The sequence below is a fragment of the Oncorhynchus masou genome, chromosome 15 (assembly GCF_036934945.1).
Source record: "Oncorhynchus masou masou isolate Uvic2021 chromosome 15, UVic_Omas_1.1, whole genome shotgun sequence".
Lineage (NCBI taxonomy): Eukaryota > Metazoa > Chordata > Actinopteri > Salmoniformes > Salmonidae > Oncorhynchus > Oncorhynchus masou.
In genome coordinates this window covers 46015635-46087222 of record NC_088226.1, presented here as the reverse complement: position 1 = coordinate 46087222, position 71588 = coordinate 46015635, and the positions used below count along the sequence as shown (strand labels likewise).

General features: G+C 42.3%; 4 protein-coding genes across 9 annotated transcripts; 2 read left to right on the top strand and 2 right to left on the bottom strand.

Moving 5' to 3' along the window:
• Positions 1–18694: 18694 nt before the first annotated feature.
• LOC135556321 (DCN1-like protein 4) lies at positions 18695–30951 on the top strand. Of its 6 annotated transcripts, none has more exons than XM_064989418.1 (11): positions 18695–18807; positions 23821–23891; positions 24322–24361; positions 25243–25330; positions 26325–26425; positions 27019–27089; positions 27280–27371; positions 27613–27721; positions 28270–28374; positions 28482–28584; positions 28686–30951. In XM_064989418.1, the coding sequence occupies exons 4-11, from the start codon at positions 25260–25262 to the stop codon at positions 28739–28741; spliced, it is 708 nt and encodes a 235-aa protein (XP_064845490.1). In that variant the 5' UTR covers positions 18695–18807; positions 23821–23891; positions 24322–24361; positions 25243–25259; the 3' UTR covers positions 28742–30951. The 6 variants fall into 6 exon arrangements, with proteins under 6 accessions (XP_064845490.1, XP_064845489.1, XP_064845488.1 ...); XM_064989417.1 differs by lacking the exon at positions 18695–18807 and adding an exon at positions 22113–22200 and having other exon boundaries at positions 26325–26413; XM_064989416.1 differs by lacking the exon at positions 18695–18807 and adding an exon at positions 22113–22200.
• A 2149-nt stretch (positions 30952–33100) lies between these two features.
• LOC135556319 (uncharacterized) lies at positions 33101–44248 on the bottom strand. Its single transcript, XM_064989415.1, has 5 exons — positions 44091–44248; positions 43418–43852; positions 39624–39793; positions 39171–39516; positions 33101–38520 (listed from the first exon to the last, which is right to left on the bottom strand). Exons 1-5 carry the CDS (start codon positions 44104–44106, stop codon positions 33365–33367), a joined length of 6123 nt encoding a protein of 2040 aa, XP_064845487.1. The 5' UTR covers positions 44107–44248; the 3' UTR covers positions 33101–33364.
• Positions 44249–44647: 399 nt separating this feature from the next.
• On the bottom strand, positions 44648–49912 carry LOC135556318 (beta-sarcoglycan-like). The gene is made up of 6 exons (XM_064989414.1): positions 49814–49912; positions 48783–48992; positions 48416–48601; positions 47936–48127; positions 47647–47778; positions 44648–47376 (listed from the first exon to the last, which is right to left on the bottom strand). The coding sequence occupies exons 1-6, from the start codon at positions 49826–49828 to the stop codon at positions 47170–47172; spliced, it is 942 nt and encodes a 313-aa protein (XP_064845486.1). The 5' UTR covers positions 49829–49912; the 3' UTR covers positions 44648–47169.
• A 979-nt stretch (positions 49913–50891) lies between these two features.
• LOC135556317 (mitochondria-eating protein-like) lies at positions 50892–57233 on the top strand. Its single transcript, XM_064989413.1, has 12 exons — positions 50892–51847; positions 52699–52804; positions 52881–52996; positions 53133–53251; positions 53407–53502; positions 53620–53754; positions 54146–54377; positions 54680–54838; positions 55010–55185; positions 55341–55464; positions 55582–55641; positions 55985–57233. The coding sequence occupies exons 1-12, from the start codon at positions 51761–51763 to the stop codon at positions 56039–56041; spliced, it is 1467 nt and encodes a 488-aa protein (XP_064845485.1). The 5' UTR covers positions 50892–51760; the 3' UTR covers positions 56042–57233.
• The last annotated feature ends 14355 nt before the right edge of the window (positions 57234–71588 follow it).

Here is a 71588-nt window from a genome sequence, read left to right as displayed (position 1 = left end):
AGAAAAGGGGGTAAAATGTTTTAAAAATAATAATAAATAGCTTAAACAATAAATAAACCGTTCCATTTTGGAAATTGCATTCACAAACAAAAGTCGGGTAATGTAATTATGTGCATGAGCACAAAGCATCATTTTTGTCCCGTCCGAGTCTGCCATGCCAGTAATTTTTACATGACATGAGTGTAACATTTCCATCCAGAAAAGAAAAAAAAATTGACAGGTGTGCGCAAGAAATGTATCGACTCAAGCATAAACTAAACTCAGTAAAAAAAATAACCGTCTCTTTTTCAGGACCCTGTCTTTCAAAGATATTTGGATTTTTACGAATTAACTTCACAGATCATCATTGTAAAAGGGTTTAAACACTGTTTACCATGTTTGTTTAATGAACCATAAACAATTAATGAACATGCACCTGTGGAATGGTCGTTAAGACACTAACAGCGTACAGACGGTAGGCAATTAATATCATAGTTAGGACACTAAAGAGGCCTTTCTACTGACTAAAAAAAACACCAAAAGAATAATGCCCAGGGTCCCTGCTCATCTGCGTAAACGTTCCTTAGACATGCTACGATGCGGCATGAAGACTGCAGATGTGGCCAGGGCAATAAATTGCTATGTCCGTACTGTGAGACACCTAAGACAGCGCTACAGGGAGACAGGACGGACAGCTGATCGTCCTTGCATTGGCAGACCACGTGCAACAACACCGTCAACTGCCCGAGTTACACCAGGAACGCACAATCCCTCCATCAGTGTTCAGACTGTCCACAAAAGACAGAGAGGTTGGACTGAGGGCTTGTAGGCCTGTTGTAAGGCAGGTCCTCACCAGACATCACCGGCAACATCGATTTGGAGGTGGAAGGTCTGTCATGGTCTAGGGCAGTGCGTCACAGCATCATCGGACTGAGCTTGTTGTCATGGCAGGCAATCTCCACGCTGTGCGTTACAGGGAAGACATCCTCCTCCCTCATGTGGTACTCTTCCTGCAGGCTCATCCTGACATGACCCTCCAGCATGACAATGCCACCAGCCATACTGCTCGTTCTGTGCGTGATTTCCTGCATGACAGGAATGTCAGTGTTCTGTCATAGGTAGCGAAGAGTCCGGATCTCAATCCCATTGAGCACGTCTGAGACCTGTTGGATCGGGGTTGAGGGGCTAGGGCCATTCCCCCCAGAAATGTCCGGTAACTTGCAGGTGCCTTGGTGGAAGAGTGGGGTAACATCTCACAGCAAGAACTGGCTAAATCTGGTGCAGTCCATGAGGAGCACTGCAGTCCTTAATGCAGCTGGTGGCCACACCAGATACTGACTGTTACTTTTGATTTTGACCCCCCCTTTGTTAAGGGACACATTATTCCATTTCTGTTAGTCAAATGTCTGTGGAACTTGTTCAGTTTATGTCTCAGTTGTTGAATCTTATGTTCATACAAATATTTACACATGTTAAGTTTGCTGAAAATAAACACAGCTGACGTTTCTTTTTCTGCTGAGTTTATATATGAATGGACTGCATGTAGCCTATCAACATTCACAGTGAATGCTTTGGTTTATATATTTTGTGCCTATGCATTGAATATTGTCAAATGCATCGGTAAAAAGTAGCCCATTTAAATGCAACCTTTGCGTTAATAGATCGCAAAGCAGCAGCATACAACAGACCTAAACGTTTGGAAATGATCAGTTAACTTTCTCATCCATTGCCTTAAAATGCATCTCAAGTTGGGGTAGTGTGGAGATTATTTTCTTTATCAATCTATTTCATCCATTTTAGAATAAGGCTGTAACGTAACATAAAATGTGGACAAAGTCAAGGGGTCTGAATACTTTACGAATGCACTGCATGTCAATCTACTATGACCCATAGTAGAAATGTTTGCCTTCTCCATTGGTCAGCTTGTCGTTCTGCGCGAGAAAGAACTAGCATATTCCAGACTCTAGGGCAGCTGTGGGACGATAAATCCCAATTTCATACAACCAGTAGGCCTAGACTGCATACAAATTTAAAAAAGTAAAAAGCAAATTAGGCTCATGCAACACTTAAACTATTTATTCGCATAATAAGCGCAGCAACACGCACAAGCCAGCAGGATACCCGTGAATGTTTGTTCCATAACATGCTGACCAAACCGGACACGTCGCGTGCGCGAGCATCGCAAATTAAATTTAGAAATCCATGTTATTCAATTATTGCACCCACACTGCTCGCGTGCGCCAACGAGCGCATACGACACCAAGGGTTAAAATAGAACTCATTCCTATTTCTGACGCAAATCGCGCTGAAAGTCCTGCCTCTCCCATCTCCTCATTGGTTTATAGAATCAGGTACCCACGTGACTGAAAGACGAACTGTTTTGCCGGTAGTTGTGGTAATACAATGAAAGTTTAGATGATCACCATATAAATTGAACGATGAAAAAGCCTGGGAGGAGGAGAGATGACTAGAAACGATTTGGTTGGCCGTTGTCTGTCGGAGTAGAGGTTCTTGTGCATTTCAGGTAAAATAACAACTCAATGTTTATATCCCAGGACAAATTAGCTAGCAACAGCAAGCTAGCTAAATAGGACAAATTAACGTTAGCTAGCAAGTGCAAGCTAACTAGCCATACATGATTTTCGACCTACCCCCAAATTAATGTAATTTGGTTCAGAGTTTTTGATATTTTTTGTCGTGATCGCGTTTGGGGGGGGGGGGGGCAAAATAAATGTATGCACGATGGCGCACGCGCGCAACCTGTTTGGGTTCGGTGTAATGAAACTAGCGTAAAACGCCATTGTGAGCAGTTTCATGTGACTGATGAAAATATCCCATTAGAAATTTAAAATATGCAACAACTAGCATGGGTTGCTAATATGACTAGGATTGTGCCTTTGGCTACTGGAAAATTAAAGAAAGTTGATTTGAAAATAAATAGAGCATTTGAGAGACAAAGGCTACTGGTTTCAATGGCACATGGAAGTCTTTATAAAATAATTGCCTGCCCGCTTGGTTTGATTTTTGCTAGGCTACTTTGAAGCAAGGTAAGACATGCCCCAGTATGTATTAAAGCGTTCAAGCTTCAAACAAGTACGTAAATGTTTTCAAATCCATGCTGCCTCCAGCTCATTGCAAAGTGGTGTGTGACGCGCTGAAGCCTGCCTAGTTTCCTATGGCGAACTGGAAACGCGCTTCAATTACAAGTCGAGAAATAAAAGTATCTTTCTTTTTAAATGTATTGTTGCGCAATGATTGTGCTTATCAAATCACGTTTCAGTCCAGCTTCATTAAAACAGCTATTTGAGCTATATTAGCAGCTCACGACATACATCGACTGGTAGGCTATTTAAATCAATGAAGGGATTATTTTTTTCCTTTTCCTGGACAATTGATCAGCACCAATTTAATCAGTTATGCATTTATTTGGGGCCCAAAAGGCAGCTAACGGAACCCCTGCCATCTCTATATAGACCCATGACAAGCAGCAGAAGTACAGAGTTGCACTCATGCATTTTGCAGCTTGGAAATAATAACATTGACATTGACGTAACTAGGTCTACCTACACACTATGACCGGTTGTGACAGACGTGCTGAAATAGACTTTGTCGTGGGGTGAGAGTAAGAAGCCTGGACAACAAAGGGCACCACAGTATGCAGCACCAACCTGATGAATGGTTAAGTGAAACTGAAATCCCCCAGGGTTTTCTAGGTCAGACAGGATGCTGATCTCATCTGCAAGTGAGAATATACTGTATTATCTTGATCTCACCACTGGTGCAGTCATGACTGGGGTGAGGTCTCACTATTAATACACCCCAGTCATCCAGGTACCAAACACAGGCATGTGTTGTGCTTTACACATGGAGCCACGCCCATTTCTGTAATGGTAATGCAAAAAGGACAAAGAAGAACTAAGTACATCTGGTTCACCAGCACTAAAATGACAGGCTTTGCCCTGGCATAATCACTACCTTCCTATGAATCGGAAGCATCACTAGCTTCTGACAGAGAAAGCGTTCATTCTACCACCCAAACAGGACCCCTTATTTGCGTGTTTTAAAAGCTCTTCCTCATAACTAGTGTGCTTTCTAAAAAAATAGAGGTCTGTTAAGCCTAGTACACATCCCTGAAAGTTCCAATCAAGCACACAAGCACACTGTATGAGAGGTAGAGAGTTGGCTTTCCTTGGGCCAAGGAAAGGGTGGTTTCTTTGGTGAAGTCAGTCCCAAACATTAATTATCCTGCTCCAAACCAGTTCTCCCGACCCAAAAATAATCTGACTCGGCAAGGTCCAATTATAGGCTATTTCTAGCTGAACTTACCCCACATTTGTGTATTACAGAACACAGCCTTAGAATCCAAAGAGAAAGGATCTCTCTGATTTTAGGATCACAATGGGATGGGGGCTTGTCGGATGAAGAACAGCTATTTAAACAGTAACTTGCATGACCTTTCAGTATAACATGCTCTTCATTATTGCCGGTGGATACCCACTGCAGCAGTTCAGATTAATTATTTAGCTCCAAGCAAACACAGTCATGCCTCCCAACCTTTTCAGTTAGGTTTAGTAGATCATTTGGCAGGAGATCCAGCATCACAGTCACCAGGCAAGCAAATACAGGCTGTAAATCAGCTGGTAATAAGAATACAGACGGATGTAGTTCTTTAAGTTCTCTTGATAAGGCAGTAGGTGAACTGTTGAGATGTCATAGGTCAGTCAGATACAGGTGTTACAGCGAGTCAAGAAGGAAGGCAAGATATTTGTGCAGCCATGAGCTCCCTGTATGTAAATAATGGAAAGCATTGTTTGTTTACCAGATGGCAGAGGCGCAAAAAGTGTCAGTCAGTTGGTCAGTACAGGGACAAAGCAGTAAGATAGGGGAAGGACAACCGTGTCAGTCTGATGGGACAGGAAAAACAGTGTGACACCAGGCTCAATAAGAAGAGAAATTCTCTTTACTGTACAGTTATTATTTGGCTCCTGTAAATCTAACCACCACACTCCAGTGATAACTGATCCATGGCCCTCCTCTGGCTCATCCTGAAAGGAGACAAGCCCATGGCCTGACAGGAGAACCATTCAACCAGAGGCCAGCTCTTTATATCTAGCACCTACAGAATATACATCAAGGTAGAGTGAAAAAACACCCAGCAATGATATTGCTAGAGAATTCAATCTTTGGGGGAGAGAATGATATTCCTTGTTGTTGGAGAACCATTCAACCAGAGGCCAGCTCTTAATGGTCTTCAAAAACATCATGCCACCTTGAAATTTGAGAGACCTTGCTCAATTGTACCAAGGTATTAACATTGTTCATTCCATGTACCTGATGCGTGGGCAAATCCTTAGCAACAATCAAGTCGTATTCATCGGAATTATACAGACATGACATAATGCTAGTATGAAAAGAGAACACAGTACTTCTGTTTTCAGACCATGAATACCTGCACAACCTCTGAAACATTTCAGAGGAAAGTGTTTCTTCAAACGTGTCATGATGGTCACATGTTGGGTGTATGATAGAAACTATTTTTATAACAGCACAAATAAATGAGGACAAGCTGCAAAGTTAACTCCTTGCAAAGTGGAGCCAGGGATGATTTGTCAGGGCCATTCTTATTGAGCCTGGCCTTTCATCCCTACACTCAATTCCATTAATGTCTTACCAGATTAAACCAAAATCACACATCCCCTGGAATTATGCTCTGAATAATTGCAGATAGACTCCCCTCTGCAATCTAGAGGGATTCCCTGCTGTTTCTATGCACATAGACCTAGTGTGTGTGTCTGTACAGTGCAATCACACCTGTACTGCCGTCAGATGCTTATCCTTGCTGGGAGGATAAGTCAACCACACAGCAAGAGACACGTATGGGATGGGACAGACAGGGACCTCACTGTACCTTACACTCACCTTAAAGTCACCACAACAAACCAGACTGCCACTAGTCCTAACAAACTAACAGCCTCCTGTCCTGACGATGACAATCTAGTGATGTTTTTTTAATCAAAATAATAAATTCCAACCCATTATGATGCATCGGCATTATGTAAGATGTGGCCTGTTATTCAACATTGAAAGAGCAACAGTCCTTGAAATAAGTGGTTACTGATTATTCAGAGCATGTACAACACCCATGTGGGAGTGACACACAAACTTTTCTCCAGATGAGAAGTGCATTGTAAAGGCCTCGGAGTCCACAGGCCACGTCTGAAATAGTTCAGCCCTCTCCACCTCCAGGCTCATTGCAAAGTGACCAGATTCCTCTGTGTGTCTGTGTTCTCATTTCAATGCTGGCCTCCAGAAAACAAGAACAAACTCCCCATTGTCTGTCTGTTGCACTCAACAGAGCAGATAAAGTTCTAAGAATGTTAGACATGAAACACACAACTATTTCCCAGTACAAACACACCAGAAGACAGACAGGCGACCCTATTATGATTGATCTTTACTGTGCAGTGTGTACACTGCCAAACGTTTTCACAGACACTGATGTTTGGTTCCCATGCCAGCCTGGATGTGGTCCAATTTAAGAGGGGGACAAAAACAGCTGCTAAACAGGACAAATGCATCTTGGCTGTTGCTGTAATTACACACTTGGAAGAAAGAGTGCCCAGTAGCAATTACAGAATGTTAGCTATTACAGTTCTGATTGGAGGTTAACTTTTTATCTAGCACCTACAGAATATACATCAAGGTAGAGTGAAAAAACACCCAGCAATGATATTGATAGAGAATGCAATCTTTGGGGGAGAGAATGATATTCCTTGTTGGGCTACAGGCCTAGGCATACACAACTAGCATTGAATACAATTTTGGGGTATATTGGCATGACAAAGTAAAGGCGTTTCCGAAGTAAGATTGAGTTGTGTAATAACAAGTGTATATGGATATTTGCTGATTATCCTGAAACATTAGTGGTATCCTAGCTAGTAACTTACTACGTATCATTGCCAGTCAAATTGCCAATACATTGGGTCAGGAACAATTTACGGGTCGTAAATCAACGGATGGACAGAGGCAAAACAAAAGAAACTGGGGGTTATAGTTCGCTATAACTAACGTTACATAATGAACTAACAGCGAACTTGCTACTGTACCAGCATTATCATTGTGCTGTGTCTTCTACATTGCATCGTAGCTAACGGTTAGCCTGGTTGGTTAATGTTAGCTTGCGTGGAATTTGTTTCTGACACCATAACTAGCTTGCTGACAACTGTAGCATACTCATTCAAGTATTTCTGGTGCTTGCCAAAATCCTGACAACATGGCTAAGGTTGTGCAAAGATTTGTATAACTAGCCCTCATAGCTCATTGTTCTATCTGTGCCTATGTTGCTAACTTACCTAGAAAAGAAATAGCTTATAGCTAATGTTAGCTAGTTAACCGGGCTAACGTGAACTAACTAGCAATGTGGGGGCGCTTTAGCCAGCTAACTAACTGCAACCTATGGCAGACAACGGTTAGTTAACGGCTGCTAGTTGTTATCGAAGCAATTCGTTAACTAATCCATTTGTACGAAACGTTAGCTACTCATAAATTAGCTTGCTAACTTGAACTGCCTAGCTAGCTATCTGTGGTGGGACCGAGTATTTCAAATCTCGGCCGAGCTTACCTCTTTCAAAGTGCGCTTAGCTTGTTTCCTAGCAATCCAACTCCTTTGGCATGCTAAACTAGTTGAGCTTTTTCCAACAGTGAAGCTTCACAGGCCTCGCAGAAATTATATTTCAACATTTGTCTGTGTCCCCACCTCCCATTTCCTTTCATTCTTTTTTTAGAACGTTCATTTTTTTTCAAAGACCTAAAACTCGCCCAATGACAACTACCCTCCTCTTTGAGAAGGGTGTAATTGCAGATCACAGTTAAGGGCGTTTCTTGACGTCACGTTACTCCCATTGTTGCTCGCCATTGATCCGTGGTCGTTCATTTCGCTTCCGGCACAACAATTGTTGACAAATGTAACATTATAACTAAGACTAACCCTTTTCCTAACTTTAATCTTTATCCTCCTAACCTGCCACGTGAATTGTCCTCGTTTTCCCAACCTACAACTTTAACAAATCATCTATGATATCAAGGAACGCCCACATCAAGAAACACCTCGAATTGTGGTCTGCAATTACACGACATTGTCCTCTTTGACATATTCGGGCTTTAGTTAACGATTTTGCAGTTTGTCATGCATTTTAAGATTAGTATAAACCTATTGTATCAATGATTTTATTTTTTCAGTCTCTGGCAAACTTACGTATGTGCATTGACTGGATGGTGTCCCTGAGAATGAGTGGTAAAAGGGGCTTTCAAACTGACGCTACCGCAGTGTAAAATTTCAAGTGCTCGTCGGAACTCGGAAACTCAGAAATGTTCTACTTGCTAACTGGTTGTAGCTGAGCTGTGCACATGCTGTAGTCAATCAGTTAGCAAGTTGGACATTTCTGAGTTTCCTAGCTCCGACTAGCACGTGAACGCGGCATTTAGCCACAAGGCTACTCTCTACCCCTGCTCCCCGGACGCTTTGATTATTTTGGACTGGGTGTGCTTCTGTACACGTGACGCCCTCTGGTGGTGGTGTACAACAGCAGGTTCCCTGTTTTTTTTCCAAGTTCCAAGTGGTCTTGAATGCACTGAAGGTCGTACGCGATTTCCCAGTTGTTCTGAACGCGGCATACCTTGCGTAAACGCTGGATATCAGAGGGCGCATGAGTATTTAGGCATGTGGCTAACTAGCTATGGTTTGATATTGTAACGACCCTGGGTTTAAAAGCCCCAGGGTCGTTACAATATCAGCATCTGCATCAAGATAGAACAAGGCTTGACGGAAAAATGGCGTCCCTTGAGAGGGCAAAAATTAGATGTACAGTACCAGTCAAAAGTTTGGACACACCTAATTCAAGGGTTTTTCTTTATTTGTAGTATTTTCTACATTGTAGAATAATAGTGAAAACATCAAATCTAAGAAACAACACACATGAAATCATGTAGTAACCAAAAAAAGAGTTAAACAAATCAGAGTATATTTTAGATTCTTCAGTAGCCACCCTTTGCCTTGATGACAGCTTTGCAAACTCTTGGCAGTCTGTCAACCAATTCAAACTTTATTTGCAACATGTGCCAAATACAACATGTGTAGATCTTACCGTTAAATACTTACTTACAAGCCCTTAATTACATGTTGACCACACCGCTCGCGTCCGTGCGCAAGCTTGCAAAATAAATGTACGCATACATGTTATTCAATCATTAAGCGCCAATGAGCGTCTGCATTGCCAGGCACTAAAATGGAAGTTGCTTCTATTTTTAGCGCAGAACATGCTGCAAGTCCTGCTCCTCCCATCTTCTCACCGGTTTATAGAAGCAGATACCCACATGCCATCTCCTCATTGGTTATACCCACGTTGGTGATTGAAAGAGGAACTGAGGTCGGTTGTTGTCATGGTAATACTATGAAAGTTTAGATGCCAATCGCCATATAAAGTCCAAAGAAGAAAAAGAAGCCTTATAGGCTGACCACAGTTCTCGCGTCGCGTGCATTGCAAAATACATTTTGAAATCCATGTTATTCAATTATTGCACCCACACTGCTCGTGAGCTTCTGCGTTGCCAAGGGCTAAAATAGAAGTCCTTTCTATTTCTGACACAGATCACGCTGCAAGTCCCGCCTTCCCCATCTCCTCATTGGTTTATAGAAACAGGTACCTACGTGCCATCTCCTCATTGGTTATACCCACGTGGGTGATTGAAAGGCGAACTGTGTTGCCGGTCGATGTTGTAATACTATGAAAGTTTAGATGCCAATCACCATATAAGTTCAAAGATGAAAAAGCCTGGAAGGAGGAGAGATGACTAGAAACGATTTGATTGACTGTTTTATGTGTGGAATAATTGTCGGAGTAGAGGACCTTGTGCATTTCAGGTAAAATAACATCTCAATGTTTTTATATCCCAGGATAAATTAGCTAGCAACCGCAAGCTAGCTAGCTAAATTGCCATAAATGTTTAATACTTTTTGACCTGTCCCTAAATGAATATTTCAACATGCGTGTCCTGATTGCTTCTGGTTTGGGTGAACAAAATCAACCTGCATGTGGATGCACGCGCGCGGTAAGCATGTAAGTCATGCTACAGCATAAGGATGCCAAAGGTCAGGGTTATGTTCCAAATAGCACCCTATTCCCTATGTAATGCACTACTTTTGAGTCGTATGGGCCCTGGTCAGAAGTAGTGCACTATAAAGGGAACATGGTGCCATTTGGTAGACATACCAGATCTTCCCCTCTCTTGAGCTCTCTTTTACTCAAGCATATAGCTACTGAAGTGTTTTGGGCATGCATTGTTAAAATAAAGAGCTATAAGGATGTATGGCTTCTGTATGCACTTATGACAACATTTTTTATTCTCAGTCTTTCCAATAACTGCTGTGGCAGTGTCTGTAGCTCAAGTACTAGTTATGAAAGGTGAGTTTAATGTTCAGTCCAGTAAAATTGTGATTCAAATATCAGCCTAATGCCTTTCATTGTATTTTACTTCCCTTTCTATATCTCCCTTCCAAGAGTCCTTGCACCCTCATTACGATTTGGTTACCTGCCTAAAGTAGCTAGTAAGTAAAGGCAGATGTTTATTTTGACAGGGAGCCAATGCTGTCCAAGGACTCTTTTCCAGACGAGCCCTGTTTAACACAACAATACACACAAAATACAATAGACACATTAAACTACACATCCATATATACATAAAAATACACATTATTATACATCAATGCATTAAAAGGACAACACAATCATTAAAAAACAGACACCAATTCCTCAAATGTTAAAATGCATTGGCGATCATTCCACACAAAAGGTGCAAAAAAATTGCAACCAGATCTACCCAACTCTGTGGAGAGTTAGCCATCCCTGAGACCGGGTCTGGTATCTCATACGTCTATAAGTTAACAATGAAGTAAGGTACGGCAGAAGTTTATGCAGGAGAGCTTTAAAAACAAAAAGAGTGCAATTAATCAATCTACGAGACTTCAAAGAGGGCCAGACTACATGCTGATACTGAATGCAGTGATGTGTGTACTGATGTGTACTGTACTGAATCGCCTGTAATAAAGCGTAGTGCTCAAAGATCAACTGCGTCCAATGGCTTCAATACAGTGGCAGCTGCATTCATATAGTCTATAACCGGTTTGAATGTCGACTAAATGAATATGTGGCTTGTCAGTGTCCTGCTGGAATTCAAAATGTATATGAAGCATTGTCATGTCTTTGGGAATATTCATTTTTGTGTTTGTGTGGTGTCTATTTTCAGTTTCTGGTCTGTTTGTATACATTGGCGGAAAGAACTCCTACACAAAGTTATGTCAGGAGAAATGTAAACAATCTGGAGAATTCTCCATTGGGTGAAGCCCTAAAGCAAGGGCAACGTCACATCCCTCAACAGTCAGTATGGCGTCTAATCCCCCCGCCCCCCTCAAACACACACACTCGTTTGGTTGTTGAATGAATATTCATCAATGTCATTTGAGCCTTTATTGTGGTAACAGGTTATTGTTTTGACGTCTTACCAAGTTAGATTTTTATTGTACACAGGTTTGCTCCTCAAAACCAATCAGAGTTGGGAGATGCTAATAAGGCTTTTTTAGCTCAAGCCCCCAGCTGAAACACCTGTTCCGAAGAGAGATGGTGACTCACTCTTCACCGTGATCTGTTATTATTTGGGACTATTCACATATGTTGATAACAATGAGGATAGGGCCTGACCATATAGATTATTCAGTGTGTTAACAGTGCTCACATACTTGGACATCAGTTTAAATTATTGTGCCAGAGCAGGGTGTCTGTATTAAGGCACATGCTAACATATACTAGCATTTGCTTTGTAGTTTGTAGCAATAATTAACATATAGCCTTTATAATTGTTGATTTAAACACAATATTCCAGGTGCATTAGTGAACTGCAATGCATAGATATAGCAGATTTGCTGTGTGGTTATTTTGTTTTTGCCTCAACGGTGTAAAAATAACCAATATGGAGATGCATGGGTCGAGTGAATAGTCTGCTTTCGGGAGCCATTGATCAGCTGCTGTAACAGGAGAATGCACATGCAGAATACACAATAACTCTGCTAATTATGCAATCATGCCATAGTAATTTGAAGAACTCATAGACGGGTTAGCCGAGGCTGACCTCGTCACAAAAACGATGCGCACCCATTCAGTGTGACAGGAGTCTGTGTGTTGTGATTCTGGATGGCCAGATAGCTAGCAACAAGGATAAGACATGTTTTCCCCATAGTTGCGCACATGTCGTTTTTTTTTGCTAAACAACCAAACCGTCTATAGCTACGTTCCCAAAATAATACATGTCAAAATAATATAGTGACAAAAGTGAAGATGAATAGTAGCTTTCTAGAATTGTCCATTATTAGAGACAAGTTGTTGTTGTGTTGTGTTGCTACCATGCTGTGTTGTCATGTGTTGCTGCCTTGCTGTGTTGTTGTCTTAGGTCTCTCTTTATGTAGTTTTGTGTAGTCTCTCTTGTCTAGATGTGCGTTTTGTCCTATATTTATATGTTATTTATTTTAAATTTCTAATCCCAGCCCCTGTCCCCGCAGGAGGTCTTTTGCCTTTTGGTGTGCCTTCATTGAAAATAAGAATTTGTTCTTAACTGACTTGCCTAGTTAAATAAAGGTTAAAAAAAATAATAATAATAAAAAGAGGCCCTTGACTTTAAGATTTAAATGTTATTATTTAATTAGGCAAGTCAATTAAGAACAAATTCTTATTTTTAATGACTGCCTAGGAATATTGGGTTAACTGCTTTGTTCAGGGGCAGAACAATAGATTTTCACATTGTCAGCTCTGGGATTCGATCTTGCGGCTACTAGTCCAACGCTCTAACCACTAGGCTACCTGCAGGCATTCTAATCTGTGATCTCGATCACCTGAACACAAGAACCTGACACCATAAAAGGTCCAGATGACGTCAAAGAATGGAATTATTCACTGACATGGAAAAATATTTATATATTCATTTAGGAATAGGATTTATAGATAAACCTTCAACAAAGTATGAGCTGACTTTGGTAATACTGAACATTTTACATTTGAATGAAAATGATGGGATGGAAACAGGCTGTTAGTAAGTTTGTTGGCTGTATTCAATTGTAATGTATAGGTCCCCTCACTTGGTTTTTCACAGCATTGTCAAAAGTAACTTAACAAAGGATGTGTTGACTGAGATTTCCTCCAGGACCAGGCTTGCCCAGCTGTCAGGTCTGTTGACTTTTCAGTAAGGTGTGGCGCCGTCACCACAGAAATCCACCATGTACAGCAGACATGAAAAATAGCACTGTAACGCATATCGTTTTACTTCCGCTTATGTTTTGTTAAACAATTGGGTTGATTATTAAACCAAATTGGTTTGGGTAGGGTCTGCCGGCTGTAGTCATTTGTCTTCTTCATGCTGTATGCTCCATATTTCCAAAACTCAAAGCATGGTATTTGGGACAAATCATTCGCTAAACCCTAAACCTCAACTAAATCTTGTAATGCTAATTTGGTAACTGAGCAAGCTGAGGAGACAACTGCTTGGAGTAACCCTGGATTGTAAACTGTAATGATGAAACATTGATACAACAGTAGCTAAGATTGGGAGAAGTCTGTCCATAATAAAGAGCTCTCTGCATTCTTAACAGTACTATCAACAAGGCAGGTCCTACAGGCCCTAGTTTTGTCGCACCTGGACTACTGTTCAGTCGTGTGGTTAGGTACCACATACAGAGGGATTTAGGAAAATTGCAATTGGCTCCGAACAGGTCAGCACGAACAGAGCTAACATTGATAATATGCATGTCAGTCTCTCCTGGCTCAAAGTGGAGAGATTGACTTCATCACTACTTGTATTTGTGAGAGGTATTGGCATGTTGAATGCACCAAGCTGTCTCTGGCACACAGCTCGGACACCCATGCATACCAAACAAGACATGCCACCAGAGGTCTCTTCACAGTCCCCAAGTTCAGAACAATCTATGGGAGGCGCACAGTACTAAATAGAGCCATGACTACATGGAACTCTATTCCGCATCAAGTAACTCATTCAAACAGTAAAATTAGATTTAAAAAAATAAATAAAAAACAGATAAAAATACACCGCATGTAACAGCAGGGACTGTGAAGCAACACAAACATAGGCACAGACACTCTACAAACACATAACATATGCACTATACACACACATCCACATGGATTTTGTGTTGTAGATATGTGGTAGTAGAGTAAGTGCCTGAGGGCGCACACTTAATGTTGTAAAATCTTTGAATGTATTGCAATGTTTAAAAAAATAAAATGTATAACTGCCTTAATTTTGCTGGACTCCACAAAGGCCGAAGCTACAAATATGCTAGTTTTGTTTGGATAACAGACATACAAACACACGTGTGTGTGCGTGTCAAAGTAGACAAGTCCAAGTGGTTTTCACTCAGTCAATAAACATGCCCTGCTCAGCTCAGGGTTTCTGATCGTTCTCTCTCTGCTGGAGTACAGAGTAGAGCTGTGTTAACTTTCATAATTAATAGAGAATATAGCAAAGCCATCTAATCTGTTCAACAATGCTGCTATGGCAGGGACTGCTACATGGTTTCATCCTGAGTACACAAACTTGAACACAAATCAACAAGGTATTTGACTGAGGTAAATACTCTTTATTTTTTGTAAAACTACACACACAATCATTTTGTCAAGTCCATTTGCACTGCATCCTGTAGCAGAGACAGTGTCAAGAAGCCGGTTGAGCCATTTAGTAAAACAAGAATGGACCGAGACAACATAACAGTAGCGTCTATGCATAAACACAGGAACAATACTGACTGGGGAAAGAGCTTAAGGGAGTGCCAGATATAGAGGAGGTAATAAATGAGGTAATGTGGAGTCCAGGTGTGCCTCATAATGACGTGCAGGTGCACATAATGATTTATGTGCAGGTGTGCCTAATGATGGATCCCAGGACCGGTGGTTAGTTAACTGGCCTCCTCTAATTCCGGAGGGGAGGAGCGGGAGTATATGTGACATCCCCTGGATTGGACTCCATAAACTCACCAACGTTAGCTTTATTTATTACATTTTTCAAAAATCTTTTATTTATGTATTATCCAAAACATACGATATACTTGCAGTGAAGCCACTCAACAACCACATCACACCAGTCATCCAACAGACTTCCAATCAGACGTTAGCTTTATTAATCACTCACACCAGCACACACCATTCATGTGCCTTAACTTTAACATACATGATAATCCACTGGCATGTTAAGGTTTAAGCCACGATAGCTGATATCGTATTTACATACAGGTTCAGTCTACCTGTCACCCATGAAATGCTAAAATCAACATGTATGCCCATTTGTTTATCCAGCATCTGCCACCATTTAGGCAGGGAGCATCAACTCCACTGAGGCCAACAGTCCCTTTAAAGTTGCGGAAAAAGTCATGTGTGACCATGTCACCATAGAAACCAGGTTTCCACAAACAGTATGGACTCATGACTCACCTGCTAGTTTTGGGAATGGGCCAAGTTTCTTTAATGCATATTAGAAAGTGCATGTTTGTTTGTGTAACAGCAGAGCGGTAATTCCAATATTACTTTTGTAACCCCCCCAGTGACAGCCATGCTTCCCAGAGAGAGGGGAAGAGCTGAGAGGAACATGAGGTTAGTAGTTGTCATACTGTATTATTTGTTGGCAGTTTGGTTGATGTTCAGCTTTATTTACATCATACCTTCTCACTGAACTTCCACTGTAATGGAGATCATTAACCCCTTTGGTGACTGATGGTCAGAAAACAAGACATTAAAAAGGTCCGAAGTCCTCTTGTGAACAAACCCTTTGAATACGGGCAATTATACAAAACCACAGTATTTGCAGACTACTGTTCATCTCTGAGCAGAGCAAAAAAGGAATGAGAATGAAAGAGGAAAAGAAAGACATGCACATAGACACACACACACCAGGTTGCCCCCCATCATCAGTCACCAACAGCGTCCAGCAATTTTCAGGTCTGAGATGGTTTGGAATGCAGAAGTTAGAATGTGAAAACATGCCATTTCCAGGGAAAGAGGCTTGATTAAATTCTCAGGTCATTTTATATCAATTTTACTTTTGAAAAATATATATTTATTTTAATAAAATACCAAATATGTTGCTGTAGTTCATCTATAAATCCTAAAAATTGTATATTATTTGAAGTTTACATTAAACTATAATATTTATTAGGTACAAACAGTGTCTGTGGACGTCTCATTACCGTAACACTTTTTCTAGTTCCTGTAAAAATCTGTTTTTAAATATAGTTTTATTCACCCCCTTCAGTAGGCTAGTTGGCACCCCCTCCAGGTGTCGCTTGTATTCCCCAGTGTATTTATCCCTGTGTTTCCTGTCTCTCTGTGCCGGTTCGTCTTGTATGTTTCCAAGTCAACCAGTGGTTTTCCCATTCACCTGCTTTTTGCGTTCTCCTTTTTCTAGTCCTCTCGGTTTTGACCCTTGCCTGTTACTGGACTTTGTACCCTCCTGCCTGACTGTTCTGCCTGCCTTGACAACGAGCCTGTCTGCCACTTTGTACCTCCTGGACTCTGATCTGGTTTGGATCTTTTCGCCTGTCCACGACCATTCTCTTGCCTACCCCTTTGGATTAATAAGCGTAAGACTCCAGCCATCTGCCTCAGGTGTCTGCATTTGGGTCTCGCCTTGATAGAGATACAATTGTGATGAGACATAAAGTATATCTGGGGTAGGGTATAAACAATTTCTAGAGTGTTGAAAGTTTCCGAGATCACCGTGGTCTCCATAATTTAAAAAATATGGAGCTACCCAGACTCTGCCTAGAGCTGGCCGTCTGACCAAACTGAGCAACCGGGCAAGAAGATGACCAAGAACCCACTGACCACTCTGACAGTACTACAGATTCCTTGGCTGAGATGACAGAACCTGTCAGAAGGACAACAGTCTCTACAGCACTTCACCAATCTGGGCTTTATGAAAGTCCTTAAGCGGCCCAGTCAAAGCCCAGACTTGAATCCCATTGAAAATCTTTGGAAAGTCAAGAAGATTGTTGTTCACTGCTGCTCCCCATCTAACTTAACAGAGCTTGAGAAAATGTCTAAAATCTTTGTCATGATAGGTTATTGTGTGTAGATGGGTGAGAAGAAAATATATTTAATCAATTTTCAATTCAGGCTGTAACACAAAATAAAAGGGTATGAATACTTTCTGAAGGCACTGTTTAAACAGGTTTGTTGTTTAGATGTGTAGGCTATGTGTGGTACACCACCATGGTCAATACCTCTATATCAGGAGTTCTCTTCCTTGTACCTAGTCTTTGTTGCTACACATGTTTCAATTTACTCTTGTTTGTTCCTCGACTACACTGTCCTCCTCACTTGTCCCTTTTTCAATAAATACTGCAGAGGCCCTAGTCTCAAATTCTCTGTGCTATGCCAAACAGTACCTAACCTGTAACGGCTAATTCAGCTTCACATTAACCCGTTAAAATCTGCTAGCTAGGGCAGGTCCAGAGTACAAAGACCTGCTGTGGTCTTAATGAGTATATCATTTAATGTTTCAAAAAGAACTCAAGAAAATATTACAAACAGTATGTATAGTTGAAGTCGGAAGTTTACACACACCTTAGCCAAATACATTTCAATACAGTTTTTCACAATTCCCGACATTTAATCCTAGTTCAAATTCCCAGTCTTAGGTCTGTTAGGATCACCACTTTATTTAAGAATGTGAAATGTCAAAATAATAGTAGAGAGAATTATTTATTTCAGCTTTTATTTATTCCAACACATTCCCAGTAGGTCAGAAGTTTATATCCACTCAATTAGTATTTGGTAGCATTGCCTTTAAATTGTTTAACCTGGGTCAAATGTTTTGGGTAGCCTTCCACAATCTTCCCACAAGAAGTTGGGTGAATTTTGGCCCATTCCTCCTGACAGAGCTGGTGTAACTGAGTCAGGTTTGTTGTCCTTAAGCCATTTTGCCACAACTTTGGAAGTATGCTTGGGGTCATTGTCCATTTAGAAGACCCATTTGCAACCAAGCTTTAATTTCCTGACTGATGTCTTGAGATGTTGCTTCAATATATCCACATAATTTTCCTCCCTCGTGATGCCATCTTTTTTGTGAAGTGCACCAGTCCCTCCTTCAGCAAAGCACCCCCACAACATGCTGCCACCCCCCATGCTTCACGGTTGGGATGATGTTCTTTTCAGCTTCCCCCTTTTTCCTCCAAACATAACGATGGTCATTATGGCCAAACAGTTATATTATTGTTTCATCAGACCAGAGGACATTTTTCCAAAAAGTATGATGTGCAGTTGCAAACCATAGTCTGGCTTTTTTATGGTGGTTTTGGAGTAGTGGCATCTTCCTTGCTGAACGGCCTTTCCGGTTATGTCGTTTATAGGACTCATTTTACTGTGGATATAGATACTTTTGTTCCTGTTTCCTCAAGCATCTTCACAAGGTCCTTTGCTGTTGTTCTGGGATTGATTGCACTTTTCGCACCAAATGACGCTTATCTCTAGGAGACAGAACGCGTCTCCTTCCTGAGCGGTATGACCGCTGTGTGGTCCCATGGTGTTTATACTTGCATACTATTGTTTGTACAGATGAATGTGGTACCTTCAGGCGTTTGGAAATTGCTCCCAAGGATGAACCAGACTTGTGGAGGTCTACATTTTGTTTCTGAGGTTTTGGCTGATTTCTTTTGATTTTCACATGATGCCAAGCAAAGAGGCACTGAGTTGGAATGTCGGCCTTGAAATACATCCACAGGTACACCTCCAATTGACTCAAATTATGTCAATTAGCCTATCAGAAGCTTCTAAAGCCATGACATCGTTTTCTGGAATTTTCCAAACTGTTTAAAGGCACTGTCAACCTAGTGTATGTAAACTTCTGACCCACTGGAATTGTGATACAGTGAATTATAAGTTAAATAATCCGTCTGTAAACAATTGTTGTAAAAAATACTAGATGTAGATGTCCTAACCAACTTGCCAAAACAATAGTTTGTTCACAAGTAATTTAATTTGTGGAGTAATTGAAAAACAAGTTTTAATGACTCCAACCTAAGTGTATGTAAACTTCCAACTTTAACTGTATGTAATATGCCATATACTTTGCTTTCAAGTCACATGACTCTTGCCACATTGCTGTTGTCACACAAGGACAACTATACATCAAAGAAATATTTGAGTCACTGGGAATAAAGTCCAGCTCAGTAAATGTAAATGATTTGGGTGTGCCAGCCTATTCTCATTTAGGTGTTGTCCTCGGCTGTATTTACCAGACTGATTACTAGATTGCAGGTGTTATCGCCCTCTTGTGGTCTTGAATGGATCTGATTGGATACATAGGGTCTTTTATTGTTTATTACTCTGAACAAAAATATAAATGCAACATGCAACAATTTCAAATATTGTACTGAGTTACAATTCATATAAGGAAATAAGTCAATTGAAATAAATTCATTAGGCCCTAATCTATGGATTTAACATTACTGGGAATACAGATATGCATCTGTTGGTCACAGATACCTTAAAGAAAAGGTTGTGGCGTGGATCAGAAACCCAGTCAGTATCTGGTGTGACAATTTGCCTCATGATGTGCGACACATCTCCTTCGCATAGAGTTGATCAGGCTGTTGATTGTGGCCTGTGGAATGTTGTCCCACTCCTTCAAGGTCTGTGAAATTTCTAGATATTGACACGAACTGGAACACGCTGTCGTACACGTTGATCCAGAGCATCCTGAACATGGTCAATGGGTGACATGTGTGGTGAGTATGCAGGCCATGGAAGAACTGGGACATTTTCAGCTTCCAGGAATTGTGTACAGATCCTTGCGACATAGGGCCATGCATTATCATGCTGAAACATGAGGTGATGGTGGTGGATGAATGGCACGACAATGGGCCATTCATCCTTGAAGGTCGCTTTAGAAAATTTGGCTGTACATCCAACCGGCCTCACAACCGCAGACCACATGTATAACGTTGTGTGGGTGAGCGGTTTGCTGATGGCTTATGGTAGAGAAATTAACATTCAATTGTGTTGTTAACAAAACAGCACATTTTGAAGTGGCCTTTTATTGTCGAGCATAAGGAGCACCTGTGTCATGATCATGCTGTTTAATCAGCTTCTTGACATGACACACCTGTCAGGTGGATGGATTATCTGGGCAAAGGAGAAATGCACACTATCAGGGATGTAAACAAATTTGTGTTCAACGTCTGAGAGAAATCGTTTTTTTGTGCATATGGAAATTGGCTGGGATCTTTTATTTCAGTTCATGAAACATGGGACCAACACTTTACATATTGTGTTTATATTTTTGTTAAGAGTAGTTAAGTTCCCAGTAAGCTACAGTGGTTACTCTAAGAAATATTTCACATATGATTCCAAGAATATTTGAAGCACAATTGAAATATGAATACTAGAAAGTACAACCCCCTCCCATTACATGACTTAACCTGCTTATATTATCCTATGTTGAGGCAGAGATATATGCTGTATCTATGATGAGGGCCTAAAATATCTCCCTCTGACTCATTCACCGTTCTGCTATCAGAGGCGTCCAAGTGTTGGTGGCCTACCCTGCTGATCTTTATTTACAGGAAACAATGAAGTGTTGTAGATATGTCATTGTTTACCCAGGTTTGCAGTTTCATTTGAAAATCACAGAACAACATATGTCCTTTTGACTAAAATGTGTGTGTTGCTTTATTTGTCCCATTCTAACCCATTAATCCAGGTGACAATTCATTATGTTCTTATTTTCCCTCTAGTGAAGCACTGTAACTCAATCTGTATTGACCTCTCAGTGCTCTACCCCTTAGTAAATGCCTCCTCCTCCTTAAACCCCTCTTGTGAGAACAGGATGTTTTCCCTGCAGTTCTGGTATGTGACTGGGAGATCCCCACAAAGGCTACCCTGTCAAACCCATCACTATAATGTCCTTATATAGGCTGACCTATTCCAGCAAACTAACTGGCTGCTCTTATGTGGAATCAAGCAGCGCCTATTCTGCAAAGGTAGCTATGAAATGTAAGTCCTTTGAAATGAAAAGTACATGGCTTTTTAAGTTCCATACATTTATGAATTTGAGGCCAGGCACAGAATGTTACAAAATTGAGCTTTACGCATTATGCTTGTCAAATATGTTGCAGAAACATGGGATGTCAGAATATCATTTTGAACTTGAGACAAAAAACAATTCATTCAGATGGGGAACAATAAATAAAATCACGCCCTTCTGTAAACAACAGTGTTCTGTGTAACCAATTGTATTTTACAACAAACGTAGTTGCTTATGACTGAAGGGAATTTTCACCATTCACAAAGCGTATTGGGAGGTTCCTAATGCGTGAACCGGCCAATGAAGGTCCATCGTGGGTTGGTTTTAGTTCTTGCACGAGGAAATTCCGATTAGTGAGGGGATTCGATTAATGCTCAGGGCTTCCCCGGGTGAACCGGCTTAGCGTTGATTGCGTCCATTTGGAACCGGGCTGCATCCCGGGCATGAGCCGGGTGCTCCGTTTTGGCCGGCGGAGAAGTCGGCTCAAAACAAAAGTGACTTCGGGTCGTGGAGTATGATTATGTGTTAACACATGCAAAAGTGATTGATTAAGATAAAAACGCTTTATCTGCCGTCACAATGAAAACCAGTTTGAAAATTCGAGCATATATTTTATGAAAAAAAAATAGATATATATTTTATGTTTCTGAACGATGCTGCACTGTTCACAATATGACTGAGCGGCGCAGATTACTGTTTGATTTGAAAAGAGCGTGCCTCGCTCACCGGTTTCGCCCGGTCACGTGTTGGGCCATAGTTCGGTTCAAACCGAGGCAGCTTAATCGAACTCTCCCATTGCATACGTAGGTACTTTTCCTAGCCAATGAACTTCAGCGGTGGGATGGCCTGGTTTGGAATTTTGACCTCTCACGTTCACCCAAAGGAGGGTCCAAATTCTTTGTCTTCAGATTTCATACTTGACACCAGAGACAGCCTATTATGAAGGAGTAGGGGTGCGGCTACTAGGTTCCTTGTCCACCCAAATAATCTGTGGGCATTGGTTATGTTGACATGTCCCGCCTACTGGCCGGTCTGCGGACTTCACACAGGCAGTTGTGTGTTTCATAAAAATGCACTCTGATGCGGCAAGTAAGTAGCTATAGTAGTGGCTTTTGGTGTGTTTAGGCTCCTCGTATTGATAACTTACGTAACAGCGACCGGATCTATTGCATCTATCTGTTTACCTTTAGATTTAGCTGTTAATCGAGTGTCAAATAGAGGTATGTGCAGACTATCTGTCTATTGCCATTCTCTTTGTATTCTCATTCTCTTAGTGTTGTCTTGGGGCGCAACAAAGGGACTGTACTGTGTTATTGCTGAATGTACGCACTTTTTGTTGACTTATTGTTAGGACAACTAACGTTGCAAAGGCTACTATTCGGTTGAATACATCAGCTAAATATGTAATTATTGTCGACCTATTATACTGCTATTTTGTCGCTTATTTACGGACGGGAATGAAGTGCTACTGCAAAGCAAGTTACACTTGGAACAATGTTGTGTAGGCTAAATAGGTCAGTTTTCCAGTCAACTGCGGAAAATTACAGAGGATGAAAATTGTGACGCAGTTCTGTAAAATATATTTCTATGCTTGCTGCAATAGAGCTGGCCGACTGCGCGTCATATACATCAACTGTTGCAAGAGAACCATAAGATACTTGCATGCACTATTCCATAGGATGTAACATTTTTGTATCGATATAATATGCATTCATCAGTTGGGGTGAGTGTCAGGAGAGGGGTGCAGAATGAAATGTTAATTTCTGAGGGCGGGAATTGTAGTCTAATTCCACTCTCCATTGATCAAGATCTTAGAGCCTTGATCCAGGAAATGGACTACAACAACCATAACGTCTCCCTGTACTCTCCAGATACTTTGTAAACTCTGTGCAAGTTGTGTGTCTGTATTGCTATTTTAAGTAGTCTATTCAGTTAGTGCTATCATGAGGTTCGGCCATTCGTTGATCTAGGTGTGTGAGCGTTTTGACTAAAGAAACGGATTAAAAACGAAAATGACACTTCGTGAGCGCAGATGAGGAGATTACATGTTTTATTGGATAGGCCATGTCGGCGTGGTGTTTAATCATAATCGACAACTCTACTTTTTTGTCTGGCGTTCTGTGAACCCTGTTACGTTTGAATGCAATCCTCATCTTTCAATCCTGCTCATGATCTGACTGTAGACTACTGTATTATATTACTGTATTCTAATGTATCTACGTAGCTACAGTCCTTCAAACCTATTTCTTGTTGGTATTATGCCTACTGAACGATTATAACTGCTCAGCATAAAAATGAACATTTTATTGTCAATCCCATCACGATGAAAGGCATTGATTATGTGCAGTTATGGCTGTTTGACATCACTATTTAGTCATCCCAACTACTTTGATGCAAATTATGAAGGTGATTAAGATGGTTACATGCATACCTTCTCATTCCTATTGGCTGAATGCAAAGATGTGACCCCTATGACAGAGGGAGGAGCATGATGATGTAGGCAGGCTGTGGGTAGCAGATGGTGAGTTCTCCCAGCTATCAGTGCCCTGGGAAACCTATATTTCTGTGAGAAGGTTATGTTTCTCTGAGAAGCAGATCATTGTTTAATATTGCCTACTGTTGCTGTTGCGTGTCTGTTCCATATCTAATGCATGTGAGGTAGTGGTGTTACATTTAGAGATGTGCTGAAATGTACTTTTCCTCCTTTAGATTTTCAGCTGAACTCCCATTTTTCTACACTGGCCAGCATCCACAAAATCTACCACACCCTGCACAGGCTGGTAAAAGCATTTTGCCCTCATACCATTATGTGTTTTTCATGTGACATATGAGTACCAGCCAGCTGTTCCAACGGTTTACATTATGGAGTTACTCTGGCAAAACGCTAAGGATTTGATCATGGACATTTACCCCTATCTACAAATGAATCCTAGTTATTAATGAGTTATAGACATGGATAGATTTTTCTATTCCTGGATGGATACTTAAAAGGGATTAATTCATCCTTCCTCTCATCCTATTTCTCTCCTCCCTCTCTCTCTCTGAAATAATAACTGCATCTCTAAAGGTTACAAGCTTGAGGAAATGAGAGCGCAGGCCTCCCCTCACACCCTTCCCTTGCTCACTGCATGCGAACGCCGGTGCTGCTGTGTGTGTGTGTGTCTCTTGGTGGGGGTTGCCTAATATAGTTCCATTTATCTCTCCACTCAGAACCTGACGGAGGACGTTGGACAGGACGGTCACTCCACAGGTACCGACCCTGCCTGCACCTTAATGCAGACCCACATGACACTTACTAGCTAGGTTTCCATCCAATTGGCGGCAGGTTTTAACACAATATTAGCATTTTCCCACCACATATGCGTTTCCATCTAATTGATTAAAGGCTGTGCCTGATGACGTAGTGCACATGAAAATTACTTTTGTTGTTAAATTCCCATGTACCAAAAGAAAAAGACAAGTTAAATGGGTTTCTATTGAATTTTATACCCTACTGATTGTTTTGTCACAATCCTTTTGGTTATATAGCGAATGTTTCCACTCTGGCCTTGTCAAGTTCGCTCTAGCCAACAGCTCACAGATACAGTGCGGGTATAGCCTACATGATGAGATTATTATGGACAAAAAGAGCATGATTATATTTATTTGTCAAATGGCAGTCAAGCATCGATCATCATGTCACCAGAATAAGACCTTCCATATTTATTGAAAGGAGCATCAAGCTCATCATCGTGCTCTTTCACCAACCTGTGAAGTGCATCATAACGTATTTAATCTGTAGTCTAACTGCATGCTTTCCCAAGTCGTAGTGGGAGGACTACACAACATATCATCGCGTGACTCCCAAGTTTACTTCGATGTGATGGTTATTTGTGCATAAAGGCATTTCCATGGCCATTTCTCACATAATACATTTTACCGACGCAAAAAGATCCCACCTTGTCTAGCGTGTTTTGTTTTGTCGACATTTGGAAAGTTTACCGACAAATTTGCTGTTTCCATCACGGCCTGTCAATACATTTTCTATCTGACATGTATTTACTCGCATAAAAAGGTTGGATGTAAACCTGGTTGCTGTTCTCTATATCTCTCGCCTCACTCTCTGTCTCTCTCGTATTGTGTTTCTCTCAGCCTGCCGCTCCAGAGCCATGCCTCCGAGGAAAAAGAGGAGACCCACTACTGGAGATGATCTGTCAGCTAAGAAGAGTCGCCAGGACAGGTACTACCAACCAGCTACACCAACGAATGCATCAGTTACATCAGGTTTTACACAATAAGAGGAATTCTATCCGACTTATTTAGATTCACTAATTCACTCGTGGACAGGCTACAGATACAGTGCGGGTATGTGTCAAAAGACGGGGTTGACTAACACCTCCATCACACCGACACCAGAAGTACATTCATTTCCAAATAAACGCTGTGTTTGCCTTGCAGCATTACCTTGCGGAGGCAGTTGCAGTGCATTGTTTTTGGTCTATATATCCAACGTATGCATCAAATTGTACGCGTCTGGCTTGACAGAAATAGTAGCAAAAGGTGGATGTTGAACTTTTGTTGCACACATATCCAGTTAAACATGTTTGGATTGCATAATAAAAATGCTGTGTCATTTAATTACAAAGTGTTGATGCAAAGACGCTGTCAGTCTGATCGAGGCATAGCAAATAACAGTTGTTCATGTGCGCAAGTTTTTGTCACTGGTTATTTGAACAAGTCTTGGTTTAGCGGGTGTGCGCTTCTTATTGAAATTCGGGAAGGGGAGGGTACGTTTGACCCATAGCCTTGCAGAGAGAGGTGGGTGGAGCCACCCTGCTTTTGCTCCTCAGTCTAGTATCTTATTCCTCATACATCTCCCCCAGAACCTAATCCAGTATGTTACGCAATTGCGTGCAATTTTTGTTCTGGATTTTCAACTGTTCACTGAAACGGTATGCATGCGTGATGACACGTGATTTGTCTCCCCAGTGGATTTGCATACTTCATTGTCAGCTTAGAAATCCAAAAGAGCAGCAAGAGGACTTTCCATCACATAGCTCATCCAATAGTTATTTGTCAGGATTAACTTTTTTCTACATCGTAGTGTTTGATATGCTCCTAGACGGTAGGATTTTAGGTCACACACTGTATTCCCAGCACCCGCAGTAATGTGTGAAATATGCTGGGTGTGCAGTGCCGTAGATTGTGTCTGAATGGTCTTTTTCAAAATGCAGTGTTTTTAGAAAACATGAGGCACCACAAATCCGAGAGGAAGAGACCTTCTCCAGTAAAAGATGTCTGGAGTGGTTCTATGAGTACGCAGGTGAGACTCAAGGTTTGTAAATATACATTTTGCAATTCTCTATCAGTTTATATAAGCACACTGACCATAATGGTGTAAATACCTTTGTTACTTTTAGATTTGGGTTTTCATGTCATAGTTGAATTGTACTGTGTGAGAGCTGTGAATCGGGCATCATTTATTGCTTCATAAAGGATGTCTCTTGCTTGCTGAAATGATGTCATAGATTAATGTTTTGTGTTTGTCACCTGCAGGTGGGATAGGGTCATAGAGAATTGTTACGTATGTATGTACGCATTGTGATTGTAATTTTTGCTGTGATGATGTCAGAATACTTTGTTACCTCATTCTATGTCATAGAATTCTATGACATCATAACAATAGCGATTACAATCATAGTTTTCGTGATGCGATGTCATAATAGGGACTGCTTTGACCTCCACATTATGATATCACACCATGTAAATATAATAGAATCTCTATGGTTGTGATGTCATAGCTTTGTTGTGTCTGTGGCATACTATGCTGTCATAATATCAGAGATTAATCCTATGTGTTTGTTTCTGGTAGGAGTGGATGATGTCATAAATAATGGCCCTGTATATATATGTGTGTATCTTTGATAGGCTGTGATGATGTCGTGGGGCCAGAGGGAATGGAGAAGTTCTGTGAAGATATTGGAGTGGAACCAGAGAATGTAAGGATGGCTAGTCATGTCTATGTAGATGGGTGACATTTGTAATCCATCCACATGTGCATGCACTTGGTGGTTATAGTTGGGTACAGCTCCGTTATTCAGAGATGGCACAAAGATGAAAATGACTCATTGGAAAGTAAACATCTCATTGTGTTATAGCATGTGAGTGTATGCTGTTCTTTGTGAACAGGTGGTGATGCTGGTTTTGGCCTGGAAGCTGGATGCCCAGAGTATGGGCTACTTCACTCTACAGGAGTGGTTGAAAGGCATGGGCTCCTTGCAGTAAGTCTCTGCTCTCAGTTTGTGTGTTTTACTGCACGTATGTTATGTGTGTCTGTCCCTACAGTTTGTCCTTTTCTAGCTGTGCCATGTACACAATGGTGCTGACCCCAGACCGGGTTTATAGACTGCCTCTGTCTGTATAGTCTACTTTATATTCAACTGTCTGTTTTATAGTCAACAGTCTGTACTCTGTCAGCCGGGACTCTAGTCTGTCTCTAACTTGTCTCTCTGGCGTTGTCAGGTGTGACTCCACAGAGAGGCTGAGGAACTCCCTGGACTACCTGAGGTCTGTCCTAAACGACACCACCAACTTTAAGCTCATTTACAGATACGCCTTCGATTTTGCTCGGGTGAGTGAGGCAAAGCCGCATCTGCAGTATTCTCACTAGATTTCCTCTGACTGGGATATTTATTCCCTGGGATATGACTGGTATATTTATTTGTTGATGTTTAGATTCAACACATGAAAGATGACAGACAAAGATGACAGACAAATACAAAAACTATTACTATTTGTAGAAATAAACACAAGGAATAAGTGACGTCAGGTAGGGAAGTACGTCTGTGCTGTCAGCTCTTAGTTTTGAGTGTGTGAAGATAACTTTCTTATTTGTCTTGCATGGCTGAAGCTCTCATCATGAGTACTGCTCTTTCTATTGAGTCAGTCATATTTGACCCCTGACTTCTGAGACATCTGTTAGGGCTCTATTCAATCTGTAAAGCTGAGTCATTAGACTCCGCGGAATAAATGTAAAGGTCATTTCCGTTTGAGCCGACATATTTACAGGGAAGGCAGTCTCTGCTAAAGCGGGAACACTGCCTTTAAATTTCAGTTGCGCTGTAAAGCTGAATTTCCGTGACACTGATTGAATAGAGACCTTCATTTCTGATTTTGTAGGAAAAGGACCAGAGGAGTTTAGACCTGAACACAGCCAAATGCATGCTGGGGCTTCTCCTGGGGAAGACGTGGCCACTGTTTCCTGTATTCAATCAGTTTTTAGAGGTATGGTGTCTAACTAACCTGTGTAACATTCAACTTGATACCGTACATACAACATTTGACACGGTTTTGTCACTATGTATTGACTGCCTGTCCTGTCTGTCATTCAGCAATCCAAGTATAAGGTTATCAACAAAGACCAGTGGTGCAACGTTCTAGAATTCAGCAGGACAATCAACCTAGACCTCAGTAACTATGATGAGGATGGAGCCTGTAAGTGGACACATACACACACACACACTCACTCATTCCTCTAAGTGGTACAAGGGATCAGTGCTCTAACGTGATCCTTCTTTTCTCTCTCCTTTTGTCAGGGCCCGTTTTGTTGGATGAGTTTGTGGAATGGTACAAAGAAAGAGAGATGTCATAGCATCAGGTAGACTGCAACAAAACCACATTATAATACAACGACGATGACAAACGGCTATGAGAAAACTAAAAACAAAGAATACAAAATGGGAGAGGTGCTTGTCAGTGATGGCAGGTGGCGCATCCAGGTAATGATAGCGATATGGTTTGGGGGGAGGGGGGGGGGTTAGGTGCAAGCCGCTCTGGCGAGATTAGGATGTAGGTCACCATGGAGACAAAAACCCTCTCCAGGTAATGATCCCTACCCATGTTACATTGTGGGTAATCACACGGCGAGCCCCAGTGGCGTTGCGCCCCCTCACTGTGATGTCATATTGCTGCGTGTTAGGATATCGTGTTCTCATGAGTGGCTAAATGGTTTTGTGTGTGCGAGAGATCCACTCTTGAACCCTTTGCTCCCGTTAGGAGGAATTAAACTAAATCCCTCCATTTTTGAACGGTCGGTCTTAGTCTTAAAAACAAGGTCATTTTGACCCGGTCACATTTGAATATTGCATATCCGTGCTTTGAACTTGATCTGTGCTTGACTCTTTATAACCTACAGAACCCATCGTTTCTATCAGTTTTGTCCTGTTTGGGTTGAATTGGAATTCTTGAAGAAGCACACTGTCAAATGGCTGAGTGTTACAGTAGTTGGTCTTTTAGTCATGGTCATTAAAGCTGTTGTTACAGGTGGATGATGACACCTGTACAGTTTACTGTGATGAAGTCATTTGTGCCAGTGCTTTTTGAGCCCCTTTTTTTCCATCCTTAGTCTTACTGTGATACCAGCCTGTGCTAAAGCTTTGTAGCCCCCTGTGAAGGCTTCAGATTACCTCATACCACAACAACTAACCAATCAGCAGTGCTGCTTATTAACTCTTATTACAGTGCAGTGGTCAGTCATTAGTGGACTGGCCAGCATTCATTGGTTATGTGACCAATCTATGTTTCTAAGCTGTAGGTTTTTAAGAGTTTTCTGTGCCTCTTTAACAATTTATAGAAGTCACTTTACTTGCACCCCACACACACACACACACACACACACAGTGGTCAGGGATACGTTCAGGATTAAATTAGACTGTTTGGCCTAAGTTGCAAGTTAAAATAGAAACGTACCTCTATTTTGTCTTCATATCTGGCATATTGCTTTGGTCTTGTCTTCTGTTATGTCCACTTAACATGTCCAGTTTAATCCATATTACTAACGAGCCTCTCTCTCTCCCCAGTACTGAGAGTGTTATAATTGGAAGACTGTTTAAGGCCTTTGAGGAATAGGTTGTGTAGGGTAGGCAGGCTGTACATTAAGGGGAAATCCAATCCCAGCATGCATGCATTGCCATGTATCATTCAAGAGGTCTCAAAACCATGGACACTGACGGGTTAGATTTAGAACCCGGTGGTGATGTAATGGTGTTCTTTTTGCCTAGCGTAGGGCTAATGTTCTTGTAACACATGTCAACTTTTGTCTCTAGCTGTGATGTGACGCTCAATTGTCATGAGAGTGAAACCTTGCATGCATGCTCTCCATCAGAGCCATCTGCGAATGGATGAGATTTTTTGAATACTTATTTTATTGTTGTTGTTTTTGTACAGGAATTTGTGCAAGTGTTTTTGTGCTTCATTTGATATCCTTGGTCATGTTGTCTTAACGCTTTATGAAAACCATGTATATTCAGAGCTGGAACACACATGCAACCTCATTTGGGGAAGAGGAGTTCCATCCTGCATTTGCCCAACCACTCCCTTCTAACACACACACACACACACACACAGAACCACACTGTTAGTCTCTCAAACACATTGACATGAACTGAAATTAACAAAAGTTCGAGAAATTGGACACGTTTTGTGCAGTGTTGAAGGTGTGGTGTAAGAATGGTATCCGGTCATATATCAATCATTTATTGGTCAAACCCAATGGTCTGAACTAAAGCATGTACAGTAAATGGTTCAATTTCTGAAGTAATAAGAACACATGATAGCTTCACCTATCAGTGATCCATGATGCTTTGACTGTCAGTAATCAGTGTATTTGTGTATATTAGGTTTTGGTAGGAGATGGAGCTAGTTTCTAAACGGCTCACTAATCATTTGCACAAAGTCTAATTCAGATGGTATTCTACATTGGTATTGCAGGAGGAAGAACAACTTTGTCCTGACTGTATGTACAGTATGTATGTCTGTTTTCACTGTAACCTATCTCTCCGTATAAATGGGTTTATTAACTTATCGTTGTCTTTCATTTTTGCTTTGTCATTTTCCTTTACAGAACGGTTGTGAACAATTGTTGTCAAAGGATGTTTCATTCTGCGTTCCTAAATTGCACAGGATCATATTTGGTCCCTCTACTGTAGGCCTAATGTATTTTTGTTCTGACTATTGCATTACCACAGTAATAACTACATGTGCAGTGTGTGCACCTTATTATTCAGGTATCCATAGAACAACAGAGACAAAGGCATCACAAACACAGTTACTTTCTTTACAGGTTTATTTATGATGCATACCAACGTGGTCTCAGAGCATTTCGTATGATATGTTATGAATTTCAATTCATACGATATGTTACGAATTCCAATTTGTTGTGGCTAACGTTAGCTAGGGGTGGCTAATGCTAATGTTAGCTAGGTTAGGGTTAGGTTAAAGGGTTAGGGAGGTTAGCTAAAATGGTTAGGGTTACGGGAAGAGTTGGCTAATATTTTAAGTAGTGGCTAATTGGCTAAAATGCTCAAGTTGTCCATGATGAGGTTCAAACACATAACCTTTGGGTTGCTAGGTGTTCACGTTCTATGCTTACCCATCCACCTGACCAACCACCCTCCTTTTGTACTCCCTGACGAAGGCCATGTAGCTGAAACACGTCGTTTTTTTAAAAAACTTTGTTTCTATTGAACATTCCATACAAATAAAGAAATTTTAATTAATTATATGAAGAGTGCCTTGGTCCTCCTTTCTTTTTGATGACCAATTCACCCCTTTTACCAAAGAGCACCTTCTGTCTACCAAAATGTACTATTGTGTCCCTTAGTAGCGCTTCCCTTCCTCCTTTTTATTTTTGATTTAAGTAACCTATCTTATGTAAACATACCAAACATAACATACACTACATGACCAAAAGTATGTGAACATCTGCTTGTCGAACATCTCATTCCAAAATCATGGACATCAATGTGGAGTTGGTCCTCCCTTTGGTGCTATAAGAGCCTCCACTCTTCTGGGAAGACTTTCCACTAGATGTTGGAACATTGCTGCAGGAACTTGCTTCCATTCAGCCACAAGAACATTAGTGAGGTCTGGCACTGATGTTGGGCGATTAGGCCTGACTCGTAGTCGGCGTTCCAATTCATTCCAAAGGTGCTCGATGGAGTTGAGGTCAGGGCTCTGTGCAGGCCAGTCAAGTTCTTCCACACCGATCTTGACAAACCATTTCTGCATAGACCTCGTTTTGAGTACGGGGCCATTGTCATGCTGAAACAAGAAAGGTCCTTCCCCAAACTGTTGCCACAATTTTCTAGAATGTTATTGTATGCTGTAGCGTTAAGATTTCCCTTCACTGAAACTAAGGGGCCGAGCCCGAACCATGAAAAACAGCAACAGACCATCATTCCTCCTCCACCAAACTTTACAGTTGGCACTATGCATTGGGGCAGGTAGTGTTCTCCTGGCATCCGCCAAACCCAGATTCGTCCGTTAAACTGTCAGATGGTGAAAGCGTGATTCATCACTCCAGAGAACACTTTTTTTGGCCATGGAAACCCATTTCATGAAGCTCCTGACAAACAGTAATTGTGCTGACGTTGCTTCCAGAGTCAGTTTGGAACTCGGTAGTGTGTTGCAACCGAGGTCAGACGTTTTTTACGCACTTCATCACTCAGGGGTCCCGTTCGGTGAGCTTGTGTGGCCTACCATTTCATGGCTGAGCCGTTGTTGCTCCTAGACGTTTCTACTCCACAATAACAGCACTTACAGTTGACCGGGGAAGCTCTAGCAGGGCAGAAATTTGACGTACTGACTTGTTGGAAAGGTGGCATCAGAATGACAGTGCCACGTTGAAAGTCACTGAGCTCTTCAGTAAGGCCCTTCTACTGCCAATGTTTGTCTATGGAGATTACATGGCTGTCTGCTCGATTTTATTCACCTGTCAGCAATGGGTGTGACTGAAATAGCAGAAAACAGTCATGTTAAGGGGAGTCCACATACTTTTGGATATATAGTGTATCATACTAATTTCAGGGTCCCGGATTTACTTTTGCTATGTTACGTCTAGTCTATGACCAGTCTGTGCATACACATCATGTGGAGAGGCAGTGTCATGAAGATATATTTTGTGGCAAAGAAAAAAGTATATCGAGTAAGGTAGGTAAGGATGTGAATCTGGGAAATTCAAACAGTGTTTAATGCTCCCACCTTTACGATCCCTCAGTCTATTATATCATTCAAAGTCATATAAACAGCCATTTTCATTCCGATAAACATGTCTGGTTTTCCACCACAAATTACTCATATTTTACAACAATGTAAGAACAGTATAAATCTGTAATAAAATATAAAATCCAATTTCTAATCTCTTTGTCATCTGCTGCATTTTTCTCAATATTAAGTGCCACTTATCTTAAATCAGCACAAACAAATACAGTCGGTCTTAAGCCTCACTGTGTCTTACAGTGGAGAAGGTCAGGTCAGAACCATCCCTCTCGGCGATCTCACTATGCTGTGCGGCCATAATGGTTTCTGGAGTAATGCTCTGGTACTGACGAGCTGTGCCGAATGGTTTAGCAGCCAATAACCCCATATAGTTCTTCTCTACTTCATCTCTCTGTGTCATGGGTGTACGGCCAAATCCATCTATGGCTCTCCACCTCTGTTGTCCCCTGCTCCTCCATCCAGAACCAGCTGCCTCTTCTCCCTCTGGGAAAGGTGGTGGTGTTCCTGGGGCACTAGGTGGAGCCAGGTGGGGCTGAATGTCTACAACTAGACGCCTCCTACGGCGGGGGATTTGGAGTGGAGACTCTATAGGCCTCGCCTCATCAGTGGAAGTGGAGAAAAGGGATGATGTTTTTGGTAAAGACAGTTGGGGAGAGGGATTGGTTTCTTCCTCAAAGTCTGCTCTGGCTCTCCTGCCCACCTCATCTGTGCTGCTGTCTGAGTTGATATTGAGAGCGCTCCTTTGAGAGAAAGAAACATTCATGTTTGTAGAACTGTCCTTTGTGTCCCACCTTTGTGTCTCTGACAGTGCCTTCAGACCACCAAGCCCTGGCCTTTCCCACCTGTCCTCTGCTCCGGTCTTCCTCTCCACCTCCTCTGTGGTACTGGCTGAGTTGTAAAGGCTGATATTGAGAGCTCTTCTTGGGGCAAAGGAGACATTAATAGGCGTGTCCCCAGGACTGAGCGAGAAATCTGTGACGTCTCTCCCTGGTTTCTTTGTGTGTTCTGTAAGCTCATCTCCATTCTCACTGCTAGCAGAGGATGATTCGACAAGTGTAGCATCCTGAAAGGGCTGGATATTCTGATGCCTCCAGTGTCCAGGGATGTAGAGTGGAACTGGTGGCTCCTCAGTTCTCGCCCTGTCTGAGGAGGTGGAGTAAAATATTGATGTTTTGGGAGCAGGCTTGGCATCTTCCTGAAAACCTCTATCATTTGTGGTGGTTATACTCTCATACTTTGACTCTGATGATTGATTTTGAAAACTCTCCTTGGAGAAGCCAATATTGAGAGCTTTCCTTGGAACAAAAGAGACATTAATGGGTGTGTCTCTCGGACTGAGAGATGGATACTTATATGTGACATCGGGGACCTTAGCTTTCTCCTCTTCTCTTTTTTGGTTCATTGTAGTCTCACCTTCACTCTCACTGCTGGAAGAGGTTGATTCAGAGTTATGTGATGTTCGTAGGGAAGCAGGTGGAGTTTCCTGATGAGGCTGAATATCCACATGTCTCCTGAAACTGGGGATATAGAGTGGAACTAGAGACTCTTCATCCCTTGTCCCATCTGAGGGAATTGAAGATTTGGAAAGGGGCTCCTTTGTACTGATGGCAATCTGGGAGGTTAGACCCATGCCAGTCAAACTTGGCTCTGATTGATATTGAAAACCCTCCTCGGAGAAGCCAATATTGAGCGCTTTCCTTGGAGCAAAAGAGACATCAATGCCTTCGGGAATGAAAGATGAATCGGAGTCCTGAGATTTCTCTTCCCTTTTTTGATTCATTGTCGTCTCATCCTCACTTTCACTGTTAAAAGAGGATGAACCAGCAGGTCGGCGTGACCCTGGGGCAGCAGGTGGAGTTTCCTGAGTGGCCTGAATATCTAAATGTCCCCTGAGGCTGGGGATATCTAGTGGAGTCTCTCCAGTCCTTGTCCCTTCTGGGAATCGATGTTGGGGAAGAGGCTCCTTTGGGGTGATATCACTCTGAGAGGAGAGATCCAAGCTAGGCCACCTTGTCTCAGGCTCTTGTTGATATTGAAAACCCTCCTTGGAGAAGCTGATATTGAGAGCTTTCCTTGGGGCTATAGAGACATTAATGTCTCCAAGACTGAGAAATGGATCCTTGTGTGTGACATCTGGGACCTCTCTGTCAAGTTCCTTAATCTCACTTCCAGAAGAGGATGAACCAGAGGGTGGTGGTGTTTGTGGGGCAGCAGGTGGAGTCTCCTGAGGAGGCTGTATGCCCACATGTCTCCTGAAAATGGGGATATAGAGTGGAACTAGAGACTCTTCATCCCTTGTCCCATCTGAGGGAATTGAAGATTTGGGAAAGGGCTGCTTTGTACTGATGGCAATCTGGGAGGTTAGACCCATGCCAGTCAAACTTGGCTCTGATTGATATTGAAAACCCTCCTTGGAGAAGCCAATATTGAGCGCTTTCCTTGGAGCAAAAGAGACATCAATGCCTTCGGGAATGAAAGATGAATCGGAGTCCTGAGATTTCTCTTCCCTTTTTTGATTCATTGTCGTCTCATCCTCACTTTCACTGTTAAAAGAGGATGAACCAGCAGGTCGGCGTGACCCTGGGGCAGCAGGTGGAGTTTCCTGAGTGGCCTGAATATCTAAATGTCCCCTGAGGCTGGGGATATCTAGTGGAGTCTCTCCAGTCCTTGTCCCTTCTGGGAATCGATGTTGGGGAAGTGACTCCTTTGGGGTGATATCACTCTGAGAGGAGAGATCCAAGCTTTTCGGCCTTGTCTCAGGCTCTGATTGATATTGAAGACCCTCCTTGGAGAAGCCAATATTGAGAGCTTTCCTTGGAGCAAAAGAGACATCAATGCCTGCGGGAATGAAAGATGAATCTGGAACCTTAGCTTTCGCTTCTCTTTTTTGATTCATTGTAGTCTCATCCTCACTTTCACTTCTAGAAGAGGATGAACCAGAGGGTGGTGGTGTTCGTGGTGGAGCAGGTGGAGTGTCCTGAGGAGGCTGAATATCCAGACATCTCCTGAGGCTGGGGATATAGAATGGAGCTGGAGACTCTCCAGCCCTTGTCCCGTCTGAGGGCAATGAAGGCTCCTTTGGGGTGATGGCACTCTGGAAAGAAAGACCCACGCCAGTCAACCTTTTTTCAGGCTCGGGTTGATATTGGTAACCTTGCTTGGAAAAGCCGATATTCAGAGCTTTCCTTGGAGCCAAAGAGACATTAATGTCTCCAAGACTGAGAGATGAATTCTTCTGTGAGACATCTGGGAGCTCTCTGTCAAGTTTCATTGAGTTATCTGTCTCATCACTCTCACTGTTGGAAGAGAATTCAGAGGGTGGTGGTGTTTTTGCGGGAGCAGGGGAAGCTTCCTGAGGAGACTGAATATCTAAACGCTTACTGAGTCTGGGGATGTAGGCTGAAACTGGTGGGTTTTCAACCCTTGCCACGTCTGAGGGCAATGAAGTTTGGGGAAGGGGCTCCTTTGTGCTGATGGCACTCTGGGTGGTTCGATCCAAGCCAGTCAACCTTGTCTCAGGCTCTGATTGATATTGAAAACCATCCTTGGAGAAGCCAATATTGAGAGCTTTCCTTGAGGCCAAAGATACATTAATATCTCCAAGACTGAGAGATGGACCTTTGTGTGTCACAGCTGGGACTTGAGCTTCATCCTCTTCTTCCTCATCGCTATCCTTGTTCACTGTGTACTTTGTGGGTTCATCACTACTATCACTGGACAAATCAGAGTGCTCTGAAAACAAATGAGAGCGTTGAACTTCCTGTCTCAGTTCACTCACATGAAATCCATCCTCATCTGGAGAGGGACTGACTGGGTCCTTATAGTGCTGCTTGTCCAAACTGACATCGTGTTTGAGATAGGGGTTCGCTGCTGCAGGGTCTGTTGTGCTATCATGTGTAAGTAGTGCATCCTGGACAATCTCCTTCTCCTTCACTACCCCCATCTCTGGGTTCACAGTGTACTCTGTAGGTTCATTCCCACTGTCACTTGAGTTGCTGGAGCTGGACTTATCATTCTCCCTCCAATCTTTCACAAGTGTTTCTTTATTCCACGCTTGTTCATACTCTTTTCTCAACTGATCAGCAAAAGCAGAACCTGAAAGATCTTGACTACTGGATCGTGCCGATGCACCTTGGACGGAATCAGAGAACTCAAAGCTCTCTCCGCTGTCATTCCACAGCTCAGGATCCATGGGGTTGGGATCTGCCATGTTTGATTTCCTATAAGCAAATCCAGGGATCTCACCCACTCTGCCAATGTTAATCTGTAGAACATCAACTGGTTTAACTGTAGGGAAATCTGAACTCCGCTCAAAGGAGTCGTCTTCCTTCTGGGGGGATTGAGGCTCCCAGGAATTATTCCGGGTCTTGCGCTCCTCCAATCTCTGAGCCAAATTGTCTTTGGGCCAGTCCATATCCTGATCCCTATCTGGACTCTCCTGGTCAGAGTGTGAAGACACAGACGAGCTTCGACACCCGTGCAACTGTTCTGGGTCGGGGATGGATTCAAACTCCATGCCGTGGGTATGGACTGGGTAAGCGCCCCTTTGTGGTTCACTCAGAGACATATCAGAGAGATCTCCACTGTGAGTGTCTGTCTCTGGGTTGTCATGTCGGAAGCTTCCTGAGCTGACAGAGCCCTGTACCCTAGGCTTCTCCTCCTCAGGCGGGTGATAGACCTCAAGGGAGGGGTGTGAGGTATCCCTCTCCTGAACATTCTCATATGTTGCATCATATTCCCCAGCGAGGTTGTCCTGCATGCCATTGGCCACAGTATCATAGTATGGAATGCTATTCTGATCCCTTTGTTCTGAAGGATGTCCACTAAATGTCACTCTCCTCTCCCTGTGTGTCCCTAGTTCCTCTCGCTCATCCTCATCTGAATAGGCCTTGTTATCGTAGGGGGACTGCCCAGCAGAGGAGACCGATTGTGGTGGGGAGGCGCTTTGCTTGGTACGGTTACAGCAGCTACAACACCTCCTCCAGAGAGCGTCCAGGAGAGGTCTGGTCAGAGCACCAATTACAAATGCTACCAGGAAGGTGATGAACACAGACAGGCAGACAGCCAGGACCAAGTCAGACTGTGTTCTCTGAGTAGCCCTGTGGAGGTCTAGAGAGTTCAGGTCTGTCTCCTGACCTTCCCCCTGGATGCTGCCTAACTCTGAGTTAATCTGTAGCCGCTCCCTGTGTAAACTCCTAGTGTCTCTGGTTTTCCTCTCTGCCTTGTGAACAAGCAGGTTGAATACAGACACAGACTCCTCGTGTGGCCCAGAGATGCACACGTACAGTCCTGCGTCTCGCTCTGTGATGTCACTGATCAGCAGGCCTGCCTGGCTCCCAGGAACTTGTCCATTGGGTGTCCACCATGTTGAATCTAGAACAAATACACAAACAGTGGGAGACTATTATAAAGCCAAGAGTGATTACAATTCGAATGGTTGTTAGCTATATACTCAACACACACAAACAAAGAAATTAAAGGTCCAATGCATCTGTTTTTATTTCTGGATAACAATTAAGTACCTTACTGTGATTGTTTTCAATTAAAATGGTCAAAAAGAAACAAAAATAGCTTCTTAGCTCTAATTTTGCTAAAACTGTCTGGTAGTGGTCTGAGTGGGGAGCGGAAAACTGAAAACTAGCTGTTATTGGCAGAGAGGTTTGGAACTCTTTCTTATTAGTATATTAACTCATTTACCGCCTGGTGATGTCCCTAGGCAGGCCAAAACTCCCACCAAAACAGGTTGAAATTGCAGTCGGCCTTTTCAAACAGCTCGCACACTAAAAGGGCATGATCATCATTTTTCAATCTCATAGTGTGGAAATATATAAGTATAAAACACAGGGAAATCACGTTTTTTGACTAGACTTGGCCTTTAACTGTTGGTGTAATGCAGGGTCCTGCCCCCCCTCTGGGTGCACGTTTTGGATTTAGCCCTAACACTACACAGCTGTTTCAGGGGGGGGCAGGACCGAGTTTGGGAGACCGTGAAAGTTTGAGAGACCGTGAAAGAAGTGTGTTACCTTGCTTTGGAGAGCCACAGGGCAACAGGATCTCCATCCCTTTATCCACTGTCACATCCTGGTGGAGCCCCGCCCTGTTCTCAGCAGTAGAGCAGGTGAGGTCACTGTCCTCCAGGTGTAGCAGGTCTCTACCTGCGTGGGTGGAGGGGGATGTACACACCACCCCCCTCCAGGTCAGCTGCAGGGCCCTGTCCCTGTCGTAGGCCATCTTCCTCCTCAAGCTCCGCAGGCTGCAGTCACACCTCCACCTGTTCCCACTCACCTCCACCAGGGCATTCAGGTTACACAGCGACAGGTAGGCTGATGGAGTGATCGTGGTCAACAAGTTGAAGCTCAGATCCAGGACCTTGAAGGATGACATGATGAACATGAATATCAAAAATCTGGTCAGGTGGGAGGAAAAGGATAACAAAATGACTGTTATGATGTTGTAGTTATCATGTGTATAGTTACCCTGAGCTCTGGCATGTCCCTCAGGGCCTGTGGGTGGAGGTTGGAGATACGGTTGTGCTGCAGATGGATCTCTCTCAGAAGGGGGCACCTGCACAGGTCTCCAGGTCGCAGGTCAGAGATCCTGTTGTGGGAGAGCTGCAGCACCTGTAGGAACTCACTACCTCCCAGGCCTGAAGGACAAAGCATAAACACAGTCCTAACATTGGAGTAACATTGGTGTAATTACACAGATGACTGGGGCGACCCCTGTTTGTCCTCAGTGTGAATGCACAGAGGATAGTAGTTGTAAGGTGTAAGTCCCCTGCTCACCTTTGTACTGTTCTATACACGGGCAGCAGTCCGGCATTCCTCTCAGAGCTTTACAAGCAGCCGACCAATCAGAGATGAATGTATACCTGCCCTTACAGCTCCCTATACCTGACAGGTCTAACAGTATTTGAGTGATTGACAATAACATGGTAGAGTACTTGTAACCGTTTTGTTTTTATCTACGCTGAACATTCCATCCTGGGATCAGTTGTGGAAAAAGTAACCAATTGTCATACTTGAGTAAAAGTAAAGATACTTTTATAGAAAATGACTCTTTAAATGTTAAAGGCACCCGGTAAAATACTACTTGAGTAAAAGTCTAAAAGTATTTGGTGGTAACACTTTACTTGACACCTAGCGTCATAACATGTTATGATACCATCATAACCATGCCATTATACGTCAGAACAACTGACATAACTTGTCATAACCTCACACTCAACGTCAACAAAACTAAGGAGATGATTGTGGACTTCAGGAAACAGCAGAGGGAACACCCCCCTATCCACATCGATGGAACAGTAGTGGAGAGAGTAGCAAGTTTTAAGTTCCTCGGCATACACATCACAGACAAACTGAATTGGTCCACTCACACAGACAGCATCGTGAAGAAGGCGCAGCAGCACCTCTTCAACCTCAGGAGGCTGAAGAAATTCGGCTTGTCACCAAAAGCACTCACAAACTTCTACAGATGCACAATCGAGAGCATCCTGGCGGGCTGCATCACCGCCTGGTACGGCAACTGCTCCGCCCTCAACCGTAAGGCTCTCCAGAGGGTAGTGAGGTCTGCACAACGCATCACCGGGGGCAAACTACCTGCCCTCCAGGACACCTACACCACCCGGTGTTACAGGAAGGCCATAAAGATCATCAAGGACATCAACCACCCGAGCCACTGCCTGTTCACCCCGCTATCATCCAGAAGGCGAGGTCAGTACAGGTGCATCAAAGCTGGGACCGAGAGACTGAAAAACAGCTTCTATCTCAAGGCCATCAGACTGTTAAACAGCCACCACTAACATTGAGTGGCTGCTGCCAACACACTGACACTGACTCAACTCCAGCCACTTTAATAATGGGAATTGATGGGAAATGATGTAAATATATCACTAGCCACTTTAAACAATGCTACCTTATATAATGTTACTTACCCTACATTATTCATCTCATATGCATACGTATATACTGTACTCTATATCATCGACTGCATCCTTATGTAATACATGTATCACTAGCCACTTTAACTATGCCACTTTGTTTACATACTCATCTCATATGTATATACTATACTCGATACCATCTACTGTATCTTGCCTATGCTGCTCTGTACCATCACTCATTCATATATCCTCATGTACATATTCTTTATCCCCTTACACTGTGTATAAGACAGTAGTTTAGGAATTGTTAGTTAGATTACTTGTTGGTTATTACTGCATTGTCGGAACTAGAAGCACAAGCATTTCACTACACTCGCATTAACATCTGCTAACCATGTGTATGTGACAAATAAATTTGATTGATTGATAACCTGTTATGACACAAAAATTTAGACCTGTGACATATATTGCGTGATTTTATGGCTGGTTATGACACCTACAAAATAGTGTCAAAACCCACAAAACCGACCACACAGGGCAAAAGATTCCATTACATCGTAGCCTGTGTCAACAGTATGTTTATGTTGTGTGTGTATATATATATTTTTATATTTAAAAAATATATATTTATTGACCATATTAAATTATAATTGTAATTGCACACACATTGATGTCAGACATGCAGCTACCCCAATGCTCTGTTGCTGATGACTGAGATGAATGCAGGAGCAGATTTCAGGAGCAGATTTCAGGAGCAGATTTCAGGAGCAGGATAAGACACCCTCTTTTTGACTGATGACTAATATAAGGGCATGTACATGAAAGGCCTGTCTGGCTTATATGATTATGAAGCTCATAATGCTTCATGACAGTGTCATAAAGTGTATTTTCTACAAGCTATTTAAAATATGATCTAAAAAAACATGACTAAAGAATTCATTACACTAACAACAAAGGATTTAAGAAACAAACTTTCAAACAAAAGGAAAAAAAACTAATTTGAATAAATGTAGGTTTTAACACTCTTATGTACTACGTGTCATAACCAGACAAAACATAATGCAATGCATGTCACAGCAGGTGTAAATGTATGGGTCATGACAGTGTTATGACCATATTATGACAGGTTATGACAAGTTATGTCAGCTGTTATAAGCATGTCATGTTGTGTTATGACACTGGGTGTCAAGTAAAAGTGTTACCCAAAAATATATTTAAGAATCAAAAGTAAGAGTATAAATAATTTCCAATTGCTTACATTAAGCAAACCAAACAGCACAAGGTTCTTGTTTTGTATTTATTTATGGATAGCCAGGAGCACACTCCAACACTCAGACATCCTTTACAAACAAAACATTTGTGTTTAGTGAGTCTGCCAGATCAGAGGCCGTAGGGATGACCAGGGATGTTCTCTTGATAAGTGTGTGAATCGGACCATTTTCCTGTCCTGCTAAGCATTCAAAATGTAACAAGTAATGTATGGGGTAAAAAGTACATTATTGTCATACTTGAATGTAGTGAAGCAAAAGTAAACGTTGTCCAAATATCAATGGTAAAGTACAGATACCCCCAGAAAAGAAAACGACCTAAGTAACACTTTAAAGTATTTTTACTTAAGTGCTTTACACCACTGCCTGGGACAACAAACAATCACTGGGGTTGGGTAGAAATATATGTACTGTTATGACTGATTAAAGCCAAGGATTTTCTATTGACAGCACTTATTTCACACTGTGATTTTCAGTCTCCCCAGTCTCCTCTTCTCTCTAGCGTGAGACTGCTGAGCTGAAGTGAGACATTGTGGGCCTGGGCTTCATTAGAGGAGCACTGGGAGACTGTGAGCAGAATATCAAGCAGCATAGAGAGGCCTCTGTCTGTCTCACAGAGCTCACATAACAACTGCCCACAGTCCTCACAAACCTCAAACTTAGGAGAAAACACTCACAGTCACCAGCGGATACATATAAAACTCAAGGTTCAACTCTTCTGATGGAATGTTGACAAAGAGAGATTAACTACTACTGTAAAATGATGATTGAGGCTTGGCCCTCTTTTAAAACACAACCATTGCACTTTTACACCCTCTTATGGGCCATTGGAATGTCAGTAAACAGCCTCGAAGATTGGCTGAAGATTGTGCAATGGTTTGTCAAGTTATTTTTGTGATTGGCAGGGCTGGTTTAATCATTTTCTTTTAGAGCAAAGTCCTAATTATTAAGGATAATCATTCACAGGCGTATGGGTGTGAATGTGTGTGTGTGAGCATGTGTGCTTATTTACTGTATGTGTGTTAGGCAAAGTCACATTTTCATGATTAGTGTAACTACATGTATAGTACAGCGAAGCAATTCCTTATGTATTTGTGTGTGTGAGAGAGAGACTCACCTTCAGGAATCATCTCTAGCTGGTTCCTCTCAGCAGAGAGCAGCTGCAGAGTTGGGGCCCAGGACACACATCTCCCTTGGCTACGTGAGAGGGGGATTTTCCAATGTTTACCCCTCCAGGTCCTCCGCACACACAGAGACAGGTGAGTGATGCTGTTGTGTCCAAGCCATAGACTCTTAAGCCTCCAACTTGACCATGAGGGGGTAACGGACTTCAGGAGGTTGTGAGATAGATCTAGTTCAGTGACAGTGGATGGAACATGTTGTTGGGCCTGGGAAAGGCCAGTGAAGGAACAGTTTAGCAGATCTTTCTGACAAAGGCAGGACTCCGGACAAGCAGGGGGAACGGGAGAACACTGGAGCCCCTGGATGAGGAGGAGCAGCACTGCAGCACAGAACATCCACTGAGACACAGCCATCACAAACCGCCCTGTGCCTATATAGGTAAAACAAGAGAGGATAACTAAAGTTAGCGAAATGTGAGTTTCAACATGAAAGACAATATCTGAACACATACCATATTAAATATTAATCGAATACATCTAACACATACAAAAACACCCACATGGAATCAAAACACACACATTACTCTCAAATGTAGAAATCAAACCGCAATATTGGCACACGTCATAAACAAAAATCTAAATGAATACGTAAAAACAAATCTAACTCACCCTTCCGTGTTCGCATTGTATACAACCGAAGCGAACTTGTGACTCTCACTCTCTCCCCACCCAGTGCACCGGCAAAGGTAGCATATTATTTTACTTTGTCTCCTGTAGTTTCAGATCAAAGTCTGCAGTGTGTCCTGCCATGTTGAGTCAGACATGCACATACACAAAAATGACCTACGCATACACAAAAATGACCTACGCATTTCGCAGATTCCCTCAATCATTCACATGCCATAGTTAATGTCTTACCAGGATGTTATTACCCTCTCCTTCATAGGTAACTGTGCTGCCAGGAATCCTCATAACAAGGACAACTAAGCCCAGCTTGGATTTATTATTGATTGATAAATCACTGGATCGGAACTGAATTAAGCTAAAAAAGAAATCTAGATTATTTAGCCCCTTTACAGTGTGAAATGTAGTAAACATGTAATACACACTAAATGAATTGTGGCATAACACCTCCAAGTGGGCATGGTGGGATAGGGCACAAAAAGGGTGGTTTTAAACATGAAAATAAAACTGCAAATTGACAAAAGACAACAGGGCCTTTCAAACACAGCACAACCCTTTATTAAACAAACATGGAAGTTAAATAATGGACATTTTTCCAGTGGAAAACAATGAATACATACATAAATAAAGGCATGGAGTCCATATTGCTGCTTGAGATGATGACCACACTGTTACCGTAGCAACAATTGAATATACACTCCAGTTAGCACAAAGTAAATACACATCACACGTGTAGCACTGCCACTCATGTTATGTTGCACAAAATGTCACTCAAAATTATTTGTTTCAAACCAATGTTATCAAAATGTATAATTGAAACAAACACAAAAGCCTCATGAATACCCCCCACCTCCCTAAAAAAAGCAGCTGACTGCATTAATCTGTAGTATATCTTATAATTGTCCTGTTTCTGAGCATTTGGCAGTATGATATTATAGACACATGAAAATGAATTCCATTTGGCACCGAAACTAAAGACAATCCAATCTCTTCCCTTGTGAAAACACAGAGACAATGTTTGGCACATACAGGATGAGAAGGCAGATGTGCAGGACATTCCAAAAGTATTCAGACCACTTGACTTATTCCATACTTTTTTTAACATTACAGCCTTATTCTAAAATGGATTAAATATTTTTCCCCTCTCATCAATCTACACACTATACCCCATAATGTCAAAGCTAAAACAGGTTTTTAGACATTTTTCAAAATGTATTAAACATGTTTTAATTTTTTATTATCACAGTATTAAGACCCTTTACTCAGTACTTTGTTGAAGCACCTTTGGCAGAGATTACAGCCTCAAATATTATTGGGTATGACCATACAAGCTTGGCACACCTGTATATGGGGAGTTTGTCCCATTTTTCTCTGCAGATCCTCTCAAACTCTATCAGGTCTCTCCATAGATGTTCAATCAGGTTCAAATCTGGGCTCTGGCTGGGCCACTCAAGGACATTCAGAGACTTATCCCGAAGCCACTCCTGCGTTGTCTTGGTTATGTGCTTAGGGTCGTTGACCTGTTGGAAGGTGAACCTTCGCCCCAGTCTGAGGTCCTGAGCGCTCTGGAGCAGCTTTTCAAGAAGGATCTCTCTGTACTTTGCTCCGTTCATGCTTCCCTCGATCCTAACTAATCTCCCAGTCCCTGCCGCTGAAAAACATCACCACAGCATATTGCTACCACCACCATGCTTCACAGTAGGGATGATACCAAGTTTCCTCCAGACGTGACACTTGGCATTTAGGCCAAAGAGTTCAATCTAGGTTTCATCAGACCAGAGAATCTTTCTCATAGTCTGAGAGTCCTTTAGGTGCCTTCTGGCAAACTCCAAACGGGCTGTCATGTGCCCTTTACTGAAGAGTGGCCTTCATCTGGTCACTCTACCATAAAGGCCTGATTGGTGGAGTGCTGCAGAGGTGGTTGTCCTTCTGGAAGGTTCTCTCATCTCCACAGAGGAACTCTAGAACTCTGTCAGAGTGACCACCGGGTTCTTGGTCACCTCCCTGACCAAGGCCCTTCTCCCCCGATTGCTCAGTTTGGCCAGCTCTAGGAAGAGTCTTGGTGAATCCAAACTTCTTCAATTTAAGAATGATGGAGGCCACTGTGTTCTTGGGGACCTTCAATACTGCAGACATTTTTTGGAACCCTTCCCCAGATCTGTGCTTCGACTCAATCCTGTCTAGGAGCTCTACGGACAATCCCTTCGACCTCATGGCTCGGTTTTTGCACTGAAATGCCCTGTCAACTGTGGGACCTTATATAAACAGGTGTGTGCCTTTCCAAATCATGTTCAGTCAATTGAATTTACCACAGGTGAACTCCAATCAAGTTGTAGAAACATCTCAAGGAAGATCAATGGAAACAGGATTTTTCCTGAGCTTAATTTCGAGTCTCATAGCAAAGGGTCTGAATACTTATGTAACTAAGGTATTTCTGTTTTTTAATTTTAATTGGTTGTAACGTAACATAATGTTGAAGAATTTTCGATTGCACTGTAGATAGCAATGTAGGGAGCACTAGAAGTATGTTTCCTATTTTAAGCTAAAATTATGTTTCCTATTTTAAGTGTTAACCCTTGCACATATCCCACTAACTCCAACTCATTACTCCTTAACTAACCATAATCAAAACATAAAAATAGTGGCTAAGTGATCAGTGGCTGATGCCTAATACAGGGTGACTTGTACTCAAGTCACACACAGCTGCCAGTGGAAATATACATAAGCAAATCATTATCAATATAAATACCCAGAACACCGGTAATAATACTGGACTGCTTGGTAGAGTGCTGTGTCTGTTGTTACTTCATATAGTGAGCTGCTCTACGTCTAAACAAAATGATAATACTGTATGTAGCTCTTATCTTTGGCCAAGCGGATATGCAGACAAACAAAAAGGCCTCCATAAAAAAAGAGAGTGTTTCTGGGTGTTACATTTTGAATGTGTATGCAGTATGCACTGCACATTGTTCTAGGGTATTTCAACATTGGTTGGCCATACTTGACCATCTGTTAATTGTAGGACAAGATGGATGGTGTAACATCAGTTTGTCTTCCAATCTCTTTAGTGGGCCGTTCCACAGGGGTTGTCTGTGGTCTGGCAGCCCATGTTCTGATACTTCACCTGGACACGGAACAGAGTGCCGTCTGCACACATACACAGCTTGTACCTCAACAGACCTTCGTCGAAATACACGTTGGCCCCCACTGAGGAGTTTTGCATGCGACTGACGCTCACCATCACCGAACCATTCAGAACAATACTGTTTTCCTACAAAGGGAAAGACCTTGTTAACCATAACTTTTAATGGAATGCAATACACCATAGACTAGGGTTTCCCAACCCACCCCAGATGTTTCACATTTATGTTATAACCCTAAACTGGCACACCTGATTCAATTAGTAAACTAATCATCAAGTCTTTGACTAATTGAATCAGGTGTGCCAGTTTAGGGCTAAAAGAAAAATGTGAAGTCTTGGGGGCCCGAGGAGAGGGCCTGATAAACATATAGAACAAATTGGGTAAGGGGTAACACTCACAGCTCTGAGCTCGATGTCCCCTCCCATCCTGAACTCCACCGTCTTGCCCATGATGAAGACGCCCTCATTGCCGCGGATGATGGCCTTGCTGTCCCCTTTGATGGACAAATCAGAGGAAGCGTTGCTGGTGATCTGAAAGCAGAGAGAGTATTCAGAGATCTACCACTTTTTTCTGGGATAAAAAACAAATCAATGACAGGAATGGATACTAGAATGTATTTTATCTACAGTAACACTATTTGTGGTGCTACATGTTTTATTAGATGACTTCTGTTGGCCTGGAATATACCCTTTCTGTGGAGGCTTTCTTCACACTGAGTACTTTGACTCCTTTGGGCAGGTGGAACTCGTGGTTTTCAAAGTCTGTGCTGAAGAAGGTGTTCTGAGTGCGGGGGTCAGTGAAGGATATGCCCATGTCACTGGTGATGGACGTCTTCTCTTTCTCAACACTGAGCTTAGTGGAGCCCTGCTGGAACACCACCTGGAACACATATACAAAAACCATATACATGTAAGAGCATACAGTCTAATTAATGTATTTATATCTGTGTATGAATACATTAATCAGACTGGGGAAGTGTGTGTTTCGACTGATTATACCAATGTATTTGTGTGTTCTGAATATATTCTCTCTCTCTGTGTGTGTGTGTGTGTGTGTGTGTGTGTGTGTGTGTGTGTGTGTGTGTGTGTGTGTGTGTGTGTGTGTGTGTGTGTGTGTTGACTAAGTGAGTGTATTTTTCCTAAGCGAGTGTGTTTTGCCTGAGTTCACCGGGTTGTTGTTGCCGGTGATAACCAGGTCCTGGTCCTTCCTGCCCCCCACAGTGCTCTTGTGTAGTGGGTGGACCACGCCCATGTCTGCCTTCTGCTTGAAACGCAGCAGCCCACTCTCATGGAACTCTATACTGTCACAACCACTGGGCCCGATGCGGATCACTGTCCATATCACTAGAGTGATCTGAGAGACGGGACAAATGTCAGAGATTCAGATATATTGACTTGATTTGTCATAATCAGAACTAGTTATAACATATCCATAACTAACATTCTGATGATACTAGCCTGTTAAAAAGTGAATTCAGATAAATAAGGATGGTGACATTATGCAGAGGATGCTTTGTGTGTCATTGGGCACTCACAATGAGGTTGATGAGAGCCAGCAAGAAGAGCAGGACTATGATGCAAACAGCCATGTTGCCCTTGCGTCCTCTCAGGCCTGTCTTGTGCAGGCGCTCCTCCTCAATGGGCACATAGCCCGCCTTGAAGTTGCTGTTGTGCTCCTTGTTGGTGGTCCGCCGTTCCATGGCCTTCTCCCTCATGGACCTCTTCACAGGCCCATTAGAACTCTCCTTCAGCACACAGAACAGCAGCAATGTCAAGGCTCAGTAGGCTCACTCAGCTTTAACATGCTATACTGCTGTGACATCTACAAACAACACTTTCTGGGTGGTCCCCATCAATCAAAGCATTGACTTCATTGTACACCTCTCTGGGTGAGATTAAACATTAAGAGTCCTATACATTGTAACTACCACATGTTATTTTTTTCCCACTCTGCAATCTAGTTGACCTAGTAGTTGATACATTGTAACAATCCAATTGACTGCTTATTTAGCTGTCATATGTAGTCACAATGTAACAAATATACTGTATCTCTGAGTACAGAACCACATATTGTAACCACCACATTATATTTTATTAGACTTTATGCAGGCGTCGCTGGATAGACAGGTTGCTTCTGAGGAATGCGCGCAATTAAACACCCGGGTCTCTCTGTCTGTAGGTAATGACTAAAAATAAAGTGCACGTATGTTCCACGTAACAAATATGAATAGCCCAGGTCCATATTCAACTCTGATGAAAATATAACTTTATGATTTGGGGTAATACAACCAGTTTAAACTTCCCAATGCCGTGGAAAAACTGCGGCAATCAAGCCGTTATTTCGAGCTATGTCTATCATAAAAAGCGTAACAGTAGTACAGGGCTTGGAAGCGTGATAGCGTACTATGGATATTCGGCTTTACAACGCCCGCCCGCCCGAATACCGTCATTCCTTTCAAATGAGTTCGTAGTGCATATAGATGCCTACATCTAAACCACCGACGTTTGGAAAGCAAAACGGGAATGCAAAATGTAGAAAAACAATCATGTCTTAATGGAAACAGACCTGCTCAGACGCCATGTTCACCCTCCCCCTCTTCCAAAGCGTTTGACAGCTCCGGAGTCCGGAAAGACAGTGGACTAGACCACTTCATTCAAATGAATAAAATAATATATATCTGTCCAGTTTTAATACTTGTGACGAGGTTTTTATTAGGGTAATTATTATATTAGCAGGTGGAATTTGAAGCCTTTTTATCAAATTGTTCATAGCTGGATCACTGTAGGCTACAGTCCATGTTAATCACAGATGGTTCCTTCCTGGCTAAACCAGCCAATGGGAAAGGCACGCAACACGATTCCAAAATAAGAAAGTCCATATAAAGCCTGTCCATTCATATTTTCTTCCAGGCAGGGCTTCCGAATAGACTAGTCCACAGACAATTAACATCACTTTATCCCTACTTAAGTGTTGTTTATTTCAAGTAATAAAGGCTTTATCAGAGATGATGACACAACTTGATAATGTATGGATGCCACAGCCCCTAAAACACTACCAGACCTACACTTTTGCTAAAGCGTGGCTTTCAGTGTTAGTGGGACATTTTAGTAAATGAACTGGGACACTGTATTCTCCTTAGAACTACATTCGTGTCCCACTTCAATCAATAAGACTGTAGAATTTGTAGAAGCTTGTAGATAACACACTGTTTTCACAATTTTGTGACAATAAACATTTACTAAACCCTCCCCATGCCATTGGAAAATGAATTGGGGGACATTCCAAGCTTTTGGGAGTCTGCACAGCTTTAACTTGATCCTGGAACACTACTATCCCCCAAATTCCCCTTTCAAAATTAATGTAGCCTCTTTCTATAGTATGTTTCTTCCTTGTCATTGTGCTTCCTTTATTTCCTTCCTACCCTTGTTTGTTATTTTCCCTCTAATTCCTTCCACCCTCATCCTACACTGTTTATTTGCTATATAGTGTATAACACACGATTCAGAGATGCTATGAACAACTTAAACAACAAATTACAATGTATTTTATAATATCTAATGCCAGAAATATATTTGAATTAATTAAAGATCCTTTTTTAAGATTCATCAAACACAAATCAGGGGAAGTGGGACAATACTATAAACCTGGTTTTCATAAAATATAAAAACTGTTTACATGAATAATTATATTTTAAAACACTACCAATAACAGTTTGTTTTAACACAACAAGCTAAATTGTTTATAATTAATTATAATTGACAGAATTATGCCTTTGTCATTCTAGCGCAAGGTTTCATATGTATGCCGGTTTTTCATGAGTTTTAACAGGTCGCCCCACCTAGGAAACCTGACCACACACACTACGATGATGTCACACTAACCAAAACCATTTTTTTCAAGCACAGAACACATTCAGCAACAAACCAAAAAACATTTATTTTGATTGGGTTACAAAATTACCATACTACAGTAGGCCTACCTTAAAACACAAACGTACCACTTGGCCTATAACCGATTTGTCTAACTAATACTGACGTCATCCGAAATTGACTGGGCCTCTGAAAAAAAAGCTCAGTGTTTCACATCTTCCATATATGACATTAGTGGCAGGAGACACCCAACGCCCACGTGTGTGTAACAGTATGACATTACAATGGTCTCGTTTACAGCACAGACAGCCTACTTCACTTGTGCGCCTACATCATAAAGGAAGAACCGGCAGAAGACGCGTACGGTCTATACATGTCTCACAAGAATAACCAGACTATTGCTGAAAACAATGCAAGTGGCTTTAGCAAACATTCTGAATCTGTATATGAGTAAAAAGCGTTGCCACAACTGAGATGGTACTTGGCACCCGTTGTAACGAAGGTGGACAAAACGTCAAGGGCAAGAATTTCTAAGGCGGGTATAAAAAGGAGCGCGCGCCTGTCACGGGCGCTCTCGCCCCAGATTAAATCCCACGGTTGTCCAAAGCGTTTTGAACCTTTCAAGATTAGGGAGGGAGCAGACATGGCCGACTCGCTAAGGAGGCTGGTGAATACATCTTCCTTCAGCGTTCTACAGGACAAACTTGAGTCCTGGTACAAGGACTACCATGTAAGTCATCAATAATTTATTTCTGCCCTAAATCTGTTCGCTGAAAAGTGGCCTAACCAACAATAAAGATAGGCGACACATGATTATTGCAATCATTCGATCCATGTGATAGTTTAGGCTATTGTCTAAATTAGTCTTGGCTATAATAAATGTGATATTGGTGTGGAAATCAATAGCATATTTAATGAATTACTGTTTGATTCAGCAAATGCGTTCTTCCCTTGAGAACTTGATTCCTCTATAGAATTTCTGTCCACCCATCTAAAATAACTTGATTAGCCTACTTGATTATGCCACTCATGGCAAGATAGTGTAATATATTTGGAATCATTATTTGGTGTGTATTTTTTTATTTTATTTTTTACAATGTATCACATTGACAATGGATTGGAACGTTTTTGAAACACTGTAGGGGCTAAAGGAATTCAATTGTTTCGATTAAATAGATTTTCTGGCGAAGTTAGGTTGCTATAGACGCTAGTCGTCATGGCGACCGTGAAACCATTGCTAACTCTGAAAGCTAGTGGCTCGAGCACGCCCCCTTGAGTATTTTGGTGTGAACCTGAACCGCTTGTCCTGATAGAACCCATGCATTATCACACAGATACTCGAGACCAACCAGTGCATTTGCCTGGAAGTCACAGATCATTTATTTTAAAAGCACATATAGTATATCCCTCAATTCAATATGATCAATACAGATATTCACTAATCAATGATCCATGTGAATGTTTGTTTTTTTAAATGTCCTACATTGTTGACCCCACAATTGAGATGACATTACATCTTTAAAATGTATGTCCCTTTTGTGATGGTACATAATTCTCATACAGTGTCTGACACCTTCCTAGGTCATCTCCTGTGATCAGAATCTGAACAGGTGCTGTGAATTGGTAGAGCTCACCTCCAAGATACAGGGTCAGCTCTTCACCATCCTCAACTTCACTGCTAGAGAGGGTATGTGTCCAAGCTTCTCACAACTTCCCTCTCTTTTTGACATTCTCTAATAATGTCTCCTGCTCCTTTGAGTCAGGTGGTCACTATGCAGGAGTGGATGTGCTCAAATCACGCCTGCTGCCTTGGTTGGGGACTTGTTTCTCCATGGCAACCTCCTCTGTCACCAACGACACCAGCCTCAACCTCATCCAGGTGAAATAATCTGTTCTGTTATTTATGGTTCTAGCTACTGTACATTCATTAAGTTATTCTATTCTATTATGCTGTCCTGTCACATAGTGTAAATAAGAGTGATAATCAAGGTTAAATGAGGAGTGTTGTCATGCAGGAGTCCGTGGAGAAGGAGAGGAAGATCAGAGAGCTGTCTGCCTCCCATGAGAATGACATGCAGAAGATGGAGACTCAGCTGTGCTCCACTCACCTACAGCTGGACTCTGTCAAACAGGAGTAAGTCTGCACTAAACATACAACAAATGACTAATCTATACAATAGACCTACTCATTTCTATCCAAACAAATCAGTCTGCCCCAGGTTACGTTAGTATGGCTAACTTTCTGGTCTCTGTTTTATTCACCTACTGGTATGTTGAATGCGTTTACAGACTGGCGGATGCTCATCTGCAACTGGACAACACAAAAAATATGTCAGCCACAACTCTGCTGGCCACCGAGGATGAGATACTACAGCTGAAAGCAGAGTGAGGGATAAATACTGTAATACAACATTGTACACGTTTCATTTGAGTATTATTTGTCCTCTTTGGCTTATTGATGTGTATTTTCCGAGGTTATTATGGTGTGCATCTGTGTGTCAGGTTGCGTGCGGCCCGTGACCAGGTGGAGAACTATAAGAGGAAGCTGGATGTTCTGGATGACTATGAGAGACAGGTGCGTCTGCTGAGGGATGAGGTGTCCTTCCTCACAGCAGAGAAGAGCATGCTGCAGGAGAGGTGAGCAGGACACGCGCACACACACACGCACACACACACACACACGCGCACACACACACACACAGACGCACACATACATACACACACACAGGGCCGTAGCTTCAACTGAGGACACAGAGGGTCAGACCTTGGTCAAAAAATATCAACATTTGTTTTAGGAATTCAGTCACTTACTGTTGAGAGTTAGAATAGTAGAATACTATTAGACTAGTTTGTCTAGCCAGCTATCTAAACATGTAGTAATCATGGCCGACTTACCGACGGACACGCAGGGTACGTGCCCAGGAGACCTCCAGGGGCCCTCATTGATATTGTTAGTCACTCACTCAGATATCATATTAACATGGCATAAGTCAACCATCCCTCCCCTCTTCCTTTCTATCCGTCTCAGGTTGGTGAGGAGTTGTTCCCCCAGCCCCCTGCCCAGACAGAGCCGCCCCTCCAGCCCTCTGAAGAGTGAGTCTCCCACCCGGGCCCAGCTCACCAATTCGTCCCGCCACGCCAGGCTGGTGTCCCGCTTCAGTGACTTGTATGCTGTGGAGCGCCTGGAGGCCCAGAGTCTGCTCCGACGCTACATAGACGACCTGGAGATGGTCCAGAGAATCATCTTCATTGCCACTGTGGTATGACATCTGTAAACCCTGTACATTATGGAATAACACTACATACAGTACAACCTGTGATGATTAGCTGGGATTCACAATGTATTGGAGATGATCATCTTAGCACATGGAACCACCTGACCTTGTTTTCATCCAATTTGACATGTCAGATCTGAGGTTCTGGTTTCTCTGTAAATCTCCTATACCATACAGTATCTCTAATCCCTTTGTGTTGTGTGTGTGTGTGTGTGTGTGTGTGTGTGTGTGTGTGTGTGTGTGTGTGTGTGTGGTGTGTGTGTGTGTGTGGTGTGTATGTTTGTCAGGAGGCCTTCCAGGCAGCCAAGCTGGCCTACCGTCAATTCAAGCTGCGAGTAAAGAAGACCCTGTCACCCTCCCACCTGGGGCCGGAGACCCTGGAGGACTCGGTGGTGGACTATATCGTCAGGAACCTGGACCTCTACGACGTGCAGGCCAGTGTTAATGTATGGCCTACACTTTTCTCTCTTACTGACATGTCTGACATGTTACAAAAACCTGTAGATTCCAGTCACCTTTACATTACAATTTAAGAGTCTCACGCACTGGAGCTCATTGAGTGTTTGTTAATAGGAGATGTGTGTCAGAGTGTATTGTGATGTGTTTCCCTCTCCCAGGACGTGATCAATGCCATGAATGTAAACCCACGGATCTCCTTCCCCCCGGAGGTGGACTTTGTCCTGATCAACAGCTTCATCCGGGAGACATGCAGAGTGGCCTTCGCCATGCAGACACTGGACCCTCCTCTGGACCTGGCTTTCACCAGCGGTGGAGAACTCTACAGCGACAACAAGTCAGTCTGCATGCATTGACTTCATGAAGTTACAGGAAAAAAATATGTTAGATGTACAATTCCTAATCCTACCACTAGATGTCACCCTGGTCCCGTATATACATCTCCCCCCTCTTCTGTCTGTCTCTCTCTCCCTCTCTCTCGCTCTTTACCAGGTATCGTCGTAGCTATGACTCTGAGTTTACTGCTCCTCTGGTGGCGTACCATGTGTGGCCAGCACTGGTGGAGGGGGATGGTGTCATAGTGAAGGGAGAGGCAGTCACCAGGAGAGGAGCTCTGGTACTGATGCACCTTCAGTCCCTACTGTAGAATCATAGGCTTTGCTTGTGCAATTACTGCATGATCACAATATAACATGCAGAATGACTCATGTGGTGTTTCTCTGCTTTGTTCCAGTGGAGGAGCAGAAGCAGGAGCTGCAGTCCTGTTCGCGCTGGCAGCCCCACACGCACTCTCGTAAGTTACTACGACGACGGAGACCTAACACGTTAAAATAATGTCACAAATATCAAGAAACTCTTTGAAAATATGTGTCAGTCCAGGGTTTTTATGATGCAAGAAAATATTCAGGGAAGTTGCGGTTGGGAAAGCACACTAGATGAAAGCTGTGCATGTGTGATTTAGTGTTAAGACTTTTCTTTTGCCACCAAAATACATCCATGCATACCCTGAGCCCTTGGGGTAAGTACAACAACAAAACAGCAACTCCTAGATGTTGTATTAGTGGAAGAGAGTAACTTCATCTCAAATCCAAAGGTGCAAGAAATGCTCTGTGTGACAGACTTTCTCTCTTTCTCAGGGGTTTAGTCGCAGCAGAAGCCCCTCTCCCGGACGTCTCTCCACCAGTCGCCTGTAAACCCTAACTGACCACTGAGTTACAAAAGGAAAACAACATTCTACACATCGATTTCATGTTTGCAACAAAGACAGATCTTTAGCTTTAATGGACTGGATCCTGTCGTTATTTGTCAGTTGTGATGACTTGATGTTAAGTAGTTAGACTCCGTGTCAATATGGACATTGGTCCAGGGTTTACAGTGTTCTGGAGAGAGGTTCCATGTTACCATTACAGTATCCAGAGACTCTGGCAGCTGGTCCTTTCAGAACAATCCTTTCAGGGTGCTGTAGCAGCGTGTGTGTGTGTGTGTGTGTGTGTGTGTGTGTGTGTGCGTGCGTGCGCATGTGTTTAATCTATGCCCATTATCTTAGTGATTCTTAACTGTGCACTATGCAAAACCAGGATGATTGTGTGGTTGACCATAATGTAACTTTTTAAGGACATTTAGACCTGCACAGTATCATTTTCTGAGACTGTTGTAGTTTAGGTTTTTTCTTTAACCTCAAACCTTGATAGACTCTGGGTTATAAAGAATATAATGAATACATTTTAATGTAATTTTAATGTAAGACTTAGCCTGCTTTTTTGTTGGTAGATTTTTTGTTTTTGTAAGACACATGGTGCTAAAGTTCAGTCAGAACTGTTCAACTCCACAAAAAACACGAGAGATTGGTATTGCTGAGAATAATTATTAAGCATACAGTTTGTAAAGTAATCCGTTCCAGTCCATGTTTCTTTTTTTTGCTGTTGTGATATTAGCTAGATGTGTGGTTTGGATGGATTTGGAACAATAGAAGGGGTTTAAAGTGATGCAAAATATATTATGTAACTTCAAATGGTTGACTTGAGAAAAGATGCCTTTTCTGTTAGTCCTAATGAAGTTGCTTATTATCTACTGTACGCACAAGATCCAAAAGTAACATATACCATATTTAGGATAATTGTTAGGCTGTAATCAATGAAATGTGGAGCGTAACTATTTTTCACTATTCGAAATCATTATACAGTCTAATCTTTCATTTTGCATTACACAGTGTGTTAGTGTTGTGTATGCAAAACGTGGTGATAAACCCAAAACACTTGGACTCAAATATATATAATGTAATTGTGCTGTTCTTGTTACAGAATATAAAAAACTAAATTATTTCCAGAGAAATTGTGCCTTTTTAAAGATAAAATAAATAAAATCAGAAAAAAGGTTACTATCAATTTCTTGTGAAAATGAAGACGAATTTAAATATTGTCTTCCTTACCCTCATCCACTGTCAGTCATTTTTTCCTGCAGTCCTTACCCTCATCCACTGTCAGTCATTTTTTCCTGCAGTCCTTACCCTCATCCACTGTCAGTCATTTTTTCCTGCAGTCCTTACCCTCATCCACTGTCAGTCATTTTTCCTGCAGAACATGCTGAATTCTAGTCAGTTATTATGATCATGTTGTTCTAGTATGTAGGATATAAATATACTGTGTACTTTGTAGTATATGAATGTAGGCTATGAATATAGGCTATGAATGTAGGCTATGAATGTAGGCTATGAATATAGGCTATGAATGTAGGCTTTGAATGTAGGCTATGAATGTAGGCTATTAATGTAAGCTATTAATGTAGGCTATGAATGTAGGCCATGAATGTAAGCTATGAACAGGTCCATTTGGGGATGGGAGGAGGACATCCTATGCGGCAAATAATCCCATTACCAATGTGGCTTTGGGTTGTTCATGATGTGGGTGGCTGTTGGAGTATCCTTAGTGTTGTTCTTTGTCCCTGTCAGAGAGTCTAGAGACCAAACAGATACAGGCAGTCAGGCATGGAACACACCAAACCAGTTACTAAGACACACTATTTCGAAAGACTGATTCACTGACCACGAGGACAAATAACAATACCATTCTGTCGTTGCCAGGATATCACATAACCTCCCCCAGCCTTGGCCTATTTAGAGAGACTACAGCCATGTAATTACAGAATGTCTCAGGACTCAAGCCGACAGCAAAATTAGAAAGCACTGCTTGGTATAATGCAAGCAGATGTGTTATGAATTCATACACTTGTAATTTTCAGCATGAAAAACCTGCTCTATTTTGCTCATACTGTATTCTGTGTCCTCAAAGAACTCTGGTTGAAGTTATTCTTACAGCAAGAAACATGTTGCACCGTAATGTTCTTCCCTCTCTCTCTCCCAACTACAGCAAATGACTCTTCCATCATCCTTTACAGTACCAGTGCCCCTCATAGTGCATGAAAGGAAAAACAGGCATGTTCCCTATGGGTGAAGTAAGAGCTGTCAATTAAAAGTATGCTCCACCATCGTAAAGGGTTCGAGTTAGAATCTCATCAGGGTGTTGATCTCAGTGGGTCTCTACTGTTCTGCACGGATGTTCAAAATGGAGTTCCTGTACATGTTGCACACACGTAAGACATGAGAGGGCACTGTTGTTCCACTGTAGATACTAGACTCTGCAGGGGAGTAGAGTGGCTCCAGAAAGACAAAGGTTTTCTCTTGAGCCAAAAATATGCTTTTGACTTGTTTAAAGAAGAGAGGGGAAGTTTGGCCTTGTCCTTAGACTCTCAAAGTCACTGCACACCAGGAACTTGGTGCAAGACTAAGTGTTTGTGGCTGTGTAGTTAGATTAGGGCCTAAACCATGACTCTCCATCAAGAGACACTGAGAGCCATGGAGAGAGAGCAACAAGGAGAAAGATAAGACATAAGAGCCCCCAGACATGCTGAAGAGCGCGTGTGTGCAGAGCACGTGTGTGCGTGTGTGTGTCTTTGTGTGTTCATATGAATGACCTCATTAAGCACAATCCCAGTGGTGATGACAGTCTCGTGATTATCCAGCATTCACAGTCCCTAATTAACACAGTCTAATTAGTGCCCACTCTCCCAGGACTTGCCCGGTCCTGGCCTGCTCCCCTTCCCTCTCCCCAGGCAATGCCTTGCCCAGTCTTGCCCTGCCCTGCTCGCCTCCTCTCCTCTCCTCACAGGCCAGACACATGACACAGTTGGCTGTCCAGCGCATATAGTTAGCACCCCTGCTTGACAGAGCAGACACTAAACTGAAACAGACCTTAGGCCAACTTCCACCCTCCAGGTCCTTTTTGTTGATGATAGCAGCTCACTGGTCATAGTTGTTTGGCGATGAGATAGTGCCTGTAAGGGGTCTATTCAATCCGTAATGCTGAAGGTCCGCTTCATAGCGCGATTGACAATTAAATGGAATTTTCCCATGGTCGCATAGACTTCAGAAGGAGAAGAGCAGATGTCACCTCCAAAAAGCTTTCTAATGTATAATAGCATTTTATTTGATTATACATTCATAACATTGAATTAAAATATGTTTTTCACATGGTGGGTGACAGAAGAATACGATTGCAACGAACTTGCTAACACAGCTAGCTACCTACCTCATTTTTAGCTTGCCACCAACATGCATTGTGACTGACCAAGGTAAGAATTGTTTTGAAAATTGAAGTTGAGTAGAGTTAGCTAATTTAATGTATGTATTAGATATCAATATATTTACTCACTGCTTGAGCACACTCTGCCAACCCGGATGTCCTAGCCATGTCTGAATCCTGGCTTAGGAAGGCCACCAAAAATCGTGAAATTTCCATCCCTAACTATAACATTTTCCGACAAGATAGAACTGCCAAAGGGGGCGTCATTGCAATCTACTGCAGAGATAGCCTGCAGAGCTCTGACATACTACCCAGGTCTGTGCACAAACAATTTGAACTTCTACTTCTAAAAATCCACCTTTCCAGAAACAAGTCTCTCACCGTTGCCGCTTGTTATAGACCACCTTCTGCCCCCAGCTGTGCCCTGGACACCATATGTGAATTGATTGCCCCCCATCGATCTTCAGCGCTCATACTGTTAGGTGACCTAAACTGGGACATGCTTAACACCCCGGCCGTCCTACAATCTAAGCTAGATGCCCTTAATCTCACACAAATGATCAATGAACCTACCATGTACAACTCTAAATCTGTAAACACGGGCACCCTCATAGATATCATCCTGACCAACCTGCCTCTAAATTCACCTCTGCTGTCTTCAACCAGGATCACTGCCTCATTTCCTGCGTCCATAATGGGTCTGTGGTCAAACGACCACCCCTCATCACTGTCAAACGCTCCCTAAAACACTTCAGCGAGCAGGCCTTTCTAAATCGACCTGGCCCGGGTATCCTGGAAGGATATTGACCTCATTCCGTCAGTAGAGGATGCCTGGTTATTCTTTAAAAGTGCTTTCCTCACCATCTTAAATAAGCATGCCCCGTTCAAAAAATGTAGAACCAGGAACAGATATAGCCCTTGGTTCACTTCAGACCTGACTGCCCTTGACCAGCACAAAAACATCCTATGGCGTACTGCATTAGCATCGAATAGCCCCCGCGATATGCAACTTTTCAGGGAAGTCATGAACCAATACACACAGTCAGTGTAACGGTTTTCTTCTGGTGAAAGAGAGGCGGACCAAAATGCAGCGTGGTTAATTTTTTACATCTTTAATAAAGATGAAAATACAACAATCTACAAAACAAGAAACATGAAAAAAACGAAACAGTCCTGTCTGGTGCCACAAAGACAGGAACAATCACCCACAAGAGACCTAAAGAATATGGCTGCCGAAATATGGTTCCCAATCAGAGACAACGATAAACACCTGCCTCTGATTGAGAACCACTCTAGGCAACCATAGACTTACCTAGAGTACTACTCTAACCACAATCCCATAACTACACACAACCCCAGACAAAACAAACCACATAAATCCCCATGTCACACCCTGGTCTCACCAAAATACTAACAAAAACACAGAATACTAAGACCAGGGCATGACAGTCAGTTAGGAAAGCAAAGGCCAGCTTTTTCAAACAGAAATTTGCATCCTGTAGCACAAACTCCAAAAAGTTCTGGGACACTGTAAAGTTCATGGAGAATAAGAGCACCTCCTCCCAGCTGCCCACTGCACTGAGGCTAGGAAACACTGTCACCACCGATAAATCTACGATTATTGAGAATTTCAATAAGCATTTTTCTACGGCTGGCCATGTTTTCCACCTGGCTACCCCCACCCCGGTCAAAAGCCCTGCACCCCCCACAGCAACTTGTCCAAACCTCCCCATTTCTCATTCACCCAAATCCAGATAGCTGATGTTCTGAAAGAGTTGCAAAATCTGGACCCATACAAATCAGCTGGGCTAAATCATTTGGACCCTCTATTTCTAAAATGATCCGCCGCAATTGTTGCAACCCCTATTACTAGCCTGTTCAACCTTTTGTATCATCTGAGATCCCCAAAGATTGGAAAGCTGCCGTGGTCATCCTCCTCTTCAAAGGGGGAGACACTCTAAACCCAAACTTTTTCAGACCTATATATATCCTACCCTGGCTTTCTAAGGTCTTCGAAATCCAAGTTAACAAACAGATCACCGACCATTTCGAATCCCACTGTATCTTCTCCACTATGCAATCTGGTTTCTGAGCTGGTCATGGGTGCACCTCAGCCATGCTCAAGGTCCTAAATTATATCATAACCGCCATTGATAAAAGACAATAATATGCAGCTGTATTCATCGACTTGGCCAATGCTTTCGACTCTGTCAATCACCACATTCTTATCGGTAGACTCAACAGACTTCGTTTCTCAAATGACTGCCTCACCTGGTCCACCAAATACTTCTCTGAGAAAGTTCAGTGTGTCAAATCGGAGGGCCTGTTGTCTGGACCTCAGGCAGTCTCTATGGGAGTGCCACAGGGTTCAATTCTCTGTTCGACTCTTTTCTCTGTATACATCAATGATGTCGCTCCCGCTGCTGGTGATTTTCTGATCAACCTCTGCGCAGACGACACCATTCTGTATACTTCTGGTCCTTCTTTGGACACTGTGTTATCTAACCTTCAGATGAGCTTAAATTCCAGACAACTTTCCTTCCGTGGTCTCCAACTGCTCTTAAATGCAAGTAAAACTAAATGCATGTACTTCAACCGATCGCTGCCTGCACCTGCCCGCCCGTCCAGCATCACTACTCTGGACGGTTCTGACTTATGTGGACAATTTCAAATATCCAGGTGTCTGGTTAGACTGTAAACTGTTCTTCCAGACTCACATTAAGCATCTCCAAACCAAAATTAAATCTAGAATCGGCTTCCTATTTTGCAACAAAGCATCCTTCACTCATGCTGCCAAACATACCCTTGTAAAACTGACTATCCTACCGATCCTTGACTTTGGCGATGTCATTTATAAAATAGCCTCCAACACTCTACTCAGCAAATTGGATGCAGTCTATCACAGTGCCATCCATTTCGTCACCAAAGCCCCATATACTGCCCACCACTGCGACCTGTATGCTCTCGTTGCCTGGCCCTCACTTCATATTCGTCGCCAAACCCACTGGCTCCAGGTAATCAATAAGTCTTTGCTAGGTAAAGCCCCGCCTTATCTCAGCTCACTGGTCACCATAGCAGCACCCACCCGTAGCGCGCTCCAGTAGGTATATTTCACTGGTCACCCCCAAAGCCTATTCCTCCTTTGGCTGCCTTTCCTTCCAGTTCTCTGCTGCCAATGACTGGAACGAATTGCAAAAATCACTGAAGCTGGAGACTCCCTCACTAACTTTAAGACTCAGCTGTCAGAGCAGCTCACAGATCACTGCACCTATACATAGCCCATCTGTAAATAGAACATCCAACAACCTCATCCTATATTGTTATTATTATTATTTTTGTTCCTTTGCACCCCAGTATCTCTACTTGTACATTCATCTTCTGCACATCTATCACTCCAGTGTTTAATTGCTAAATTGTAATTATTTTGCCACTAAGGCCTATTTATTGCCTTATCTCCCTAATCTTACCTCATTTGCACACACTGTATATAGATTTTTTCTATTGTGTTATTGACTGTACGTTTGTTTATTCCATGTGTAACTTATTCCATGTTGTTTTTTGTGTCGCACTGCTTTCTTTATCTTGGCCAGGTCGCTGGTTAAATAAAGGTGAAATATATATATTTTTTTAAATAATATTGTCAAAGCTATTGTTAGACATTATTGGATAGCTAAGCAATGTGTTGATTGCTAGCTAAATAACTTAGCTAGCTTTACTGAGGGTCAGGTGTCTCTGATAGAACTGGCTAGCTAGCTACAGTATATTATGTTTAGCCAAAATAAATTCATATTTTCCCTACTGCAGAGGATCCATCTGGTCTGGAGCCAGCTGCCTATGGACAGACTCCAGCCTTTTATCATTTAACGAGCGAATTCCCAATTATTTTTTAACGAAAAATGTGTTTACATCCCTGTCAGTGAACATTTATCCTTTGCCAAGGTAATCCATCCACCTGACAGGTGTGGCATATCAAGATAACGATTTAACGGCATGATCATTACACTCTAAAATGTTTTGTCACACAACCCAATGCCACAGATGTCTCAAACTGACTGCAGGAGTGTCCACCAGAGCTGTTACCAGATAAATTCATGTTAATTTCTCTACCATATGTTGTTTTATAGAATTTGGCAGTACGTCGAACTGGCTTCACAACCACAGACAATATGTAATCACGCCAGTCCTGGACCTCCACCACCAGCTTCTTCACCTGCGGGATTGTCTGAGACCAGCCACCGGACAGCTGATGAAACTGTCAGTTTGCACAACCAAATAATTTCTCCACAAACTGTCAGAAACCATCTCAGGGAAGCTCATCTGCATGCTCGTCGTCCTCACCAGGGTCTTGACCTGACTGCAGTTTAGCTTAGTAACCAACTTCAGTGGGAAAATTCTCACCTTCGCTGGCCACTGGCCCACTGGAGAAGTGTGCTCTTCACTGATGAATCCCCGTTTCAACTTTACCTGGCAGATGGCAGACAGCATGTATGTCATCGTGTGGGCGAGCGGGTTGGTGATGCCAACGTTGTGACCAGAGTGCACCATGGTGGCGGTGGGGTTATAGTATGGGCAGGCATACAGTGCCTTGCGAAAGTATTCGCCCCCCTTGAACTTTGCGACCTTTTGCCACATTTCAGGCTTCAAACATAAAGATATAAAACTATATTTTTTTGTGAAGAATCAACAACAAGTGGGACACAATCATGAAGTGGAACGACATTTATTGGATATTTCAAACTTTTTTAACAAATCAAAAACTGAAAAATTGGGCGTGCAAAATGATTCAGCCCCCTTAAGTTAATACTTTGTAGCGCCACCTTTTGCTGCGATTACAGCTGTAAGTCGCTTGGGGTATGTCTATCAGTTTTGCACATCGAGAGACTGAATTTTTTTCCCATTCCTCCTTGCAAAACAGCTCGAGCTCAGTGAGGTTGGATGGAGAGCATTTGTGAACAGCAGTTTTCAGTTCTTTCCACAGATTCTCGATTGGATTCAGGTCTGGACTTTGACTTGGCCATTCTAACACCTGGATATGTTTATTTTTGAACCATTCCATTGTAGATTTTGCTTTATGTTTTGGATTATTGTCTTGTTGGAAGACAAATCTCCGTCCCAGTCTCAGGTCTTTTGCAGACTCCATCAGGTTTTCTACCAGAATGGTCCTGTATTTGGCTCCATCCATCTTCCCATCAATTGTAACCATCTTCCCTGTCCCTGCTGAAGAAAAGCAGGCCCAAACCATGATGCTGCCACCACCATGTTTGACAGTGGGTATGGTGTGTTCAGGGTGATGAGCTGTGTAGCTTTTATGCCAAACATAACATTTTGCGTTGTTGCCAAAAAGTTCAATTTTGGTTTCATCTGACCAGAGCACCTTCTTCCACATGTTTGGTGTGTCTCCCAGGTGGCTTGTGGCAAACTTTAAACAACACTTTTTATGGATATCTTTAAGAAATGGCTTTCTTCTTGCCACTCTTCCATAAAGGCCAGATTTGTGCAATATACGACTGATTGTTGTCCTATGGACAGAGTCTCCCACCTCAGCTGTAGATCTCTGCAGTTCATCCAGAGTGATGATGGGCCTCTTAGCTGCATCTCTGATCAGTCTTCTCCTTGTATGAGCTGAAAGTTTAGAGAGACGGCCAGGTTTTGGAAGATTTGCAGTGCTCTGATACTCCTTCAATTTCAATATTATCGCTTGCACAGTGCTCCTTGGGATGTTTAAAGCTTGGGAAATCTTTTTGTATCCAAATCCGGCTTTAAACTTCTTCACAACAGTATCTCGGACCTGCCTGGTGTGTTCCTTGTTCTTCATGATGCTCTCTGCGCTTTTAACGGACCTCTGAGACTATCACAGTGCAGGTGCATTTATACGGAGACTTGATTACACACAGGTGGATTGTATTTATCATCATTAGTCATTTAGGTCAACATTGGATCATTCAGAGATCCTCACTGAACTTCTGGAGAGAGTTTGCTGCACTGAAATTAAAGGGGTTGAATAATTTTGCACGCCCAATTTTTCAGTTTTTGATTTGTTAAAAAAGTTTGAAATATCCAATAAATGTCGTTCCACTTCATGATTGTGTCCCACTTGTTGTTGATTCTTCACAAAAAAATACAGTTTTATATCTTTATGTTTGAAGCCTGAAATGTGGCAAAAGGTCGCAAAGTTCAAGGGGGCCGAATACTTTCGCAAGGCACTGTAAGTTACGGACAATGAACACAATTGCATTTTATCGATGGCAAGTTGAATGCACAGAGATACCGTGACGAGATCCCGAGGCCCATTGCCGTGCCATTCATCCACCGCCATCACCTCATGTTTCAGCATGAGAATGCACAGTTCCATGTCCAAGGATCTGTACACAGTTCCTGGAAGCTGAAAATGTCCCAGTTTTTCTATGGCCTAAATACTCACCAGACATGTCAGCCATTGAGCATGTTTGGGATGCTCTGGTTAGACGTGTACGACAGGGTGTTCCAGTTCCAATATTCGCGGAGCTATTGAAGAGGAGTGGGACAACATTTCACAGGCCACAATCAACAGCCTGATCAACATATGCAAAGGAGATGTGTTGCGCTGCATGAGGCAAATGGTGGTCACACCAGATACTGACTGGTTTTCTGATCCACTCCCCTACCTTTAAAAAAAGTTATCTCTGATCAACAGATGCATATCTGTATTCCCAGTCATGTGAAATCCATAGATTAGATCCTAATTTATTTATTTCAATTGACTGATTTCCTTATATGAAATGTAACTCAGTAAAATTGTGAAATTTGTTGCATGTTGCGTTTATATTTTTGTTCAGTAGTTGTCAGTCATGAATCATTCATTCAAACTTTTCAAAGTATACCACAGCATGCTATTGTGATTTTGCCTCAAATTTGTAGTTTTATGCAATCCATTTTAATATAGCCTAGCTAAAGTATGTAAAGTAAAAAACAACATATTTTATTCATTAAAATAGATGGCAACGTACAGTACCAGTCAAATCGGGCTAATTGAGTGACTGTCAGTGAGTGACAAAAAACAATTGCACCTTATGTATTCTACTATTCCAACTCTAAACAGTAAGTTGAGAACCAGACTGAGTTCCTAAAAATATATACAGTACCAGTAAAATGTTTGGACACACCTACACATTCAAGGGTTTTTCTTTATTTGTACTATTTTCTATATTGTAGAATAATAGTGAAGACATCAAAACTATTAAATAACACATTTGGAATCATGTCGTAAGCAAAACATTTTTTTAAATATTTTATATTCTTCAAAGTAGCCACCCTTTGCCTTGCTTGGTACACTCTTGGCATTCTCTCAACCAGCTTCATGAGGAATGCTTTTCCAACAGTCTTGAAGGAGTTCCCACATATGCTGAAAACTTGTTGGCTGCTTTTCGTTCACTCTGCGGTCCAACTCATCCCAAACCATCTCAATTGGGTTGAGGTCGGGTGATTGTGGAGGTCAGGTCATCTGATATCTGATACAGCACTCCATCACTCTCCTTGGTCAAATAGCCCTTACACAGCCTGGAGGTGTGTTTAAGGCATTGTCCTGTTGAAAACTGTTTGATTGTCCCACTAAGTGCAAACCAGATGGGATGGCGTATCACTGCAGAAAGCTGTGGTAGCCATGCTGGCTAAGTGTGCCTTGAATTATAAATACATCACATACGGTGTCACCAGCATAGCACCCCCACACCATCACACATCCTCCTCCATTCTTCACAGTGGGAACCACACATGCGGAGATCATCCGTTCACCTACTCCGTGTCTCACAAAGACACGGTGGAAGAAACCAAAAGTCTAAAATTTGCACTCATCAGACCAAAGGACAGAATTCCACCAGTCGAATGTCATTTGCTCATGTTTAAGGCCCAAACAAGTCTCTTCTTCTTATTGGTGTCCTTTAGTAGTGGTATCTTTCCAGCAATTCGACCATGAAGGCCTGATTCACACAGTCTCCTCTGAACAGTTGATGCTGAGATGTGTCTGTCACTTGAACTCTGTGAAGTATTTATTTGGGCTGCAATCTGAGGTGCAGTTAACTCTAATGAACTTATCCTCTGCAGCAGAGGTAACTATGGTTCTTCCTGTGGCGGTCCTCATGAGAGGCAGTTTCATTATAGTGCTTGATGGTTTTTGCAACTGCACTTGAAGAAACTTTCAAAGTTCTTTACATTTTCATTATTGACTGACCTTCATGTCTGAAAGTTATGATGGACTGTCATTTCTCTTTGCTTATTTGAGCTGTTCTTGCCATAATATGGACTTGGTCTTTTACCAAATAGGGCTATCTTTTTTATACCACTCCTACCTTGTCACAACACAACTGATTGGCTCAAACGTGTTAAGAAGGAAAGAAAATTGACAAATGAACTTTAAACAAGGCTCACCTGTTAATTGAAATGCATTCCAGGTGACTACCTCATGAAGCTGGTTACTAGATGATTCCTGTCACGACTTCCACCGAAGGTGGCTCCTCTCCCTGTTCAGGCGGCGCTCGGCAGTCTACTAGCTTCTACCGATCCTTTTTCCTTTTCATTTGGTTATGTCTGTCTTGTGTTTCACCTGTGTTCGATTTAGGGTAATTCGGGAGGTATTTTAATCTCGCCATACCCTCTGGGTTTTGTGCGGGATTGTTACGTTAGCTGTCATTTTGTTTGGGTTGCGGTTTCTTGTGTTCTGTTGAACAGGTGTTTTTTTCTGGACGGTGTCCGGTTGTTTTGAGGCTACTGTTGTAGTCCTGTTCCTGTTCTTTGGACTTGTATAATAAAATGCCCTTTTCAAATTTGCTTTCTCCTGCGCCTGACTCCACACCCACTTCTCCATGGGAAGATACTTGACAATTCCATATGTGTTATTTCATAGTTTTGATGTCTTAACTATTATTCCACAATGTAGAAAATAGTAAAAATAAATATGAGTAGGTGTGTCCAAACTTTTGAATGGTACTGTATATTTATGAAATATATTTTGGAATATATTTTAATAGCTTAATATTTCCACACCATATACTTAAACACATAAACACATATGTAGAACTCTATGAAAACGGCCAATTTTGTAATATGTCCATGTATTTTTGTCCATATATTTAAATATATATGTACATATAAGGATTATATTTAGATATCTGTCGTTTACATATATGTTAACACATGTACATACATCCGTACTCTCCTGATAGATTGTGGCTCCCTTGCAATCAGCCAGTTTGAAACATTTCCTCACAAGAACTTATTTATATATCCTTGTTTAACCTTTGTGTTAGTGAACCTATGAATCCTGGGAGACCGGGGAATATGTATGGAAAACCCTGTGTGTTCTGGAACGTGCAGACGCCCTCAATCACTCCATCCAGGCCATGTTTCCTCACCACATTCCCACACCGAGCATGTCCTTTCTGCTCCGGCTCGCATGGTCCAATCAGCTCCTAGCTCCCATACCCAGTGCCAGGGCCAGCCGTTACCATGGCGTAGATGGAACTGGGTCTACAGCACAGGAGGCTGCTGAGGGGAGAACGGCTCATAATAACGGCTGGAACGGAGCAAATGGAAGGGCATCAAACACATAGAAACCATGTATTGATGTATTTGATACCATTCCACAAATTCCACTCCAGCCATTAACACGAGCCCGTTCTCCCCAATTAAGGTGCGACCAACCTGCGGTCTACAGGGGCTGTGCTGCTGCGCCACCATACTAGTGAGAGTTGAGAGCTCTCCCTTTCAGAGCCAGGGGAATGTTTACACAGGTGTGCTGTGGTCTGCCGTGGTCATGGAGTGGTTAACCACAGAACCCCGCAGTCCAGAGGGGACAGATGAGAGAGAGAGGGGTCTCTATTGGCTCTCTTCTGGGGACAATAACTCACAACTCTCCCCTATCGAGAGGCAGGTCCATCCCAAAATGCAGGGCCGGCTCTAGCCTTTTGGGCGCCCTAAGCAACATGACCATGCTGCACACTATATTCACTCACTGTATGTACTTTATGAAGTCACACACATACAGTACACCGGCTATAACACACACGCACATACACATTCTTTCTCTCTTTCCTTGCCTTTCTCTCTTCTCTTGCTTTGTGCACTATAGCTGCAGAGATAATGTGGAGGGGAGCATGCATTGGAGATGAGCCATGGGACCCTCTAGTCTGTCTGCTGCTTTAAATCTCTTCCTCTCTCTCTCTATCTCTCTCTCTCTCTCTCTCTCTCTCTCTCTCTCTCTCTTTCTCTCTCTCTCTTTCGACATGGTTTCCTGTCTCAACATCATCTTGTTCCATGCCTGGGACTTGAACGCCCAGTAGAACGTGTAATAACCCATCATTTAAAAAAATACAATTTTATGGGTTTATGGGAACTGAGGAGCTGAAACCTGTGGTGGCAAACGTAGAAACGTATGACTTTACAAGCTTGGCAAACCTGTATTTGGGGAGTTTCTCCCATCCTTCTTTGCAGATCCTCTCAAGTTCTGTCAGGTTCAATGGGGAGTGTTGCTGCACAGTTATTTTCAGGTCTCTCCAGAGGTATTAGAACGGGTTCAAGTCCGGGCTCTGGCTGGGCCACTCAAGGACAATCAGAAACTTGTTCTGAAGCCAGTACTGCATTGTCTTGGCTGTGTGCTTAGGGTCATTGTCCTGTTATAAGGTGAACCTTTGCAGAAGTCTGAGATCCTGAGCGACCTGGAGCAGGTTTTCATCAAGAATCTCTCTGTACTTTGCTCTGTTAATATTTCCCTCGATCCTGACTAGTCTCCCAATTCCTGCTGCTGAAAGAAATCCACACAGCATAATGCTGCCACCACCGTGCTTCACCGTAGGGATGGTGCCAAATGTCTTTCAGATGTATAATCAGACCAGAGAATCTTGTTTCTCAATGTCTGAGAGTCCTTTAGGTGCCTTTTGGCAAGCTCCAAGTGGGCTGTCATGTGCCTTTTACTGAGGAGTGGCTTCTGTCTGGTCACTCTACATTAACTGCCTAATTGGTGGAGTGCTGCAGAGATGGTTCTAGAAGGTTCTCCCATCTCCACAGAGGATCTCGGGCGGCCAGTTCTAGGAAGAGTCTTAGTGGTTCCAAACCTCTTTAAGAATGATGGAGGCCACTGTGTTCTTGGGGACCTTCAATGGTGCAGAAATGTTTTGGAACCCTTCCCCAGATCTCTGCCTCAACAACAATCCTGTCTCGGAGCTCTACGGACAATCCCTTCGACCTCATGACTTGGTTTTTGCTCTGACATGAACTTTCTACTGCGGGACCTTATATAGACAGTTGTGTGCCTTTCCAAATCATGTCCAATCAATTTAATTTACCACAGGTGAACTCCAATCAAGTTGTAGAAATATTTTAAGGATGATCAATGGAAACAGGATGCACCTGAACTCAATTTGGAGTCTCATAGCAAAAGGTCTGAATACTTATGTAAATAATACATTTCTGTTTTTTATTTTTAATAAATTAGCAAACATTTCTAAAAACTATTTTTGCTTTGTTACTATGGGTATTGTGTGTACATTGTTGAGGGAAACAAATTATTTATTCAATTTTAGAGTGTGGCTGTAACATAACAAAATGTGGAAATTGTCAAGGGGTCTGAATACTTTCCAAATGAACTGTACATAAACTGCAACCTTGTGAGTAGGATTGCAAAGCTACCGGTATTTTTACCAAAGTTACCGGATTCTTCAGTAATTTTGGTAATTAACAGAACATCTATGGCAATCTATCGTAACTTTGGTCATTTATACTTGGATAACGTTTAAAAAATGTATTAATATATAATATTATCTTTTGATATCTGTGTCAATATTGTCAATGAACTTCTAGTAGATGGACCATATGGTTCAAGAAAAAATAGCCTAATTAATGAAAAAGCATTTAATCAAAAAATTGCATTATTTTCTATTAACTCTGCAACTCTTCCAACTATTGACATGTTTTACAACTGCCACTAGTTTGATGCAAAACATTGAGAAAAAGTACATACTAACATTCGAAAATAAATAAGTGTGTAAATTCGTTTTATGTCATCCTGAAACCCTCATATTCAACACCAATGGTATTCACTAAGTTGATGATTCATATTTAGGATAATGTTTTACAGCTTTGTCAGTCTATTTTTTAATTTAAAAGCATCTTATTCAATGATTTCATATATTTT

What these genes read in the sequence shown, in the direction of transcription:
- LOC135556318 (XM_064989414.1), bottom strand. An exon ending in TGGCTCTCATCAACCTCATT is followed by an intron (nt 48,602 to 48,782) that starts GTGAGTGCCCAA and finishes CCCGTCTCTCAG; the next exon opens with ATCACTCTAGTGATATGGAC. An exon ending in GGGACATCGAGCTCAGAGCT is followed by an intron (nt 47,377 to 47,646) that starts GTGAGTGTTACC and finishes TTCCCTTTGTAG; the next exon opens with GAAAACAGTATTGTTCTGAA.
- LOC135556317 (XM_064989413.1), top strand. Translation starts at nt 51,761, where the DNA reads ATGGCCGACTCGCTAAGGAGGCTGGTGAATACATCTTCCTTCAGCGTT. An exon ending in AAGAGCATGCTGCAGGAGAG is followed by an intron (nt 53,755 to 54,145) that starts GTGAGCAGGACA and finishes TATCCGTCTCAG; the next exon opens with GTTGGTGAGGAGTTGTTCCC. An exon ending in TCATCTTCATTGCCACTGTG is followed by an intron (nt 54,378 to 54,679) that starts GTATGACATCTG and finishes TATGTTTGTCAG; the next exon opens with GAGGCCTTCCAGGCAGCCAA.
- LOC135556321 (XM_064989416.1), top strand. An exon ending in GTACGCAGGTGAGACTCAAG is followed by an intron (nt 26,426 to 27,018) that starts GTTTGTAAATAT and finishes TATCTTTGATAG; the next exon opens with GCTGTGATGATGTCGTGGGG. An exon ending in TTGGAGTGGAACCAGAGAAT is followed by an intron (nt 27,090 to 27,279) that starts GTAAGGATGGCT and finishes CTTTGTGAACAG; the next exon opens with GTGGTGATGCTGGTTTTGGC.
- LOC135556319 (XM_064989415.1), bottom strand. An exon ending in GGGACATGCCAGAGCTCAGG is followed by an intron (nt 39,517 to 39,623) that starts GTAACTATACAC and finishes TCATCCTTCAAG; the next exon opens with GTCCTGGATCTGAGCTTCAA. An exon ending in CTGTGGCTCTCCAAAGCAAG is followed by an intron (nt 38,521 to 39,170) that starts GTAACACACTTC and finishes TATTTGTTCTAG; the next exon opens with ATTCAACATGGTGGACACCC.